At 37.7% G+C, this 72,089-nt stretch overlaps 1 protein-coding gene across 2 annotated transcripts; it reads right to left on the bottom strand.

Annotated features, from left to right (window-relative positions):
- Positions 1-13,525: 13,525 nt before the first annotated feature.
- dipk2ab (divergent protein kinase domain 2Ab) lies at positions 13,526-67,928 on the bottom strand. Of its 2 annotated transcripts, XM_065294700.2 has the most exons (4): positions 67,483-67,928; positions 52,678-53,558; positions 20,762-21,065; positions 13,526-15,257 (listed from the first exon to the last, which is right to left on the bottom strand). In XM_065294700.2, exons 2-4 carry the CDS (start codon positions 53,329-53,331, stop codon positions 14,926-14,928), a joined length of 1,290 nt encoding a protein of 429 aa, XP_065150772.1. In that variant the 5' UTR covers positions 53,332-53,558; positions 67,483-67,928; the 3' UTR covers positions 13,526-14,925. The 2 variants fall into 2 exon arrangements, with proteins under 2 accessions (XP_065150772.1, XP_065150773.1); XM_065294701.2 differs by lacking the exon at positions 52,678-53,558 and having other exon boundaries at positions 67,483-67,927.
- Between the last annotated feature and the right edge of the window lie 4,161 nt (positions 67,929-72,089).

The following is a 72,089-nucleotide window of genomic DNA, read 5'->3' as shown; positions in this document are numbered from 1 at the left end:
GTGTATAGTATATGAGTAGATGATTAGCAGGCCAATGGGCAATTTTGGCTAGGATGCCAGGGACACACCCCTACGTTTTTTCTTTCTTTTTCGAAAGACACCCTGGGATTTTTAATAACCAAAGACAGTCAGGACCTCTGTTTAACGTCTCATCCGAAGGACAGTGCTGCCCTTTGGGCAGGCAATAGTAGAGCGTTTCAGCAGTGTAGCATTGGTATCGATAGTGGTTAAACAATAATTTTAAACCAGACATTATACAAACCAGTTTATACCTTAAAAATGTTACTATTTTAACATGTTGTATAAGGTTTTATGTTTTATAGTAACACTTAAATGACATGAAGGAGTTTAAAATTTGGAAAAAACTGGGCTGATATACATTAAAAGGCATTTTAGGGATCTGTTATGTTTCATCTATCAAGTTTTGGATGTACATACACTTAAAAAAACAAACGGTGCTAAATACCAGTAAAAGTGGTCCACTGGCTCGTAATCATAGGGGAACCATTTTAAGTGCCATATAGCACCTATGTAGCACCTGTGTAGAACTATATGTTGAACCATATGAAGAGTTTCGTTGCAAAACAAGATAACTCCGTTTTGAACATTTTTGTCAAAACATGACTGTATTTTTAAGTTATGAAGGTTTAAATCAAAACAAACCAACTGCAGTTCAATTGATATTGATTGGAAGGAATGCACAAAAAAAACGAGTTATCTCGTTTTGCTACGAAACTCATCATATGTAGGCTGTCCTCCAAAAAATAACGACTTCATAAGTCGTTTGTGCAAGCACCTTATTACGCTGTAAAGTGACGTATTAAGGCATTGGTGTCCTCTAGTGGCAGTAGCTTATAACTACAACCTGTTATTACGTTTTAAGTTTTTAGCCTTATACATCAGATTGACACATTTAATTTTATGAATTTGTAAATGTAGAAATGGTTTCATAAACATTTATGGTTTTAATGATATTTTGGAGCATCTAACCCCACCCTCACCCTTACCATAAACCCAACCACTTCTCGACCATATAAATACGCTCTAACACGCCCCCCCAAAAAATTTTTACATTTAAGTTTAATATGCAACTGTTTTAAGTCAAAAAATAATTGTTTAAACACAAATGCAATGCTATGTTCAGAAATTATTATATGAATTTTATTTCATTTGAAAAAGTAAATGTGAAATGAGTTGCAGCTTAATATGAACATCAAACTGCACATGTGAAAAAAAACTGCAATTAAACATAGTATAACAGCATAGGTCCCACTTAATGTCATTCAAAAGAGCCCTTAGTTTAAAACTGAGGTGGTGGGTATATGAAGTCTATGGTTGTAACTATTGTAACAATAAAATGCTGAAAAAAATTTCCCCTTAATGTCCAAAGTCACTGAAATTACTGTGATTTTATACATGAAACAAAAACTAGTACATTACAAAACTAATAGATCTGTGGATTTTAGCTGCTTTCAGTTGACGCTTGATCTTTTCTTTTGATTCCTCTTTGGTTTAGCAACTGATCCATTTTATGTTATTAAAACAGAATGGCAAGAACTGATCAGTTTCACAAGTGCATTAAAAATCTACTTAAATAAGTGACTATTGTATAAACACTTGCCTAGTTTAGGTCATCTTTTGGCGGACCACTGGGGGGGTTTGGCCACACTTGGAGAATTACTGTTTTAAGTACATTTGTAAAAAGTTGTGACTGTTTTGTATGTTATGTTTATATCATATAATAAATAAATGGGTACGTTATTTGCCCTAAATGCCTGAATAGTGTAATGTGTAATAAAATACAGTTAATCCTGGTGGTTTAAATTGAAAATGTTATCCCAGTACATGTCATCATAGCAAAATGATACCCCAAAATATTATTTTATACCTTAAAATGTTAAGTTTCACCTGCTGCCGGTAGAGGCGCTAATTTAGTAAATGCATCTATTGGTCGTATTTGATGAAATGGACAAACGACCAAAGCAATCTTATGGGTTGGAGGATATGTTGACCATATGTGGTGCTGTAGTGCTGCTATATCACCCCCGTATCGTTCTTCATAGGTGATATATAGCATTAAAATGGTTCCCCTATGATAATGAGCTTGAAGTGCTATTTAGCACCATTGTCTTTAGAGTGTATCTATATCTTTTGAATAAAAGTGTGACGTGAACTCCTTGAGACTCCTTGCCAGTAGACTCCTGTGGCTGTGATGTCAGACCCTAATTAGCATATATGTGAAATCATTGTGTTGTGTTGGATTACTGTTGGCACCTGAAATCTGCAGTTTGATCTGTCACATTTTATTGCATTTTAAGCTTTTGTGAAGTCATAATAAAGTTGATCAGCCATCTTCTCTGTCAGTAACATCTGTGACTGTTGACGTTTACGTGATAAAGAAAGTACACGAAGGAACACACTTTGAAAACACCGCCAACTTTTCACCATCATGTGAGAGAGAGGTGTGCACTATCAAGGCGCTGCACGCAACAACACTCCCTTCTGCAAGCTGGCAAGGGTGCAATTTACCAAACTGTGCCCGGGCACGATACAGAACAATCAGACTGGTCAAACGCCCCAGGCTTTGGGTTGGGATAATGTGACAATGCCCTCAGTGGGCAACCAGTCTTGGGCTACAGGGTGATATGGCTGCTGGTTACATTCCTAGATGCCACAGACACAATCATATAATCTTTAGCACTTTTCAGTATAGTTTGCAATCAGTAGACAAGTCTACTGTCTGCAGCCAATCAAAACTTTTAAAAATATAATAATTATCTTCCTTAAGGGATTTGGAAGGCTAATGATATACGGATGGTACTTTCTAGAGCTTGCCCCCACAGTTTTAATGGTTCATACACTCGTGCATGATTTGGTAGGCTGTCACACAACCACAGCACATTGTACCCTCACCTGACAGTCACTCTATGGCCAAACAATCTATTCATGTTTGTATGATTCTCATACCTAACAAGATTCTTTCCCCTACACAGCTTTCAACTGTAAGCCTGTAAACACAAGCCAGCTGGACAGTGTTGGTAACAAGACCCTTTGTAAACATATATGTATCAAAGATTAGCTCCGCAGCAGGATTTGGTTACCTGCAACTTCTTCATTATCCTTCTATACGTCTTTCACATATGTCTGCATTTCCTCCAGCGTGAGCATTGAATCGTACATTGTTTTTGGCTGAAGAAGAACATAAGAGTGTTTGCTGTAAAACCAATGTTTATTATAATAAAGCGGGGCATCAGCTAATGTGCCTCGGGAGATAAGCCAGGCGACAGGAGATGGAGGAGGGGCAACAGGGTAGAAATCATCTGTCTGTTCATTCCATACTGGTGTGGAAGATAATGTGGGTTTAAGCTTCGGTGCGGGTGAGTAATGGAATTGCACCGGTCCCCGCGACCCCCTTTTGGGTAAGCTCCAGACCCTCCTTCCCGACGGCCAGACAGAGCCGGAAAGCCATGATATGAGATGGTCAAAAACTGTGGGCGCCTCAGAAGGGGAAGTGAGGTTCAGGTGAGGTAAGGAAAGTACGAGAGGAAATCATTAACAACAGATGCAGCACCTGGCATACATGACAAAAAGCTACAATGGGTCCTTTATCCAAACTAATACTGGTTGGAAATTTGAACACACCTTAGCTCTGAGCTGCCTTGCTGTTTACTGTCTACACAGGTATCCCTTAAGAAGCCGCATATTTATAGAAATACAATAAATTGATATATACAATGTTGCCTTAGATTTTGCTAAAATATGGCAACATGCAAGACTATGTAATTGGAGGTGGTCAAACATAAGAAATAGCATTGATGTTAAAAAATCCTAATCTTTACACCCAGGCTATTTTTTTGCGTTTTTGAAAATTTTCACATACACGCGAAAATGTTGTCAAAAAGATCTACATTGCCACCCGCTGTATTATGTGCACCAGGCCAGTAGATGGCGATGTTAGTTTGTAAAAAAACACTAGACACAGGTCGGACTTGGCAGGACTAGTCCTTACAAGTCACTTCCTTCAGAGGCTAGACGAGGCTCCTCTTAAGCATTCGGAAAACACGTAAATGGAACAGGCTAGCAAGTGTCATTGCGTCAATGAAAGGTGTGCTTTCGGCGATGCTTGCATAGGATTGTGGATGATTTCAGCGCGCGAAGAGCGCATAGGATACACATATGCATCCTTTCCTGTATATGGGATATTTCTCGAACGAAGGACTCAGTCCTTGGCTGAAATTCCGAGGATCCTCGACATTGGAACAGTCCTTCGACGGACGTCGATGACATAGCATCCTCGAAATTCTGGCTTCCGAGGATCCTTCCTTGCCATTGAGAAACAGCTACATACACCCATACTCATTCTTCACAGGAAGATGTAAACAATCAAGATGCCAAAACAAGTAGATTACCTTAATTCAAATCATAGCTACAGTGTTTAACACTAAGCTAATGTTACTGTGTAAGGTGTGTACTATGTAATGTATACAATCTTAACTACAAACCTCCCTTCACATAGCGGTGATCCATAATCGCCGTCTCCACTCATCTTTATAAAACGAGAACATTTGTTCTTTTTCCACAGGGTATTTGTTGTTCGGTTTAGCTACTTGCCAGACTATTAAACAAACAGAGACTGGAAGTTAATTTCAGGCCAGATGCGTAACCGAGACAATGTGCGGTGCGTTCGATGAAAAAATTATAATAAATAATAATAATAATAATTCATTACATTTATATAGACAAGTTTACGCGCCAAATCGTGGGGGGCGCCATTACTCTACACATATGCATTTCATTTCCGCCGGAAGTGCTTTGCGCAGCGTCTGCCGATGTAAACACAGCAATTTGGGAACACGGTTCTACTACTTTGACTGGAGATTGCGTTACTCTCCGCCACCCGAATTCAGTGCAGAACAGGGAGGATAACATAACGACGTGTCCCAGCATAACATACAGCAAGATTTGCTCCTAACTTACTTCGTACAATCCATGGCAATAGATGGAAAAGCAATGGACAATCTGAAATCCTCCGAGGCATGAACTGGATCTGACATCATCATGAACCGAACACTTGTTTATTAATAAACAATGAAAATGTCTCATTGAAATATTTTACATATTCATTACTTTTGCTGGTTGTTTGAGACAGCTTTTAGGTGCTGTTTATATGAACGTCTTAACACTGCATCAGCACCGAAAAAATTGAGAGGGAGAGAATAAGATTTGTTTGACTTATTGCGGTTTGGAAAGAAACTGCTTGTTGCAGTACATTTTAAATACAGTGAGTTGTCATGAAACGTTGATGGAGCAGCAAAATGACACATATATATACACACACATATATAACATATTCCAATTCCCAAGATATTAAATAAGCAGAGGTGGACACTACTTGAGTATGTATTTGTATTTTATCAGTGTTTTTCTTTGGAAAACATACATTACAAAGCATATTATCATAATTTTTACTCCACTACATTTCATATTTTCAAGTTTTTGGTTTATAATTAATATTTAAGTACATTGAACATCTAGAATTATTTTTACTTAAGTAAAAAGTACTTGTACTTTTACTCAAGAAAGTAAAAGTACACATTTTTTATGTAATTAGGTATTAAATACATTTTAATATGCAATATAAAAGGAATACACAGTATGATTATATGCTTTAGAATGTAGTGAACATTTATTAGTAAAGTAAAGTAAAAAAAAATCACAAGACAAACACTCTGATAAAGCACAGATGCTTGGAAAATTTACTCAAAGTACTCAAGTAGTGTCCGCCTCTGCAAATAAATAATAACCTGTTTTACTATATCTCTCTAGGTCCGAGTTGGTATCAGGCTTGCGAAAAAATGTAAACAATGGAGCGCATGGACATTGCCTTTTCGTAGCTGGTTTGTGGTCGTAGCACTCACTATCTAACCACTCGTTCAGGTGCTTTCTCGAGTGTTTGCAACCAACTACCGCACACGTCGTTCCCGAACCACTTTTCTTCATGTTATAATTGTTATATCGTCTTTGTCACTGCGATATCAGTGCTTTCTCAGCACAACAGAGCTAGCTAGCAAAACAAACCCAGCCCGCCAGAACGGAAGTGAGTTGCATCGATGGGAGGAGTTTAAGACGTAGAGCGGAAACGGCTCAAAAACTTGTCTATAGCGCTTTTCTGCAGCACTCAAAGCGCTTTACATATGAAAGGGGGATTCTCCTCAACCACCACCAATGTGCAGCATCCACCTGGATGATGCGACGGCAGCCATATTGCGCCAGAACGCTCACCACACACCAGCTTATTAGTGGAGAGGAGACAGAGTAATATAGCCAATTAGTATGAGGGGATGATTAGTAGGCCAACGGGCAAGTTTAGCCAGGATGCCGGGGCACAACCCGACTCTTTTTCGAAAGACATCCTGGGATCTTTAACAACCACAGAGAGTCAGGACCTCGGTTTAACGTCTCATCCAAAGGACAGTGCTTTTTTGACAGTCACTATACTGGTGAGCACCCCCTGCTGGTCTCACTAACACCTCTACCAGCAGCAACCTGGTTTTCACAGGTGGTCTTCCATCCAAGTACTGACCAGGCTCAGCCCTGCTGGCTTCAGTGGTCAAGCTGTCTTGGGCCATAGGGTGATATGGCTGCTGGATGATTTTAATGGTCCTTAAAGCGTCCTTAAAGTGGCAAAATTTTGTAACTTTGTTAAAGAACTGTTAATACATTCAGTCTCTTGAGCAGCACAAACACAGACCTTTAGGCCACCATTGTTGTTTTGGTCATACTCGGGCATGCCTAAAGACTGAACACATGCACATGACGTAAAAATTTTTTTTAGATTTTCAAAAGTTTGCTGTTTTTTGGACCACAAAATGCTCACGTTATGTAAATGAACTGCCAAAATGAATAAACGTTCAAATTTTTGGTTGATAATATTGATGTGCAAATGGCCCATTATTTTGCCTCTCAGTGTTTGTGCTACAGACATAAACAATACAATATAGGGTTGAATAAAGTATTTCTGAGCAATTTGATACACAAATATTGCATGGCTATATCATGGTGAAATAGAAAGTGGGCTTTTGACTTGGACCATTAAATAACCACCTTGTAACCATTAAAATCACCCTAGCGACTACCTAGCATTGCTCTGACACATGGAAACGTTTCGCTTTGTATTGTCACGCAACATTGACATTTCTTGTTAAAATGTAGTTGTGTTGTCTATTGGTTGGAACAGCTTTCACCTCTGAAATGTGAACCTACAGTATAATGTCTAACAGAGTTGCATAGGTGAGCTGCTCTCTTTAATAAAACAGAGATTTGATGCCACGCTTTCAGTATTTGATTCAGTCAGCAGTCTTTAGCCTGGCGACAAGACTTCAGCATATTTAATGCTTGGTATTCCATTATCAGCTTCACTTTGAAGATTTACTTGGGTAAGATCATTAACACAAGTAACCATTTTCATCCCATCATCTATTGCACACTGTCTGTGAGACGTCATGCATTTCTGGAAATGGATTTAGACAACAACTTAATATAGCAGCAAAAGAGCAGGTTTAAAGGACAAGTTCGGTATTTTACACTTAAAGCCCTGTTTTCAGATTGTTTATGATGAAATAGAACGGTTTTGACTGAAATTTGGACATATGCGGCTGCCCCGAGAATTTTTGGGTGTTTGTGTTTCACCTTCCACCTTTACAATGGGTTTAATGGTGCACTGGAACAATCCTTCCTAAAATGCATTAAACTTTCGTTTACAAAGACGTGAAACTCACCGAGTGGTCGGGGGTGTTCACTGATATGCTCACACAAAAATCGCTGCAAAAGATGCTTTCCAACAGCTGTTTTAGCATTCGTTGTTAACTTGTGGACCTTTTTTTCCAAACGCCTCACACCCGTACATTCTTCCTCTTAGAGCTTGAATAATAAACACTCCAGCCCAGGTGGTGGCGCTAATCCGCCATTGCCAATTGCAAGAATAGAAACAAAGTTCCCGGCGCGGAGTAATACCGTACTTCACAGCACAACTAATACAAGTCAATGGAGTTGGCAAAAACTACGATAAAACCTGTTGGAATGCGTCTTTTGCAGCGATTTTTGTGTGAGCATATCAGTGAACACCCCCGACCACTCGGTGAGTTTCACGTCTTTGTAAACGAAAGTTTAATGCATTTTAGGAAGGATTGTTCCTGTGCACCATTAAACCCATTGTAAAGGTGGGAGGTGAAACACAAACACCCAAAAATTCTCGGGGCAGCCGCATATGTCGAATTTCAGTCAAAACCGTTCTATTTCATCATAAACAATCTGAAAACAGGGCTTTAAGTGTAAAATACCGAACTTGTCCTTTAAAACACTTTTGTCTATTCTTCCCTTACGGAAAATGAACCATGTTTTTTTGTGGTAAAAGTGTAGTTGCCATGTTTTTTGGTGTATTGATTACTATGAACAAAATCATGGTTTTACTATACTAACCATGGTATAACTATAGTTGTTTAAAACCATGGTTGTCAAAAACATGTTTATTTTGTGGTTACCATGGTTTTACTACAGTAATCATGTTTTTTTAACTGTAGTAAAACCATGGTTAATTTTTTGAAGGGCTGTAGCTCTGTTAGTAGAGCATTGTATTAGAGGCACAACAGATATGGATTTAATTTTTCAAGTATCAAGCACAAATTCTGATAAAAATGTATAGCTTGAATTTACTTTGAGTCATCTTTGATAAAAGCATCTGCTAAGTGTTTAAATTGACGAATTTCAGGTTTCTTTGAAATGATATAACTCTGTAAATTTAATAGCTACTACTTAACCTTACCCTAATGTTTTTTCTCAGTGTGAATCTCCTGAAATGGCTGGCAGGGCATGTTTTCCACAAATTCACAGGTTTCTCTCTCTTTCTTGGCTCTGTATGACAAGCCCTAAATAGACTTTTTATCAATTTAGCCGAGCAAAAGAGGTGTGTTAGGAACATTTTCTATTGTCGCTATTTTTCTTCTGGTTATGGCTTCATAATGGAAGCCAGGGAAGGGTTTCTCACTAAATGAGATATCTGGGCCTTAACACAAGCCCTGCCATTTGACAGGCAAAGCTGGAGTCATGGTTAGATTAAGATAACGTATCCCAGGACCTTCCCAGCATACTTCTTATTTAAAGTGCTCAGCTGATAAGCGAGAAAGACGTGATTCAGAGGTGGTAGCTTTTAGTCTCCCTGCTGTTATTGCTGGGGCGGGATCGAATGACAAGCAAAACATTTACGGCAGCTTAAATCATGCGGCTGACAGCGCTGTTCTCTAGAAACTGGCCTGGCAGGGCCAGACATTTCACTTTGGCATTAAGTTCACTGGTTCAAGAAGCTGGACAAGAATTTGTGACGTAAATGTTAAGTAACCAACAACAATTTCTGATTTTGTTTTGGTTTTATGTTCAAAAGCATATACTTTAAAGTAAGGCTAGCCAACTGGCGACCCATGGGCCAAATGCGGCCCCTCCAATTATCTTTATCCGGTCATCTTTGTCTGATTTAAAATCAATGTGGTTACTTTTACCTTTCCACTGTACATGACAAATGATGGCCAATAAACCAGAAAAAGAGTCGGAAAGGGGCTGTGTGAGGTGCGTAATTATAGTTTCCAATTTGAGCTTTGGATGCATTGAATTTTTTTATGACTACGCATGTGAAACACTGAACGTAAGTGATGTATTTAAGTGTGTTTCAATCAAACACTCTGTGCACAGTGTGACTATTTATCATTTTTTGTTCAACCTTATCAATAACACTTAAATCCTTTAAAAACGATTGATTGCTGAGAAGTTAATTATTAAGTATAAATAGATTTGTAGATTAAGGGCTCTTGCGCTGGAATGAGCTTCTCTCCTATGTTGACACAAATTAGATAGATAGATAGATAGATAGATAGATAGATAGATAGATAGATAGATAGATAGATAGATAGATAGATAGATAGATAGATAGATAGATAGATAGATAGATAGATAGATAGATAGATAGATAGATAGTTTATTGTCCTGTAAACAGGAAATTTGTTTTCACAAACTGTCATACAGTACACGCAGCTAGTACAAACATATATACACAAAAACAACAACAACAAAACACAAGATGGTGAATGTTCAGCTTTGTAAATTATTGAGGATTGAGATTGCCTAAATTTACTATTAGATTGAAATTCCGTTACGACTGCCAATAGGGGGTGAACTCTGACATTTGCATCCGAATGTACAATGAAAAGGCGGTTTAGCATATATATCTTTAAAATATTAAAAAAGAAAACATGAAGTGCAATTTTAGTCATTAGGAGAAGGCTGTATATATGTTGTGAATACTTTAAAAGTAACAATAACAATTTATGAAAGTTAGTTTTAAACAAAACAAGTTTAAGAGCATTACAGTTAGTGCTATACAAAAATACATGTGTTGAAATTGTATACTTGCAGTTCATTTGGCTCTTGCAATGTTAAACTGCAATTGTTTTTAAAATATAAAAAAGTAGTTTTCAGTACAAGAAACAAGAAGTGTGCATCTTTTTGAAAATGCATGTTTTTTAATATATTACCTATAACAAAAAGTAACAAAAACAACATAAGTTATAACATTTATAATAATTATAATATACATATATAAGATAAAAGTTAAAAATATATAAAAGGTAAAAATAGGGGTAAAAGTTTGGCCGCATCATATTTACAATATTAGAATCTGGTTCTTTAAGAAGAGTAGTTGAAGACCCCTGCTCTAAAGCGTTGGATCAAAAAGGGACAAACCCAGCCATTGGGTCAAATTAACCCAGAAAATGTTTACAGTAGGCTATATTTGACCCAACAATAGGGTTAAAACAACCCAGCATTTTAGGTTGAAACAATTCTGCATAGGTTAAATTACATCCCTTTTTGATTACATCAACTTTTTTCACTTTTTAAGAATATAATGTTAAACAAATAGAGAATAAATAAAATGAGAATTATGTTCTCCAAAAAAAAACCCCAGCAAAAATCAACTATGCTATTTTACTTTAGCTTCTACGGGTAGAAGGGGACCCGTATAATGATAAATAAAAATATAACCCAAATGCATTATGGATAAAAGTGTCCACCAAATGCATAAACATTGATATCACCAATCCCATAAGAATTTGCAGATCTAGAAGGTGCTCGCCGTTTTAATGTGCATTATGCATCCAATGCACAGTGCCGTGTGAGACTATTTACAGACAGGGCTCCATTTGCCAAAGCAAAACTATTATAAAGAGAGAGTGATCACATGTCACAGTTCATGTCTAACAGAATTAACCAGAAACTTCTCTCAGAAACACGGTTGATGGCATATGGCAGAAGTTTTTAAGCTAGTCAGTTTCTGCTTCTCCTTTGCTCGATTGATAAAAGAACTTGGGCATGAGTTGGCTGAGGTTCATGTTTATTTCAACAAACGAAAATGGCACAGGCCTCTGGAGTCAGATAGATTTCCTGCAGGGCTCCCCTTGTAATTTTGAAATTCTTCTGCTTCATAAAGCACCTAAAGAAGACAATGTGTGTTTTATGATGAAGACCGACAACAACTGTGTTTTTCGAAAAAGGCGTAATTATAGACTGACACTCAGAGACAGGTACGGTAAGTACTCTCATCTGCTTTAAGACACACAAACACATAATTTAGCTGCTTACGTGTAACTCAAGGTTTCTCCTTTACTCATGAGTTTGAAATGTGTGTTGCCTCAAGTGATAAATGTGATCAACAAAAGCAGAAAAGCTTCAGTAGCCGTAAAAAAGCTGATGCTAAAGCTGTCAGGGTCGCCATGTTCTCAATAGTAAATGTTTCACATTATGCCGAATTTACCACCATACAAGTCCATATAAGGACAAAACACCTGGACGTTGGGTCTAGAAATAGATTATGTATGTGACCAAAAATGTAAACATGGTTAAATGCTAAAACTAGTTGTTCAGATAGAAAGAGCTTGAAAATAACTTTACAATGACACCAAGCCCATGTCTATGGGTTGAAAAATAACAAAATACTGGCCATTTGAAACTCGAAAATCATCACCTTATTTTGTCCCATTGTTTCCTTGCACATCGTTCAAATTCATTGAAATTTTGTTCACTTGTAGTTTAGCAATTAAACTAAACCAAAGTTACAATTTCAAGAATGTTTTTACTCCGCACGTCGCTTGAGGTAATCCGAAGTTTCGTCAAGAGGAACCAAATTGTCAGCCGTGACATTGTCACGTACCTAGATGTATTTGATGAAATGCACTAAAAGCAGGCGTTGGTACGGCCTCTTTAAATTACTTTTTAAATGGCCAATCTGTTGTAGTCCACCAATTTGTTTTATAACTCAACGTGAAACAGCATTAACAACCCATTTTACTTCACAATGCAAATTTCTTTGTCAAACAAGTTGTTTAATGAAGAAAATAAGAGATTTTTTCAGGTCAGGAACTAATTGGATTGTGAAAATGGGTATTACAAACATGGATGCAAGTTCATAGTAGATTGCGGAAAACTTCTACGCTTCTAAAACTCCACCAGCACCCACTTGTTTTTTTTTTTATTATGTGGAGGCCAAGATCATTTTTTTTTTTCTTCAAACATATATATATATATATATATTATTGTATTAATTCATATTTTGCCATTATTGCTGTAATCTTTACTACATTAACATTATGTTAAAATAAATTAAAGCTTTATTGTCACCTCAACCAGAATGTGACATAAAGGGTATAAGGTAAAGGTAAAGGTCGTTCATTCCAACCCCCCCACACACACTCCCACTATTGGGTTAAAAGTGTTAAAAAAAAAAATGCTGGGTTATTTTCAAAATGACTTATATCATTTTTAGCTGTGTTATTCATCCACATTAACCCGTTTAATCCTGTGACCGTGTTGTTTTCTTCTTTCTGAAAGCTTTAAAAGTGTTGATGTTGGCTCTGGGCAAGAAATTAAACTTTTAAATGAAAAAATAGATTGTCTTGATTAAAATGTATCAATGTCATGTGACTAGGGTGAAAGGTCACATGACCAGATCAGTTTACTTCCTGCTTGCACATCTAGAAGAAGATGTCTACCTCAGACTACTACAAAAAGAAGTAAAACATCTTAATTAACAAATAGAACTATCAATTTTGTACGTGGGGTCACTTACAGATATATTTTGAGAATTTTTTTAACGGTCACAATTGTGACCGGTAGTATAACATATTTACATTAGAAAAAGTGTGTCTAATTGAATTTTAATAAAGTCCGGCTATGATGTTTCCCACCGGTCACTTTTGTGACCAGGTATAAAACCTAATATTTCACTAACTTAACCAACATAAAATCAAAGGAGGCATAAAGTTTGTGTTAGGGAGGTCTAAGGAGTAAATTGAATGTATTCAAATTCCAAGAAAAAATTTGGGATTAAACTTAATGTCAATTACACACCAATTCCCTCTTTTAATGATTAAAGTTTGCTAGTCAAAGTAAAAGTAGCAAAAAAAGAACAGACACTTTCAGTATATATAGATATATATTCATTTATTTAATATTTAAACCGACTAAAAAGTTGTAAATACAACTTCTGAATGAAAGGCACAGTAAAATCAGACACAGCTGATATAATACTCAACTCAAACATAATTACAGTACAAAAGCGGACAGTTATTTATGCACGCGAAAACATCTCACGTGCCAACACCCAACAAGAGGCCATTCGGTCACCGGTGGAGATTAGACAAGAGCAGGGGGACGTCGGTGATAACAGCTGAAAAACACTTATTGCTTTGACAATTCAGGGCCTGACTGGCAAGAACCCAAACATTAAAATAAAAAGATTAAAATCTTAATTCATTTTATTAATTTGATCTGGCAAAAACATCAAGTTGAAAGAGATTAGCTAGCTTTCAAACTCCAGGCTCAATGGAGTGATGCTGTCAGTCAAGCGCTCGGATCCTTCATTATCTAACGCATTACCATACTGATCTAATTCATTGGTCCACCAAGTGCAAAATCAAACCAGTAAGGAGAAAAAACCCAGCAGACTGATGGCTCAAAGTTAAATGAAATTAAGTGTTAAAGACATTTAATTATTTTCTGATTAATTCAATTGCGGAGCTGTGAAATTGAAATGTTAAGAGATGGATTTTAAAGACAGGAAGTAACATTTCTGTCTATGTGGATGCACGTTCCTTCACTGAGGAGTTTACTGCTACATCACGTCCTGTCCCGGTACATTATTTATACTTAACAGCCAATTAGACACCTGGTCTGTGCTCTGATTTAATAGCGATAACATAATTTGAATTTATTGTTGCCCTCCGTGGATTTCACATGATTAATACAAACACAAACCTTTGCGCTAGTCTCAACGCATTTATAAAGCTGCTCCAGGAGAATTCGGATGGGTTTTACAGAACGGCACTGCGACTGTGCCCCTTTAGAGGTTTGAGTTACATAAAACCAGACTCTTTGGTATACGCAAAGCAATTCCAACTCATTTCCTCTCCAATCTGCTATAATTATGTACAGATTTCCAAGTCCTCTCTACTGTTTAAAAATTACGCTTTAAGCCAAACTCTTCTTATTGGAATGTAAGTGAATCAATTAGGCAGAAGACAAACTCTCGAGCTGACGCATTTGACTTCCTGTGTACTAACATCCAGTAGCAGGACGTTAACAACAATGGCTTAACCACTGCCAAAAATATAAACCACTAAAAAAAGTGATAAACCAAAGACCCTTCAATAATTTAAAGATCAATGAAGCAAAACAAACTGTACACATAATGGACGATTAGTCTGAAACAGTAACTTAAGTTTCGTTTTGGCCAGACGTAAGACCTTCTAGAAGTCATCATCAAACTGTGAAGATCAATGGACATTGATGGGCGGATGCTGGAGTATTGACAGTCATTGGCGGTCATTACCTAGCTGTCCCGCTTAGCTGGGTTAGATACTCGCGCAGTTCTTTAGCTGCCTGAAAGCGTCCGTACCGCTTTTTGGGGTTGGAACACTCGTCCAAAAGAGCTTCAAGCTGGCCCTCTTTGGCTATGTGTGGCGGGGGGTCGTGAAGAAGTCCACCAGTGCTGCCCCGCCACGTAGCGTATCGTGAGAGCAGGTTCTGGCAAATGGCGTAATAGTTGTGGTCGACCATGACCCGTGAACACAACATGTCTTTAGAGAAAGAAAGACAAGCCTCTTTGTCGCACTCCTCAAACTTGCTCTCGTACCAGACGTCGTAGTTTTCCGGCTTATCTGCAGGTAGAAGATCAAAGTAACAACGGTAAGAGTCATTATACAGAAGATTTTCCAAATTATTTTTCTAAGCTTTTTCTAAGCTTCTAAGGCCATATTCATGGTAACTGTACTCATGAGAAGTCTAACATTTTCCTTTTGTCTTTTACAGAAAAAAAAGAAAAACAAGGTTTGAAACAACATGGATGTGAGTAAATCATGACAATTTCATATTTTGTATCAATTATTTTTACCTACCAAATTTACTGCATTTTTAAAACCGTGATATTTGAACACATTCAGACAGTCTGAACACAATGAACATATACAGTATCAGCTGTTGGACCAGAAGAGAAATCTTTTGACCTCAAAGTAACACAAAGGCAATTATGCGCCCATTTCTGGAGTACAGCTTGTGCTTTCCTTAATAGTACGACACAAATTGCCCTCTTTCTCTACACACAACACTGGTCCATACAACCTTCATCTCCAGTTATTTTTCAAAGACTTTGCAATCGGGGCAAATAAATAACATTTACGATGATGAGAAATTCTTTGGAGTTGCATTAATGATGAAATTTATTAGAGAGAAAACCTCATGAGAAGCCAACCAATAATCATGCTTGAGAAACCTAATGCACTCCCAGGACTTTCTCCATTTCAATGACTCCAATTAAGTTTTTATCCGTGTTTTCTGCCTTGGACCCAAGACACATGCCCAAACTCAATCATAACTCAAGACTGACGTGCACAGATGGAGGCAAGGTAAACTGACGGTACTTGCAGCATCTAACACAAATGAAAATCAGACTTTTCCCATGTTTAAATGCTATAATTGGGTCCCAGTGCTTCTATCAACCTAGACCTAAATGTGAAAAAGAACAACACCGTAACTTTGTGTTGGTAAACCATTCTCTGCAAGCATGTTAAAAATTAGGTCATTCCGATTTCCTACAAAGTGGCAATGCTATAATAAATGATCTATATGGTATTTTGTGCTACAACTTCACATAAGCCTCTGGGAACACTAAAGACTTACATCTTTAAATAAATCTCATAATATGTCCCCTTTAAAATCAGATCTGACTTACAACCATTATTGGTCCGTACTCGATGTCTATGTTTGATATGGATCTGCAGAAATCCATTATTTAAGCCTCAAGTCGAAAATCTAAAATAAAATAGATTGTTACATGTCTCATAATCTAATTATGAGATTTGAAGCATCAAAGTTTGATTTCAATTATTGATTTTACATTAATTTCAATTTCAGTCCATATTAAAGAAAGGAAGGTTATATTTTCATACAATGTGCTTTACATTATGTAGGATGATCTTTGCTGGGTTTTCACACACACTGGGTAACATTTTATCAATTCTGTGTAAAAAGCACTGTATATCACCTAGAACATTCCTCATCTCAAACCTATCTATTGTATAAAGGGCCCATATTTTGTGGCTAAAAAGACAATGTGTTCGCATGGTTTATGGTTAAAAAAACTCATTATTTTCCACATCCCATACATTTTTGGAGCACCTCTAAGTCGTGCACTTCTGAAATAGGTATTTTTGTACAAAGCTCATCGTTCTGAGAAAGCGCAGTGTGAACCGGTTGGCCGGCTATCCAGTGCATCGTGATTGGCCAAATACCTCAAATACGTAAACGGAAATGTGACGCTCCTTACCATGTTTTAAAGATGAGCTCCAAGAGCAGAAGTGAAAGCCAGGAGACACTATCGTCTTTACTACCTCATCAATACAAGTCTGAATCTGACCCAGAAAACACAGATAGGTAAGATGATCGATTAACTTTACCATTGCGATGTAAGCAGAAAATAACAGATTGAAATTAAAACCATAAAACCATGTCTGCATTTGTGATCGTAGAAACGCTGAACAAGCACAACTCTTCACTTCCCAAAACTTGTGTTTAAATCGTCGCTATGAAATTCTTTAAATATGAAATCACAGGTGCGTCACAGCTCAAAACTCGCGTTTGAATCGTCAGTCGGAAATTCTTTTAATATGAAATCACAGGCGCATCACAGCTCAAAACTCGTTTGAATCGTCAGTCGGAAATTCTTTAAATATGAAAACACAGGCGCATCACAGCTCAAAACTTGCATTTGAATCGTCAGTAGGAAATTCCTTAGATATGAAAAACAGGCGTGGCACAGCTCAAAACTCACGTTTGAATCATCAGTATGAAACTCTTTAAATATGAAAACACAGGCGCGTCACAGCTCAAAACTCGCGTTTGAATAGTCAGTCGGAAATTCTTTAAATATGAAAACACAGGCGCGTCACAGCTCAAAACTTACGTTTAAATCGTCAGTTGGAAATTCTTTAAATATGAAAACACAGGCGCGTCACAGCTCAAAACCTGCGTTTGAATCGTCAGTCGGAAATTCTTTAAATATGAAAAAATAGGCGCGTCACAGCTCAAAACCTGCGTTTGAATCGTCAGTCGGAAATTCTTTAAATATGAAAACACAGGCGCGTCACAGCTCAAAACCTGCGTTCGAATCGTCAGTCGGAAATTCTTTAAATATGAAAACACAGGCGCGTCACAGCTCAAAACTCGCGTTTAAATCGTCAGTCGGAAATTCTTAAAATATGAAATCACAGGCAAATCACTGCTTAAAACTCGCGTTTGAATCATCAGTAGGAAATTCTTTAAATATGAAAACACAGGTGCGTCACAGCTCAAAACCTGCGTTTGAATCGTCAGTAGGAAATTCCTTAGATATGAAAAACAGGCGTGGCACAGCTCTAAACTCACGTTTGAATCATCAGTATGAAATTCTTTAAATATGAAATCACAGGCGCATCACAGCTCAAAACTTGCATTTGAATCGTCAGTAGGAAATTCCTTAGATATGAAAAACAGGCGTGGCACAGCTCAAAACTCACGTTTGAATCATCAGTGTGAAACTCTTTAAATATGAAAACACAGGCGCGTCACAACTCAAAACTCGCGTTTGAATAGTCAGTCGGAAATTCTTTAAATATGAAAACACAGGCGCGAGTTTTGAGTCACAGCTCAAAACTCACGTTTGAATCGTCAGTCGGAAATTCTTAAAATATGAAAACACAGGCACGTCACAGCTCAAAACTCGCGTTTGAATAGTCAGTCGGAAATTCTTTATATATGAAAACACAGGCGCGAGTTTTGAGTCACAGCTCAAAACTCACGTTTGAATCGTCAGTCGGAAATTCTTAAAATATGAAATCACAGGCGCGTCACAGCTCAAAACCTGCGTTTGAATCGTCAGTCGGAAATTTTTTAAATATGAAAACACAGGCAAATCACTGCTTAAAACTCGCGTTTGAATCATCAGTAGGAAATTCTTTAAATATGAAAACACAGGCGCGTCACAGCTCAAAACTCGCGTTTGAATCGCCAGTCAGAAATTCTTTAAATATGAAAACACAGGCGCGTCACAGCTCAAAACCTGCGTTTGAATCGTCAGTCGGAAATTCTTTAAGCATGAAAACCTCGGCTACTTACTGTCAGTCAGCAGAACCAGAGTAGTTGCAAAGTTGGAATTGCTCCAGTTTTTTAGATGAAGTGTTCACTCTAAAAACAAACGATGCTATATACTGTAGCACCAAAAGTGGTTCTTTGTTCGTAAATATAGAATAACTAGTTTTAGTGCCATATAGCACCGGTGAAGCACCAGTGAAGCACTTGTGTAGAACCATATACTGATATGTAGAACCATATGTGGTTTAGAAAGTAGTCGTCCATAAAATGTGCAGCACACAATTGAACATTTGGGCTGAACTGCTCTGAAACGGTTTTGTAAATAAAACCGAACCCCTGGTTTCTTAATGTTTACTCTATTGGAAGGCCAAACAAAGTAGCTTGCCTTTCGCAACAAAACACACAGCGTCTACTCAACATGGCGGAAATATCAATACTACAGCGTGATTGAAATGAACCCCTCTATCTTTGCATATACATTAGGGCGGTGCTATGCAAATGTTCAAACCAGTATGAAGTCTAATTGCATGGGCGTGTTTGAACGAGCCATTTTAGGTAGGCTTCACGTTTAAAAAGAAGATCTCTTTGGATTAGAAACTTACATTTTTGCAACTTTACATATCTTTTATGTGCACAGACATCTTTTAACACTCTAAAAACAAAGGAAACATGAAATCGGTCATATGACTCTTTTAAAAATGATGCCTTACTGGAATAGCAAAATATAATTGGGTGTAATTTAATCAATCACTCTTGACTTCACTGAAACCCATTAGGAATGATCCCAAACGTTCACAATATAAAACATGATATCACAGTTCCTCTTCATTCTGAATCAGTCCAAAAATCCCAATTACTTTTTACATTGCTTTTTTCTGTCTTTACAACATTTCATATTAATCTATTCTGTATTACATGAAAACAAGACATTCACCCATTGAAAGGGTAGAAGGAAGCTACTTCATCATTTTTAGTAGGCCAAGGAGACACATGTGATTGTGAGAGTCAGTCGAGCGCAGCGCGCTGCAGATCTAAATTCATTCAAGGCTGTGGCTTTCCCTGCGCCGCTGGGTTAGACAAACATCCTGTAGCCAAGACTTCTGTTCTCCAAAGCATTGTGGATAATTTCATTACAAATCTGCGGATCAATGTTGCTTTGTGCTCCTTAAACACGGGTGAACTCGTAGTCTAATTCACCAACCTTGTATACACCATGTGTAATTCTTCATCACAAGTGGTCTTTTGGTCTTCATGAATTTGACATAGACGGTGGACAAATAGATTGAGTAATGCTAACATTCCTAATTCCTTATCTAATTGGAGTACAATGTCCTTAAGCTTGCTTGTAGAAAAAGTCCATCTTTAGTGTTCTTTAAAAGCGGAGTTCAGATTATTTAAATTCATCCCAGTGAAGCGGTTTAACTGGTAAAGGAGACACCCTCCCCTAAAAGGCTCTCTCCAGCTTCAATGACAGAGCTCCTTCTGTGTGGCTTTTGGCACTGTGACAAGTCACTATTGAAGAGGGAACGGACTGGCGTCATTCTGTCCTCACGTGTGGGCTCTCTCAGGCACAGTATCTAAACAGCATCTCATCTGAATATTCTGGTCACAAAAAACAAAAACTCCAATCTCTACAACTTACAAACCTAGAAAAGTGTGGGGGAAAAGATGTGAGGACAATCTTCATCTTCAGTGTGACTGGATACATATATGAAACGTGTTCGATTATTTATGGACTTTTTATGACTTCAATAAACAACAAAATAAGAAAGAGACAGGAGAGAATACGGATCTGAAGAGAATGGAATCAGGAAATAACAAAAGCCAGACTCAAACCTATGTCCCCCACAGGAGCACCAGGGCTCCACACTGTCAAGAAAGCTAGTGAAAAAAGCATTTACTTTTAATATTCTAGACTGCAGTTGTCTGTTTACAGAATGCACTCAGAAGCGGAGTGACAACCAAATCTAGACGGTTTAAGTCTAGGTCATAAAAGTGTTCATATGGAATGGACGAAGGGATTACTTTATTCACTTACTCTGTTTAATCAGCCTCTTGTCAGCCACCACCACATTCTCCGCATCCACAACAATGACCTTCCCGTCCCGCGGGCCCACGGCAAAGTTATCGAAGCTGACGTCTAGCAGGTAGAGAGCAAAGTCGAAGTCGTTGTTAGTGAGCTGTTCTGCAATGTCCATCAGCTGTTTGGCCAGGTCAACTCTCTTCTCCCAGGGAGCGTTGAAGAAACTCCAAAGCTCCTCACCCACGTAGTTCACTGCCACCATCCGCCCGCAAGCGCCAAGGTACTTTGCGAACGGCCAGCCTTCATCTGACGGAAAACTCTGTAATGACGAAAAAAAAATCACATAAGGGAATAAGTGCAAGTTTATGGTTAACAACATTTACAGTCAGTGTTAGAATTAAAATTATTGTTGTTTAAGCATTTCTAATAGGGTTTTGCACCGACTACTAGATGCATTCGATATGTTTATACACGGTTTCAATTGCAAAAACATGAATAAACTACTTTTGTGGCCCAAACTTAACTCTTTCCCCACCAGCATTTAAAAAAAAAGTTGCCAGTCAGCGCCAGGATTTTTTTATGATTCAAAAAAGTGTAATGCCTTCCATACAATCCCAGAAAAAATGTTACCTCAATAAATTTAAGGTCATTCCTATTGTATTTGTGTTCATTTTAATCATTAACATTAAAGGCACACTCCTTTTATGACTAAAATAACTGGAAAGGGTAAAAAAAAATATTGCCAAATATTAAAACGGAATTTGCAAAAATTAAAACGGACAAAACGGAATTTGGAAAAAAAATAAAACGGAATTTGGGAAAAAATAAAACTGATTTTATAGGGCCCTACAATATATCAAAGTAAAGAACAGGCCCTCTGCTTTTAAAAAAAAGAAAAAAAATTCTCATTTTATCCTACCTTCATTTGTTCTCTTTCTATCACCTCTCATATATGGGTAGGTTTTTTCAAAAATACAAAATTTTTAGCAAAAATCTGAGATCATTAAATTTCTGTGCGGGACTTTTGATAGAGATCAGATTCAGAGCGATCCCCAAAACAGACACTGAGTTTTAACTGTTTGTCCTAAGGGAATACTTTTTTATTTGTTGGGTAAGAGTGCCACCTGGTGGATAATAGCAGAAATATGGATTGCCGGAAAAACTCGTCATTGGCAGGGAAGCGTTTTCTTTAAATTGATGAGTTAACTTGTCAATGGCGATGAAAAAAGATTTAACCTCCGGTAGACTTCCACAAAGAATCAACAGAGTTCTACAATAGATTACTTCTAATAAAAAGCTAAATAAATAATTACCTTAGTTCAAATCATAGCTAAAGCATATCAACTACTACACTGAAATAACATTACTGTGTAAAATAAAAGGTACAGTAAAGGTTTTTTAGTGGCATCTAGTGTTGCGAATTGCAACCACCCTCAATTTCGAAATGCGATGAAAAGCTACGGTATCTGCCACAGGACAAACATGTCGTCATCTGAGACGATGTAGGAACCAATGTGTTCTGTAGAGCAGTTTGTCCATTTAGAGCTTATTTACAAATATGACGGCGACTTTCATGTAAGGGGACCCACAGTGTGTGTATATAAAAATGGCTCATTCTAAGGTTCTGAAAACAATACAGTTCATTAGATCTTAATACACCACTGATAATATAGTTATGTATACATATTATACTGCATTTCTGTCAGGAAATTCTTCTAAAAGTTACACATTGCACCTTTTATGTATACAAAGCTAGCTACGTGTAATTCATACAGATCCATGAATTTCTGTCTGGCTGCCAAACCTCTAAATCGCACAACGGCAATAAATGCAGTCTCCGCTCGTCTTTAGGAAACCAAAACATTTTATGTTCTACAAGGTATTTGTTCCAGAGATCAGTTTAGTCACCAGCCCGATAAACAAACTGACCGGAAGTTAAAGCTCCCGTTCTTCCTGTGTTTTTGAAGCTTTGATTGTGTTTACGGTACGCAATATAACATGTGTTCATGTTTCACGTGTAAAAAAAAAAACGGGGTATTTTTCACACAATTTACTTATCTCTAGACTGCGGTTTTCACTGTCCTAAAAATGGGCTGTCTTCCTTGTTCTATAAAGTCCCTCCTTATATCGAGTTCTGATTGTGTAGTTCATTTACTGTGTTGTTATTCGACAGCAGCTTAGCTTAGCCGAGCCGTTTGAGCTAAGCTGGCGACTGAGGTATTCCTGTGGGCAGAGTTTAGTCAAAAACTCTTATATTGACATCAAAATGGAATCAGGAAGAACTTAACCTTTAACTTCGGGTCATGCAGGTAACCAGGGCTATGTGCATGCATCCGATTAAACCATCTATATTAGCATCTGTTCTACACATGACAGCACCAAAAGGAAAATTTTGACCACAAAAACTGTCCTTGTGTAACATTAGCTTTGTATAATAAACTGTAGCTGCCATATATATTAGTAATTGCGCAAAATTTAAAAGAAAGTGATCCCAGAGTGCTTTCTATGGAAAGCAAAATAGAAAACTGATACGTTCCAAGTCCATTGTGGAGCGTTCATATACAAACCAAAATTTCAAACAGCTCGGAGCAAATCAAGTGTTTCCCTGAGGCTGTGACAGTAACCTAAAGTGAATCGGACATGGCTGCGTTTTCCACTATTTATGAAAATCTAAGCAGTGATGGATTTATTTTCTCACCAGTATCATCTCAGTAATGCAAACACTCTTAAAGTCAATGCAATCCTGGACTAGCCAGAAACAGCAAAAACAGCTGCACAATGATTTGTGGGTTATTTACGTAAGGTAAACTGATAAGACTAGTTGTTTATGCTGAAAGAAGCATGTTACCATGTGAAAAATGTGACATACCAACAATAAATAGCAGTAAATTGGACTATGGGGAGTTCTGACTGTTTCAACAATGGGTGCAGTACTTCTAAAGATGTCTAAACACAGAAGTGAAATTTTTAGTGATAAAAGCTAACCGAACTGGTAGGTGGTTTACTTCAAGTGGGGAAAATACTACATCCACTGCATGCAAAACAGGTTATTTCAACACAGTACTTTTGTTGTTTGAGTCACATCTGGGCACAAAAATTGTGAATGTTGGGGGGGCATCTGTCAGTTGTGACTCTACTCTGCGAGGCTTTCCAGATCTACACAAATGAGGTAAGGCAAGCAGCTGTACCCCTGTAACTGGGTTGGTCTCTCAGGGCTTTAAGTGGGCACGTCTCATTATGGCTTCTCTTTCTATTTCATCTACCATAGTGTAGAAGAGCATAGGCAATTAGATATGAAAGAGTACAAATTAAAGCAAAATAAATGGAAAACCAAATGCATTTACTGTCCGGAGCACACAGCCTGCTTTATTCAATCAAAACGCCACTCTATTTTAATCATTTATATTTGAAATGTACAAAACCTCTGTCTTTATTCTGGCTGGGACCGTACAGTTGATATTCTTCAGTAATATTGCCCTTTTTATTTCTTTGAGCTGCTCAGATGACTCACACGAGCTTCACTGATATTGACAGACCGCACTGCACACGGAAGAAAAGGCACACAACTGCAATCTAATTCCCTTTTATTCACAGTTGGAGAAATCTAATAGTCTAGTTTAATCTGCCTCAGAATCTGATTAAAATTTTATGGAGAATCTCATTAATATTTCACTATACACATATTATTTTAAAAACATACAATCGGTACAAGGACACAGAAAAATGTCTGCAGTTCAGTCTTTTGGTCAAAGCCTAAGAAAGGGTGAACAAACCCAATATACTCAAATTTTGAAGTTTGACTATTGTTCAAATATTTTGTATGCAGACGAGATACTTTTGAATTTATCCAATCCATTTGTGTGCATTATCCAAACCAGAGCACAGTGCACCTGAATACTGTATTGTACACGGCAATGTTCCCAACTTGACTATTCTACTACAATGTCACAAAGAATTTTTTGTACAAACTGAACAATAAGATGTGGCACTCATATCCAGTATGATGCTTCATGATTACATATACAATTATGTGGAAAGGGTGTATCGACCAGTGAGATTTTATTGTGGCTATGGGTGCCGCAATGAGATCTTCGATTCATGCCGGCCGCTGTAATAAGGTCATCTGATGACGCAGCATATTGGGTGTATTGACACATACTTAATACCATTTTACATTAAATTTTTAAAGGGGATATGACATATCTGACATATTTAAGAGGTAAATAGTTGAATTCTTATGCTAAACAAAATCTTATATCATGATAATATGTATTGTTAAAAGGTAGAGAAGTGATTTAGTCAACAACAGTGAGAGATTTTCTCTTTCTCTTAAGACCTAAATGGTCGTCTGTATGAGTATACTTTAGTGGTGCAACGGATCGCAGTTGATCCGTGATCCGGTTCGGCTCGCATGTGATTCGCGGATTAATACGCAAATTTAAATAGGGAAAGTTTATAATTTGTAAGTGTTATAAAGGTTTGCAAATGTTAACATTCAAGTGATTTTAAACAGTTTAACTGCAAAACGGCGCTAAAGTGATCAGTTTACTTTACGCACAAACGCACGCGTGCGGTTAAATGCGTCCGGTCCAGCTCGAGTCAGACGTAATCATCCTTCAAAGATCAGAACTCTTGATGTTTAAATTTCAGAGAGTTGCGCTACTCTCTCTCATACTGTAGTGTATTAAAATACATTTGGCTAATAGAGCAATGAAAAACAACGTAACGTTTTTATGTGGGACGACTGTAATGCTGCGCCGTCTGTAATTCACCCTTTGTCTGTGTCTGTGCGCTCGTTTAAGGGGACTCGGTAGTGCACAAACAGAGAGATGCAGTCTGTGCACATTTGGTCTTAAAGAGACAGTAAGCTCAATTGACCTACTTAAGTCTGTGTCATTAATGTTAATCAAACAACCCAAGACAAAGAGAAAATCACTTCTGAAGCTTTAAAAAAATAATAATTACATTTAATTAATACAATAAATGCAGTGTTATTATTCATTTGATTTCTGTAACTAATGATTTTAGACCTTACTTAATGTGCAACCTTGTTCTTTTTATAAATGTTTGTAATATCTTGATTTGTTATTAGAATTTTCCCATACTTTTTTTTTTGCTGATCCGAAAAATGATCCGATCCGTGCCTCAAAATCCGTAATGTGATCCGAACCGTGAGTTTTGTGACCCGTTGCACCCCTAGTATACTTGCAAAGACGGAAATTTTAACGTATATAAGTTGCACTTTTTTTCAAAGTTTGGCTATTTTGACTTACACGTCAAAATAATTTCATATGAACCAAGAGAAACCATTACTGTCTACAGCCACGAGAGTCAACTCTATGCTGCCTCTGTATTTATGTAATTCAATGGATTCAGTGATGTGGAATGACTTCGATGCAACTTAGGGCGCACTCATATTATCCAAACCAAACCAAACCAAACCATGCCCCAGCGGGATTGTCACCCCACCCTACTACCCCAGATGCACGCACTCACACTGTACTTTTATCGATCCGAGCCCGGGCGCACTTTCGTCATTAAGATGCGATTGTTTTGAAAAAAGCAGGAAGTAAAGCGCTCTCTTAACACTGGAACCCACCGTAATGATAAGTCTGTGTTTTTAATTCGGAGTTGTTTGGTGCGCGATTACAGACAGCCCTCTCACATGTCATCATATTGCTTAGATTATAGGTTACGTGTGCATCTCAAACATTCACGAAACCCCGCTGCGCGCATCAAAAAGTTTTTATGGAGGCTTATGAAGGTGAGTGGTCGCGCAATTGACTTCTTCATCTTTTGAATCGCGCTCAGGCGTGATTGCGCTCACACCACAGACTTCCGCGCCTGAGCCCAAGTGAACCGCACTCCAGCCCACCTTTGCATCCTGGCCGGAGCGAGATCAACCAATCCTCGCTCGGGCACTGAACAGAGCGATCACACTAGTCAAACAAACTAGGCTTTGGGGGTCAAACGCGCCCGAGCGCGGTTTGGTTTGGATAGTGTGAGTACACCCTTATACTCTGGAGCGACTTATATAAGGCCAATAAACTACAAGAATGCTCAATGAGCAGTGGATGCGTGGCTTCCACGCTCCTCACACGGAAACAGCGTGCACTGTGGTTTGTTTCAATTACTTAGAATTACTTGATGTAAAACTGCAGTGCCTTAATACGTGTACAAACATTAGGTTTTCGTGAACACAACACAGTAACATGATGTGGGTGCGTAACCTCGATAGTTGACCATAGTCCAAAATTTCTACCGTTTGACAAATTTCTACGGGTTTATCATAACTACCGGTTTATCGTCCACCCCTACCGGCAGGGTTCATATACGTTTTGGAACTTTATTTCGAGTATGGTCCTGTATGATGTCATAAAGGGCGGAATTCTTTGTATGGGCACTTCTGTCTGAAGAGCTTGCATACATATCAACCAGTGTTGTGTTTCACAAAAGCTTTTTTAGCTATTTATGGTCATTGTTACCATTGAACTCTATTGGTAACAACAACACTTGCAAACATAGTTGCTTTCGGGAAGCATACCACTGATTGGAACACAACCATTAACATGCTTTGTTGGGGTTACAATTAAGGGTTACGGGAAAAATGTTGGCAGCGCTGGCTAGGACTTGCTCCAGGAAATTTGTTGTTTTGTTTGATCACACAATCAACAATTTTCCAGCAATAAAAGATCCTAGGCAGTAAGTAAAACTGAATAAAATACATGTATAGTTAATCGAAAGTTATACAGGGATAATATAATGATGTATTGTGTGGGTTGTGTGCTTGTGATTCACTCCGTCTGTGGTACACCTTGGCTGAGTTTGTCTTTTAACTCAATGAAACTAAAGACTCTTTGGAGATATGAAGGATGCAGTAATACTCCATAGGTACCAAGGATTAACATGAGATTGGAAGAAACCTTACCTTTAAATAGTATGCAGTATAGTATAATATATGCAGTCTACAGTATCTTATTTTGCATTCCGAACACAATAATTCTCGTGACCCACAAATAAACAAAATGCACTACTACTGCACACCAGAGCATGTGAGCGGTGCGGAGCGGTGTGACGCTCCGCTAAATATTCCGTTCTACTGTTCAAGCGCTCCACTCAGTCGCTCACCGCCCAAGCAAGCGCTCCGTTAACTTTCCGCTCACGCTCGCAAATAAACCAATTCCCACTCCGACATAAAAAAAATATTTAGTAAGCCTAATTGTTTTCTGTACTGACGTTCTTGGATAATTGCATTTAATTAAAGTATTAGCTGATAAATAGCAGTTATGTACAGTTGTGTGTTGGTTATTAGACCTAGTTTAACTGATACGGATATAATTCAAATTAACAATTTGTTTCCACGACATCCACATGTTTTACTAATTCACAATTTTAAGTTATAATAAATGTAATAAGTAATTACGAAATATTATAACAATTCGTTCCCCTTACGAGAAAAAGATTAACAAAATTAACATAATTAACATTATTTGAAAAAAACTAAAATAATTTGAAGAAAAATTTCTTAACAAGAAGGTTTTTAAGTGCGAATTTACATTGCATCGGTAAAAACTAGGGGTGGGCGATAAACCGGTAGACAAAATTAACCGGTAGAAATTTGTCAACCGGTAGAGATTTTGGACTATCGTTTCTATCGAGGTTACGTGCCCACGTCACGCTCCTGTGCGTGTGGTCGCGAAAACGTAACGTTTGTACACGTATTTAAGCACTGCAGTTTTAAAACAAGTTATTTTAAGCCATTGAAACACAGACAACAGATCTGTATGCGTGCGTTCTTTCTGTGTGTCAGGAGCGGACAAGTCGCGCAACCGTTGCTCTTTCTGTCTGTGAGGAGCGCGCAAGTCGCGCGACCTCTGCTTATTAAGCTCGTGAGCATTTTTCCCGCTTTATTGGCCTTAAATACACATATGCGTCAAAATTCCCGTCTTTGCAAGCATCATCATAAACACGACCAGTAAGGTCTTAAGAGAAAGTAAACAGCTAAAAGAGAAAGCGCATGTGTAACAGTGTATTGGATCCGGACTTTGGTCTTAAAGGGGAAGTTACCTAATTTTGCTCCTGTCTGTCACTCGTGTTAATCAAACAGCATTGAGAAAAAAAATCTCTCGCTCCTGATTAAATCACTTTTCTACCTTAAATAAAAATATATATAGGCCTATACATACATGCATAATTATTTATTATCATTCTTATTGACTGTGTATCTTCAGAGAGCTTGAGTTTTGTTTGTTTTTATCTTCTTTCTATGCTTGTATATGTTTTTTGTGAGAATTATGAACATTTCTATGGTATTAAAGATTTAAACCTTATTAAAACATAAAAAACTCTACCGTGATACATATCGTTATCATGATATAAAATTAATCCTATCGTGATAGAAGATTTTGGTCATATCGCCCACCCCTAGTAAAAACAGAACACAGTGTCTTAAAGAAATTAAAATTAGACAGTATTTATGAACCTGTAAATGTACAAAACGAATGCAATACAGAATATTTATTTATGGCATTTTCAATAGTATATTATTAGATAAATTAACATGTATCTATGAAAACGAATAAATCATTATTTTGGCTAAATTAATCTGGATAGATCATTTTAGTCAGACTAAACATTTCATCATTTCAGTACAAGAACAAGCTTAAATGCTATCTATAACAACTTACATTTTATCCCAAATGTTACATGGTCGAAAATCTGTAGAAATATAGCCTATCCGAGAACAAATTACAGAACAAAAATGTTTAGGTCACGCGGACCGAACGAAAAGCCGTTAATTAAGCGGACTCTCTGTAAAATAGAGGACGTGCTGAATCAGTCGAGTCGGCAGATTATCATCAATGTTTATAATGTTCCACGCAGATACTGTTGATGAAAAAATTTAATATCTAAATGTCCAGGTAAGTCAAGTGTTTAGTCAGTTAATACTAAATGCACCGGCGTTTTTGGCTACAGCTTCCTCATCCACGGAGTGGCCGCTGTACATACACAAAGAACTATAAATGTTTTTATTTTAAGTGGTTTTAATGCTGGTAAGCAATCAGTTATATTATGTACAAATATATTTGTATTTGTGTTGATCAGTTAGATTAAAGTTATTTTAATCTTTAAAACTGCATCTAGATGCAGACGACGCTACAGTTATTCTGTCATCTTAGTTTCATTTCTTTCATTTATATATAAGGCTGACGACTTCATTAAAACAATATTTGAACTCCATAACTTATTGCTAGCCATTTTTACAGATTCTCGAACTAGCAAATTACCAAAGGGCATTCTGGGATGAGCGAGCGGTGCTGAGCGTATTGAGCGAGCGGAGCGGAATTTTCGGAAATGCGCTCTGCGCTCTGATGGAAATATTACCGCACCGCTCAACGCTCCGCACCGCTCACATGCTCTGCTGCACACTTGCTGTGTTCACGGTAACAATGTATTCCTTTATCTCCTTCAATCCTGTTGTCAGTCCGCAGCCTCATTTTTCTCCATGTCTCTTTTATCTGCAGTGTACATGCAGCTGCCAGACAGCTTTGAAGTTGCATTTAAGCCTTTGACACTTTATTTGAGGCCTTTAAGAAGGTACAGATGAGATAAGACTTAAACTATCAGGTCACGCTCCAGTTATGCCAACAAATCAAGGCCGTAAACAGAACGCACTCCCCACTAATCAGTGCTAAACTGAGCCAACAATTTCTACAAATCCAATTTGTTCCATTAAACACATTTTGCAAAAATAACAATATTAGCCTACTCTAATATTTGTAATTAGCGTAAGCCGTGGCAGCGGCAGGAGACTGGAGCGGTCGATACCCTATAGAAGGACTGGGTCAATCAACAGAGATGAAACCAGTCTCACAGCGCTGCTCAGTCCCAGCACACATCCCGTGTGAGTTCGATCAGGCAGCCTTCAAGAGGAACCGTTAAAAATCCATTGTGTATGTGTGGGGGGTTACTCTTAACCTCAAAGAGAGGGATTTGAATAGAGAAAGAGCAAGCCAAAAAGCTTTAGTGCGGGGTTTTGTTGGTCTTGGCTCTGTTAATTAGGGGAAAAGTGGCCTCTACAGCAGAAAAAGACCTATGAGACCCTAATGCTGTATCATATTGTATATACAGAAAAGGCTATGGCTGAACAGTGTGAATGTGTTTAACAACATACAGTACTTCCAAAGTCAACTACACTTGTGGTGCACTCATATTATACCCAACTCAATGGAACTGTGCACGAGCTTGATTTCCCACACACTGTACTTTGAGCGATCCAAGCCCGGGCACGCTTTCGTCATCAGGATGGGATTGTTTTGAAGAAATTGCTTGGTGCAAATTAAGATCACACTGCGCTTTTCGCTCTTGAACCCAAGTGAACCGCACTCGAGCCCACCTCTGTAAACTGGCCAGGGATCAGAGCTATCACACTAGTCAAATAAACCATGCTTTGGGGTCAAAGGGCCGCAGGCATGGTTTGGTTGGGATAATGAAACTGCACCCTTAAAGAGGCCCTGGGTTCACCACAGTGTGTATTGAAGTGGTATTTAATAGAATGCTAGGTCTAGTGTTTTAAAGAAAAACTCTTCTTAAAAAGTTGAACTGCTTTTAACTATACTATAACTTCAGAAACATAGCACAAGCTGAGATGTAATGGGCTACATATTAATGGCTGTTGTAGCTAGTTATACCGCAACATACTTTAATCTGGAAAAGTGGCAATATACAAACGAAATGACAGTGGTTTTCTGCTTATGTCCAAGTATTAAAAAAGCCAGTCTTTAGTGAAACTTCTTTTAAAGGTTGTCTTTAACATAAAAAACAGGGAATTATTTTTTAAATGTGAGCATGTGTATTTGCCCATAATGAACGCTTCTCAATTCATTCAACCAATCACATTTGCCCAAATGCACCTTATACTCCAATATCCAGTATCCAAAGAGTTAAGGTTACTGATGATGCACTGAAGTGAAAAAATTAATTAGAAACTGGGGTCTCACCTAACTTTGACTAAACTTTAATGCTGCTTGGATGGAAATGGTGTTCGTTCTTTATTTTAAGCATGCTTGAAAAAGAGAGCGATCGTTTGTTAATTCAGTGGCATTCAGAAGTGCTGAGAGGACACAACTTTACCTGATGTGATACATTGGCCTCTTAAAATCATCAGAGGGAAATTTACATTCTTGTCTATACAAAATAACAAAAAGGCATTTATCTTCCCCTCTGATTTATCTTTCAAAAGGTAGTTTTAACATTTTTGTGACATTATTTCCCTTGAAGTCCACTTATAATGATAGCCAGGGCTGCACAGAAAAAACAAACAGTGATAATTTGTTTTCATGACCATTTTGTGCACTCCCTCTGCCAACTTGATCTAAACCAGGGGTCTCAAACTCAAACTGGCTTGGGGCCATTTCTGGGATTGACATCTCCTCTGAGGGCCACAGAGATATTTTAACATTAAAAACCCCACAATATTTCTGTAAATGTATTGTTTAAATTGTATTATTTAACATATAATAATACTTAATAAAATTAAATAGTGTATTTTTTCTTTTTATACATAATTTTATAACATTTATACATTATTTATTTAGCTTAACTATGTTTTAACCTTACATTTTTTATTAAACCCTTGCACTTAACTAACAAATTCAATTTCTGAATACATTTATTAACTACAATACATTTTTTGCCCTCAGGTATTGTTTCTGTTTTTATTTTTATAAAGATATTAAAGTCACAGTACTGACTTGATTATGTTTCATCTCTGTAAAAATTAATATTACTGGTCTAGGTCTTTGTGTAAATGCATAGCAAGCAATTACTATACAGTAACAATGATATATTAGATATTTTTTATATGTTCATATTAAGATGAGTGAGCTACTTACATACTTTTATCTTTTGCACGTTTCTTTTCCTAACCTGGGCATCTGATGGCTCATTTTCTCATTCATAGTTTTATATGTGCATTACATCTCCCGCTCCCTGTGACTTGGTGTGAACTAACCCTGCTAATTAACCCAACATAGTAACCCTAACAGATCTTCTTTGGACGAACACTCCAAGTCCAGACCAGATTTCCTGTTTGGATGGTGACAATGATATGATTGACATGAGGTGCAGATGAGCAATTCAGATCTGATCACGCATTCCATTATGCTCAGCGTCATGGAAAGTGTAGCTCATGGTTTTATAGCAATGGAAGTTGTGCAACCTCTCGAACGCATTGAAAAGAAGCGCCTTTAGTCGCGTTTAACACGTGTTTTTAGACGCAACTGTGATAGTCCCTTAAATGTTTGCATCAATAATCAAATGAATATGAAAGTGTGTAAATAAAAATCTTTCTCCGGACCAGATTGTTAATTTTTAGACAGCGGACGCAGGCTGCAGAGAGGGGGAGGGCGGTCTGCAAATGGCTGGCATGACAGGAGTTTAAGAACACTGATTTTAACTATAGTAACATCAATAATAAACATGTCCATTAAAAAAATATCTAATTATTTGATTAAGACCATTTCAATTATTATCACAATTAAACTAAAATGTCTTACATTTATATTTTTAAGGCACCATACACACGTCACTGCTTGTGTTAGAGCACTTAAGGCCTCAAAAACAGCCAAAAGGCCTAAAATAACAAATACTGTAAATGTAGTAGGAACTATGGAAATATACCATCCCTATTCCTTTCAGAAAATGTATAATGTAGGTGAACAGTTTTGTATATATGTATATATGAGTAATTCCCACCCTGCATGTACATACACGTTTGAAATGCAAGAAAGAAAATTAAAAAAAAATGCAAAGAAATAACAAGAAAGTAATAATGTATGCAGTGGATCCCTAGAGAGGAATATGATTTTCTCTATAAAACCAAACAAACCAAAAAAAAAAAAAAAAAAAAAAAAAACATGAAACGGACCCAGACAAATATATATAATATATATAGCTATGTTTCAACCGTTTCAATTGAAACGGGCCCCGCCCTAAAGGAGGGCCCCAGCCCGGCGCAAGAATGTTTGAATGTGGGGCTATGATTCCTGCACGGGGGAGCTCACATTGTCAGTGCCTGTGGATGTTAAGCAATCACATATCTTTCATTTTAAATCAATTAATTTCTGCTCTTTATTTTCTCTCGGACGTTCATACGCGCTTTAGCCTGTAGAAATCTGATTATTAATATGAAATGAATGTATTTTATAAAAAAAATATAGAACTGCATTAATATTTATTATATGTCATTTAAATTATTTTTAAAAGTAATTTCTTTCATTTTTATAAATCAATGTAGAATCGTTTACAGCAGCATCACAGTGCTTCATAAAAACTCTAAGAAAACGTGCACATGTGGATAATTCTAGAGGTTTAATTATTCTTTAGCATCGGGATCACTAGACGAGAGCTTAATAGCCTTATTTTTGTGAAAACCGACATTTCTTAAATGTGTTACCTGTCGTAGTTAGCCCGTGCGCATTCATTCCGACAAATTTTCCGTCACAAATGAAGAGAATATCAATTTGAAGTACTCATCGCTATATGCCCTATTTATTCCCTTCAAATATCAGAGCTGTGCAGAGAGTTGCGCAATTGTGTCTCATTGCCTGACTGTGACCGCTAAAATACACTTGGAGAATAGAGCAATGAAAGCAACGTCATTTTCATTTTATCTGGAGTGAAAGTTTAAGCGGCTCCCTTCCCGAAGTTCCCTTCAAGGGCGCAAAAACGCAGTTTTGAATTCGACCATGCTCTCTCTCATCAGGCTTGTCTGTGCAAGTGCGATTCCAGGTTTTTAATAATACATTATTTTAGGGACTGATTTCAATGGGTTTTTTTTTAAATAATATTATTGGATTTTATACTAACCTTAATGCAGTATTTAATTGTATTTAAAATATGTGTATAACATCTGTGTGCATTTACTGACTGCCTTTAATATATTTTGTGCATGACGGCATTTTCCTCTAACGCAACATCCACACAATGTTCCATTAAATGAACATAATGACCAAGAACTTTAGATAAATGAGGGGTGATTTTTTTTAACAGTGGCTTGGAAATCGTCTATTTTTGTTTTGCTCCCGCATAACAATGTAAACTGTTTTTATAATAGCCTATTGAACATAGATGCCGTCAGCTCTCGTTCAGATTTTTATTGAGCACGAGGTGACAAAATCGCTGGACAAAGATAAACTTATCAGGGAATTCTCAGCACCCAAACACAGAAAGGTGGATTTCTAATAAGGTTTAGGTGAAATCTACGCTCGCCGCCAGGTGAGCTGTCTACGGTGCTGAAAAAACGCGGAGCCCATCCTTATTTATAAGTTCGGTTCAGTGTCAGTCAGACACTTGTCTTGTTTGCTTTTGTTAAATAATTCAAGTTGAGGGGATGTTTGAGATGTTTTTTTTTTAAGTCAGCCCAGACAGCTGAAAATATACTGCGCAAATCAATTAAGCAGAGAATTTAGCGTCCATGAAAGGGCGAGGCAACTATAATTGTATAGTTGTAATTAAATAAGGTTGGATCATTTCTTTTGAGCTGCCTGTTCGTGAAGCTAAAAGTGCACGTAATAAAATAATATACCATTGATGCAAACCAACAGGAATCCTTGCTTTTTGCTCTATTATGCTTATGTTTTATGTGGGTAGGGCCTCCTATTAGTTATTGAAACGGGCCACCAGATGCTTAAGGCCGGCTCTGTATATATATATATATATATATATATATATATATAAAATGTATAAAAGAAAAGAAAATATATGGATATATGGACATATATATCCATCGGAAGAGAAGATAAAGAGAGAAACCTGGAATTTTTACTATGCTGTGTCCTTCCAAATACCCGTGGGAGAACACATTTACTCTGTGTGTTTGAGTCGACAAGTGAGATGGTTGTAACATACAAGACTGTTCTTTATCAAAGCTATTTGTCAGTGGGTTGGTAAACCATTAAAGCAGTATGAGAGCCTTGATAACAGCATTACATGTGTGGGGTCAGCCGTTTGACAGAACACACTGAAGTAATCACATTGAACAAGGTTAAACAATATGTATGATATGATGGCCTGAGGCTTACTGACAGCATAAAGTCATACTTCTAATAGGGCCAGTGCTGTGTAGTCGGTATGTCTTTGTTGATCACAAACTGTATGTGGAAAATTTATTTTATGGTGATAAATTAAAATCCTTAAACTTTACCAAGATCATTGAGCTGACTGACAGATTTTCTTTTTAATTGCAAGAAAAACTTTTGAAAAGAAAAAAAAAACAGTTTCAGGCCTTCCAAACAAATATGTTCATATCATCTATGCATTACTTTTGCCTTACCTCTATGTTTGTCATGCAGTCGCTGTGTCAGAAGTTGCTTACTTCTATACTATATAGTAGGTGAAAAACAGTAGTCGAGGCGAGTAGTATGTCCGAATTCATAGTATTAAAAAAAAACACATTGGAAAAAAGTACCCAGATGACTTTCTACTTCCAACAAGATTTTAAAGCGTGCATTCGATGGTGCATTTTCAGGAGCCCCAGGGTAAGGAGTCACCCAAATGTTGTAAAGCGGTAACGTGGAACAGTTGTTTCTTGTGGTTAAATTGAGCTTGTTTAACATCATCCAAGTTTACGGCTTACTTGCTGTTATGTAGGCCTGTTGTGATAATTACTTTATCGACTTGTCGCACGCTCAGGATTCCCACTCTAAACCAAATGTCAAATTCCCTGACTTTCACTGACTAAAAAGTGGAACTTCCATGACCTATGTCCGGGATGCCGTGAACCTGGATAATGTAGTATACACCGTGAGTTTATAAAATTTTGCTTAAATGCCTGAAATGAGTAAACAATGCCAATAAAAGACTGGATTGTAGTCTCACTTGAAATCAGTGAAGCCCTGGACCCGGAAACAGTATTCCTTATGTTCTAACAAGCGGATTACATTTTGATAAATGGAAACAAAAAATTAAACGTGACATTTCACAAGACCATTTTAAGATGTCAAAAAAAATCTTTGTTGTCCCCAGACTATATATGTGAAGTTTTAGCTCAAAATACCATATAGATAATTTATTATAGCATGTTTTTGGGTGTGTCCTTTTAAATGCAAATGAGCTGATGAAATGATTGATAGCTGCCAATTTGTTCTCTCTCTCTCTGCACTAAATGGCAGTGCTGTGGTTGGATAGTGCAGATTAAGGGACGTTATTATTATAAAAAGATCTCCTTTTGACATCACAAGGGGAGCCAAATTTCAATTACATATTTTATGTATAAAATCCCCTATATTTCAATGTCTGGAATAGACCTTTTAAAATTCCATGATATTCCTAAAAATCCATGACCCTGCATGCTTAATGAACATGACCTTGGTAATTTTTGGAGAGGTGATTTATTGCCATAATGTTTACATGTGTCCTTATATACATGAATGCCATTAAAATTTTAACCAATCACCCTGCGTGTCTCTGCTGTCTGTCTTGTCTTGGCAAACACAAGCAGATCAGGGTCCACACACACGCACACACACACAGGGTGGACAGTGACAGGTGCAGAGAAAGCATTACTCAAGCTGTACTTTTGTGTTTTCCTGATGAATACACACAGTTTGAATAAATCCAACTGGAAGTGTTTTTTAAAGCTTCAACTCGCAACTCTGACTTGAATGAGAAACGAGTAGAGGAAATTAACCTTAAAATAATAACAAAACGTAATCTGAAACATAACCATAACATCCAGGGTTTACATATGGGGTGCGCATATCTTCATACACTTAGCTATTTTAAACATTACAGATGCGATAAGAGTAACACTCGTCTAAAGCAATAAACACTGTGAAGCCATGACTTACAGTGAACAACCACTATTGGCTGTTTTAAATTAAAATGCAGCTCAACCAATGACCGGTGCTATAACTTTTATTATATTTATTAAGGTTTCAATTATTAGCATATTTATTTTTAATACTTTCAAATTTCAATGTCTTAATAGTCTTTACAAAAAATATAAAAGCAAGTTTGGTGGTACAAAATAAAACGTAGCGCTTTTCTAAGCGGATTTAAAAGAGGAACTATATTGTATGGCGTAATAGCACTTTTGGGAGTACTTCAACTCGCCTGAAAAATCCGCTCCCCTTCTCCCTCTCATAATGGGAGAGGGAGGGTGTTACTGCGCCGAGTCGAAGTACTCCCAAAAGTGCTGTTCCGCCATACAATATAGTTCCTCTTTTAAATCCGCTTAGAAAAGCGCTAGGTTTTATTTTGTACCACCAAACTTGCTCGTATAACTACTCGTCTTAAATAGGAAAAACGTTGATGTGTTTGGTCACTTCTAACTTTATCTCTGAGTGGTACCATTGAATGAATGGGGCTAAGCTAAATGCTATCAAAGTGTAGCAGCGCGCTCCAGCGCTTACGTGCACACACTAAGATGATAGAGGGATGTATCAACTCTTCTTAGTTAAGGTAATAACATATTTTAATATTGAAAATGAGTAGACTATTCCTTTAAGAAACATATATCTGATCCTCATTTACATTTGTATATTTCAAAATATATGTATGCATTATGTATGAGCCTATATGCATCAATGCACGCATGCACACACAAAAATTATTACCTGTACAGCAGCCTTTGCAGGATATATGACAAAACACTTGCTTCAGCATATTTAAATCTCAAATCATATGTATTATATGAAACAGGAATCGGAAACGGGAATGGTTAGGCAGAACTGGAACCAGAATCGGAAAATTTCTTACAATACCCTACCCTAGTCACATGTATGTCTGAATTTCATTCATACTATCAATATTCATACCAAATAGAATGTACTGTTTTAATGGTCGACGAGTACATACATCATCTAATTCAGTACCTACTGTCACAGTATGTGATTTCAAATGCAGGGAGTGACAATGGCTCTGCTTTAAAACCTACTGAGCTGCCTAACCAAGGAAAACAAAACAAATAAGAAAATAAACTTGACCATGACTTGGGTTGTGTTTTAAAAAGCATGCATATTTTACTATGCATTTATATTTTTATTTCTTAAGAAACAAAAATCTGAATGATCAAATTAATAGATTAAATTAGTATTAAAATCCACATAACATAACAATATGGTCAATATTTTTCAAATTCACTTTCACAAAAAAAATCCTCACAACTTCAGTTACAATGCAATGTTGTATGAAATAATTTTTTTTTTTTATTAAAACACATTTATTTTAAGCAATTGAAGTATTGCTGGTCATTAAGACGTAGACTCCACATTGCTAATGGCACCTGACTGACTTTCATGAGAGATGACATTTGTGAATAATGAATAACTGAATAAATGCGATGATATTTGTCAAATTTAATTTGGATGTGTGTGAGGGAGATCCTGATATTTCTGAGATATGTGAACATCCTGTTTAATCATTCTGTTCTGATCCAAACGTAGGTAAAATGTCAAAGGTGAAATTGGCTGGAAATATGATCTAATGTTTAATTTAACAGCAAGGCATGATTTTCATTAAGCAGATGTTCTTGTTAGTTCACAGTCTTGCCCTGAGATGCATCAAACACAAAATAATTTGCTCACTAATGTCAACCACGACATTTTTTTAACCACAAACTGCACTTATCCATTAAACCATGAGATACCGACCAAATACTTTTAAAGTTAAGGGACTTTACGAGATCCATGGTATTTATTTTACTTAAAATTAAATAGTAACAGGATCGTTATCATTACAGTATTTATAGTTTTTAGTTGGACAGAAATTTTAAATCGAAAAAGACATTTCTAGACGTTTTCTGCTAATTCCATTATTGGTTCCAATGGTTGGAGTGTTTGGGGGCTGAAAACGTTTTTTTCATGAAAGTATCAACTACAACATTTGAAATGAATCAAAACCTTTCATAAACGTTTTCTTAAACCAATACCCATTCTTTGATTAACTTGTTGGATCCATTTCAAATGTTGACTAGTGTATTTCACAAAAATCAAATAGGATGGAGGCTTTAGATTGGCTTTTCTTGTCTAAGTAGGTCATTCTGTGCTAGAAGAAGGTGCTAAGCCTGGTGCTTGCCACTACAGATCTCGTTATGATAATGCTGGGGAGTTTGGGTGGTTGCCAGGGAACCGCTATGTGGTTGCTAGGGTGTTATGGGTTGCCTATTGGTCAAAGTCAAAAGCCAATCCCACAACAAAACTATAGTCCCTAGTTATGGCTTGAGTCCATCCTTTAATGAATGTCTTTGGGATTTTTTTTCTTGTGGGAGCTAATGTTATAGTACCATGTTGCATCAGTTGAGCTACAGAAAGGAATACAATAATTACCAAAATAGTTGTTAGACGCAGTTCTAAACTAAAATTTAGCTACAAAGCAGATAGTAGTAATTACTCTTGCAGGGCGCAGTGAATTTCTCCACATTTTCTATTTTTTTCCAATTCCTCAGATCTGCAACAAACACGTCAGGACAAGCATACAGCATTTGTTCAGATTAAGACTAAAGAACAAATAGATCAAATAAAGAATACAAACAATGGCACAGAATATCATCTTGCTGACCATGTAAGATGTATTACACAGTCTGATAACCCAGTACAAAAGGCTGTGAAGGGAAAACTCAACATAAGTTGTTTTGTTCTTCACATTAATCGCCTGACCTTTTCCTCAAATCCCATCGTTGACCTACGGTCCACCACACAGTCGTGGAAGCAGAACTGCCCACATCTGGCATTTTGCTTGGCCATTAAAGTTTAAAACCCGGCCAGTCCACTGAGAATGCTCGTCCCTACGGGGTGCCGTGCTAATTTTACGGTTTGGCAGACTTTTCTCTACCCTTCCCCCACAGTCTTACTCTCTGCATCCGATTCTAGACTACAGACCACTAGCCCACCAGCTGAAGACATGACGGACAGAAGAGAGACATGCAATCTGTCTTTTATGCGAAACAGCGGGTGGTGCCAAGTAGGTGGGCATAACATAAATTGTAATGCTCATGTGTCATTTTGATTGCTTGTCATTTTAGCAGATGCTTCTTATCCAAAGCGACTGGCATGAAAGGCAACATTTTAAGGAACAGTTTCTTTTAAAGGAACAGATCACGGACTGGAAGGGGGTAGAAAAAGTGCAAAAGCGCATTATAAAAGTGGACTAATGTCATGTTTTTAACTAAGATCAGGTTACAGTCATGAGACATGGATTAAACAGTTATGTTTTTGGAAACAGATGTATTTTGGGTGTGCCGCCATATTGCATTGCTAATGCAGTTCTATAATTTTGCTTCAGATGTTCTTGAATCCTCAACCTTTGGCATCCTGTTTGACTGCATTACACACGCTCTTAAAATTGCTGGGTTGTTTTTAACCCATGGTTAGGGTTAAAAACGGAGAACCCCAACCATTATGTTCTAAATTAACCCATGCTGTGTTGTTTTAGCCGAAAATGTTGGGTTGTTTCAATGTCAACCCATGGTTGGACCAAAATGGACATTTTCCCTGTATTTGAGTTTGACCCTTTTTGACTCAACAATAGATTGAAACAGTAAAGTTTTTTTAGAGTGCAGACTCATGGGATTTTATTGCAAACATTTCAGCTGATGAATTACCACGATTTACTCAAGAGTTAGCGTAGTGAGTGTTCATTACCGTAGGTACGTTGCGTAGTGACTCTCGTGAATCACGTGTGTCCAAGATGGCATCGCTACCAGAAGCTAGTTATTATAATTTATAAAGTGTAAAATATGGATATTTATCTAAATTAATCACATTGATTAACCACAAAATACCTTTATTAACCCATTGGAACCATGTAGATTACTTCTGTAAGGATGGATGCACTCTTTTGGGCTTTAAAGTCAGACATTGTTCCCTGATCCCGGTTTCTACAGTTATAAGCTTGGAAAAACAAGGACATTTACTAAAATAACTCTAAATGTGTTTGTATACAACAGGTAGGCAACGTTGGTCCAGGAGTGCCAGTGTCCTGCAGATTTTAGCTCCAACCCTAATAAAATCTCTCCTACCTGAAGTTTTCAGGTGACTCTTTATACCTTGATAAGTTATTCAGGTGTGTTTGATTAAAGCTGGAGCAAAACTCTGCAGGACATCGGCACTCCAGGATCGACATTGCCAACCCCTCGTCTACAAGATGATGGACATGTGTGTCTTAAATGGCTTGAGGGTGAGTAAATCATGGGGTAATTTTGATATTTGGTTGGAGTATCACTTTAACTAGTCAGGTTGTTCTGTTGGAAGGTTTTAAATGGGTTTGGGACACTTCTCCTAGTCAGACTGCCTTCCATCTAAACTAAAGGAAAAATGCTTGGCCAATAATCCTGCCCCACCCAACCGCACCCATTACAAATAAATATTATAAATATATTTTTCAGATTCAGCAAATTTCAAATGTGATAAGTAAACCTCCATTTTCACATTGGAGAGCCAAGAAAAAAGACTGCAGTTGTAGAAGCCACCTGGCATCTACATCTTTATCTTGAAGGTGTGAATTTTATTAGCTTGCTTGATGAAAAAGTAGCAATACGAATGGCTGTGGGAGGCACCAGTAACCACCAGAGCAGAAGATGAGAAACTTTCCCCATTCATTTTCTCCGCAGGCATTTGAAGAAAAACTTCAATAAATAGTTTTGAGCATTGAACCAAACCAAATACCATCCGCTGAGATGAATCACATTCTAGCATTGGATTCAAAACAAAATGTGTCAAAAAGACAAAGGTACAGAACTGTGTAATTATGAGGAAATGACTGAACAACTCCAATGAATCAGTGCAATGATTTTATCGAATCAATCGTTTTTTTTTTTACTGAATTTTCTCATCCGAAAAGCACCACTTTGTCGCACAATCCCATATCAAACAAAGTAACTTTGCTTTTTTCAATACTTATTTTTATGGAAATGGCAGCCTCTCTGATTGATGGATCTTATAAAATTAGGTTCTATAGAGTTGTAAAGTTAAACTTTTCACCTTATTAGTGGTGGAAGTGTGTGGAACAGTTCCAGCTCTGGAACCAATACTGGCACCTTGTCAGCCTCTTGAAGAACCTGAATGGGATTCTTACTTACAGTTGTGGTATATACTGAGCAAAATCCTAACCCAGCCATGTGAAAAAGAAGGGGCAATGACTCCCTTAAAAGGTTTTATTTAAAGCTTTCTTTGAAAAAATCTTACCCTTATTTGACTCAACAACCCAGGGGGAGAAATACCGTTTTGCCATTTTTATGCAGCTGAACTCACACACAAACTGTGTCAGGTGTAGGGAGGGGTGGGGTGTCTCGACCATCGACCATTTCAGTCTGGAGGCGAGTGCTGCACCCTTGACTGAGTTAACCCTACAGGCCTGTCATGTCCTGTTGTCAAGTTGGCTGAGCAGGCAGAGCGCATGCTGACGTGGGGGCTGTTAACAAAGTAGCACACTCCTGAATAAATTCAAACAAGGTCACCTAAACCAGGCTCTACTACATCTCTCCAACATGACCTTGTGCTTCACGGCTTAACAAAGAGAAGATGAAATGCAGAGAATGTCGACTCAACGTGTGAATTAATAACCGTCCGTGCAGAGAATGTGGGTCACAAAATGTCCTTAACCTGACTGAGACTTCAAATAAAGGAAAAAGGCAGAATACTGTTTTGGTATGGTTAAACCTGGATTATGTGCAAGTATAAAATTGCAGGGTAATAAAACCACAAAAACAACGGTTGGCTTGATTTTTTCATGGCAGAGTAAAAAAAAAGAACTTACACATCATACACATTTCCTTATTTCCAGTTATTTTATATTGCTTTTCTAAAAAAATATTTCATCCTATAGGATAAATTACTCTGGTGGACATAAATAGGCAACGCAGTGTGGGCCAACCTCAAAAGAGCAGTGAGTATTAGTTTCCCACACAACTGAGAGGAAAGGATGCTTAACTGCCAGAAACCCCACAGCAGACTTGAAAATAAAACAGCAGTGAATGGTGTCATGGTATTTAACCAAAACAGATAGTGAACGATGGTAAGAGAGATAGGAAAGCAAATTATGTGAAAGAAAAACAAGGACTGCTTTCATTACATCTTTAAAAAAATTAGAGCTAATGGACAGCAATAAATACAATACGGAAAAAGTTACCGTAAAAAAAACCCAGTATGAAACTAAAATGCAATACAAATTTTTTTGCAGCATAGCAGTACCATGGCTTTTCACACATGTTCAGTGGAAATTTCACTCCATTCCAATATGTCAATATCACGGTGGCCCATATAAGAAGTCCAGGGCAGTAACAAACTTAAAGTTGCGACTATAGACGGTTTCATCGGACACACGTGCAATGACGCGATTCGTGTCTGGTCCAAACTTTACTTCCGGTTTCAGGCTTTTTAATGGTCTGACTACTTGCTAAACTGAACTTTTAAACAAAAGTTTTGGTTTCCTAGGTAATCTACGTGTTGTTTATTTTGCTTGTTATATAAATAAACTACGTTTAAAGTACTTTGTTGTTATTTATTCTTAGCGAAGTTTACCGGAAGTTACGTGTTGACCACGACTGCCACTTGTTTATGTTGTTACTGCTGAAACCGTCTATACTATATTAACTATTTATTTCAAGTATTGTTACAAAAGTTTTCAGAAGCAATGTTTGCCTATCCAATAACAAGCTACTTTAATTAGTGAGTAGCACTATTAAAGGAGACATCAGATTGAATTTTCACTTTGTATCTGTTTTTGGCATTTAGTTAGGTTTCACAAAGTGTCTGCCAGTCCAGAAAAGCTAAAAAACAAAACACAGCCAGTTTGTTATGGGTTGCCTGAGTCTGAAACGGTGTCATCTAGTGAGCAGTTTCTGTTGGCAGCTAGTTTCTACATACAGTAAATAGCTAGCTTTTTAAATAAGAACACCTCTAAACCATATAATACCATGTAGTCCGTTTATCCATTTAGTACACAGGTAATAAAGCTGGCTAACCAAAGGTACATTTCATTTTAGCAAGTGTTGGATAATTAAGCAATCCTGGCATGCAACCCGCTCTTGTGTGCGACTGTAAAGGCTCACAGGCATCTTTACACCAAATGCGAACCTCAGAGGAAACAAATGCATAAAGGCTTGATTTTATATTTGAAGGTAATGTACCAGAAAGAGTGGGCAAAAACTTGCTTGTGTGTGCCAAGCACTTTTCACTGGACTGTTTTAGAATCCTGGGCCAATATGAAGCTGGAGCTGTGCCATCAATCTGTCACAAAGACGCATGTTTATGTTTTATAATTTGGTTGTGGATTTCTTTTGGTTAATGGTAGCAAACACGAACATCTGAGGTAGCAGCTTAAGTAGGAGTCTAAAAGATAACAAAAAGTGTGCACGCAGCATAATCCGGCTTTCACAAAGGACACGGTGTGCGCTGCGCTCGCCGCTGGATTTCGCGCAGCCAATCGATTTGTGCTCTGATGGCCAGACCAAAGTAGGCGGGGTTTTCAATAAATTACTACAGTGATTATATTTGCGTTAAATAGTCGATGTGGAATACAGAGACTGATGTTGCGGTCTCCATTTCACTTAACTTTAAGCTGCCTACCTACAACAAGCTACTTGACTTAAAACACACCTGACATGCCAACTTGAATTGCTACGTGTTTCCATGACACGGCTTTCCTTTCCGATGTCTCTGTAGGAGCATAAACTTGTATTATAAAACTCTGAGAACTCAGAGTATAAGCTTTCGTCTATTTTGCCCCGTTTCTATTGGCTTCGCGAGTAATCGTCACAGAGCGCAGCGCAAAAGTTGAACTATTTTGAATGGCGCAACAAAAAACAAAAAAAATAAAATAAAAAAATCGCCCTCGCGCAGCGCATCCTATGTGAAAGCCGCATAAGAGTAACAATCAAGGGCTCTTTATAGTTGTCCGTAGGTTCTATGGCATAGGTTCTGCGTCGGTTTTCATTTATACTTTTGCGTCGTCATCCACGTCGGCGTGCAAACACATGCGCTGACCACTGGTAGGCAGTATCCATAAACGCACCATAAACAATAAACAATTTATATTCTCTTTGTGTTTTAATGGGTTTAAATTTTTCATTGTGGAGCCAAGATTCCTGTGTGAGGATGCTTTAAGCGCATCAATTCTGCAAAAATTACGTCAATGCGGAGTGGGCGGTCGTGCGTGTTGGGTAAGGGTGTGCTAGTTTCAAAATTGGTGAGGACGGTTATGACGAGATTTAAATGTGACATAACCGTCCGGGGGAAACGTCCGAGGGGGGGGCATTTTGCGCGTTGCGACATTTGTCTGTTTAAAGGACAACTGACAAACGAGCAAACACTGATTAGCTACTTGCTCTACGTTTATTTAAATTTAACAGAAAGACAACTAGCAGTGAATGTGCTTTCACCGCTATCAACCAACGACCCCAACCACCCTTCTTTAGACTAGGAGGCGGTTTACACTTGGCATTAACATGCGTTTTCGTCGATCGGATCACAAGTGGACAACGTTAATGCCAGGTGTAAACGGTGTTCAAAACGTTTTGAACGTGTCCACTTTCGACCACTTTCAACCACATTCAGAGGTAGTCGAAACCCCTTTCGATCGGATTGCTTTTGTAGTGTAAACGCACATGTGGTTGAATGTGTTCGAACAGCGACACGAGACCACCTTCTCTCTGCCCATTTATCTAATCTGAGGTACTAAACTTTTTTACATATTTTTCTGACTTCTGCCGTGAACACACAGTGAACTGCGCTATTTTTAGCCTTTCATTGATAAAACTAAAGCGGCGCTGATATCCGTAGTTTTGTTTTGAAAGTGTGAAAGTTGCGCAATCATATTTTATCAATTATGCTGAAAATTCAGAGAAAGCTCTAACATACACACGTACAAAACTCTGTGCAGCATGTTTACTTGCTAAACAGGCAGCTGACTCCGACATAATATTAGTTTGCATCCATATAACTCATAATTAATCCCGCTCGCGTTTCAATGACAGCAGAGAGACTTGCCCACAGTCTCGACAGACCGCCCCTCACAGTATTCAAGACAAAGCGGTCGAAAGTGGACAAAAGAGACAGATTTAAATACCAAGTGTAAACGTGATGTGTCTCTCTCGTCCACTTTTGATCCGATCGATGAAAACACATTTTAATACCAAGTGTAAACAGCCCCTAGGAAGCATCTCCCTCTAACCCGTCGTTTGAAACAATTGACCCTTCGCAGGGAGCTTGATTGACAGGTGATCTGACCATCAATCATACTTCTTCGCCATCTACAGCAGTCAGGAGAGTAGTAGATTTAGCCTAGAAATCTAGACGCACCCTAGCGGCCGCAAAATATATTTGCTGCCAGGGTTTAGTCTAGGCACTCACAATACACTTAACCGGTCCAAAAACCAAAATTTGGTCAGGCCAATCACATCGTGTGTAGCGTCTGTGGGGCGGGCTTAACATGATGACGACAGAGCTGCAACGGTTCCTACTTGAAAACAGAGAATGGCTGCTGCTGCTGGCGAACAGCTATCTTTTGAAGCGGCTTTGGCCGCGACTCTGGAGGACTTAGACTTATGTTTTTCTTTGAAAGAAGAGCAAATAAACCTTACTGAAGTCCTTTTTAAGCAAGAAAGATGTGTTTGGAGTTTTGCCGACTGGTTACGGTAACTACGTCACCTTCTTCGTTGCTCTGATCCGTCATAGCGCTATCCTATTGCGTGCAGAGGCATTTTTAGGGACAACCTTATATCCCGCCCCTTGCATTGAGCCGTTTGTGTGAAGAGTTGCCAGACCTTACATCTTGATGTAGGTCTGGCTAACCAGGCTATAGTAGATTAACATTGGAGGATTTGAACTTGAAAAGCGGAGTGTACGGATGCCTTTCCGTGGTTAAAACAACATTGCTTATGATCATTCATGTTTATTTGATGCTATAAATTACCTAAAAGGAAGACATGATTTGAAAGTGAGACTTTATTTAATATGTTTAATATCAAAAGTAACCTGGTCTGTCCTGTGTGTCAGCACGTTGTCAGTGTCCTCTCTGTTCTGCGATGTATTTTTTACCGCGTGAGAACATGGTTGGGCGTGAGAGCGGCGTATCTTGTCGGACATAGCGACAGTAACTAAGAGGGATGGGTCTTTGCGATCTGCACATCTCACTTATGCTGTTTTCCAAAGAATCAAATACAGTTTGAAATGACTTAGACCATTAATAACACAGACTGTTAACAATTGTTGTATTCTCTATGATAATAAATGTTTAAAAAATATATATTTTAATAACACGGTTTTGGCGGTTATAGAGTTCTAATGACTGTGTTCAACTATAACCGTCAGTCTCACGGTTATATAATAACCGTCACACCCCTAGTGTTGGAGTCTTTCGCATTGAGCTGTGTAAGGCACTTGTTTGTAACAGCGCGCACGGCTCTGCATCCAAAAATGACTGACCTCGAGGCAATCCTGTGACGTATCTCTTCAATCAATCCATGCAAAACAATTTACTTACTATTTATCTGCCACTCTTAAGTATGAAAACTTTTGACATTAAAAACACAAATAATTTTACATATGATTCAGAATTATTGGCTTATATTTGTATTTAATGTACCACTGGATAAGGAATAAAATACAGACCTTGATATTTCTGTTTTGTTAATAAAAAGATAATGTTTAATAAAAATGTACCAGTACCAGGGTTGTTCCAGCGAATGATTCTATCCTTTTCTGTGTGTCTGTTTTTGGACTCAATTGTGAGCTCATCAACTATAAACTCCTCATTCGTTTGTTGAGAAAAGCACGGGTATAAACAAAGCTTAAGTGCATCATACACAACAATAAACATTAATATTGCATTTATACCGTGACAGTTTTGTGCAATTAGGGAAAATATATTTAACCTATTTATTTGCTCAAACGAACCTATCATACATCCTTTTAAAAACTGCCATAATTAACAATTTGTTATATTTTTATATAATTATATCAGATCTAGCAGTAAGCAGTCTACACATTTAGCATTATTTTGATTGTGTGTGTGTGCAATTTTTAATTGTTCAAGAAAAATACAGTAGTATTGGATCAGGATCACCCGATACCTAGCATTCTGATATCGGAATCAGATCGTTAACGGAAAAAGAGGTATCAGTGTATCCCTAGTAACAATCCACAATATTGTTGGCTAACGTTTTCGTATGTTAGCTTAGTTCTAAGAAGCATTTGCCATTACAAACAGTCTAAACTGTAGTCGCGTTTTAATGTGAAAACATCACAACCTAAAAAATGGTGGCACGCTGGTTGTGGCACAAATGATTGTATTACATTCCATTGCTGCATGCTGCCATTTTAGACCTAGATGTGTTTTCATTCAAAAATGATGTATCGATCGCTAAATACGCTCAAAATGCTAATCGTTTTCTCTCACAAACATATAGTTTCACTTCAAAAGACATATTAACCCACCAGAGTCGTATGGATTGCTTTCTCTGATGTGAATGGGCTTAATAAATTGCCTCTATTTAATGCAATTACACAGCTACGAAGAGCAAAGATATTATTTATTTTAACTCCAAATGTGTTCAGCTGGAAGAACAAAGTTGTATACACCTAGGATGGCTTGGGAGCATGATAAATATGGGCTTATTATGAATCAAGTGTGAACTATTAATTTACACATACTCTATATTCGTGTTATTTTGAAAATGGGATGATCAGTAACAACATAGCTGTTTTTATCAAGGTAAAGGAGTGCTGTTTTACATGATCATTGAGGAATTTTAACAGAAATGTGTTACAGACATTTCATAAAGACACTGAAGAATCATACCCACCTGTGAAAAATGGGCATCCAACCTTTTAAAAAACAAAACAGGTCCACTGATGCACTGAAGTCCTAGTGTGTCAATTAACATCTATGTTGTAAAATATTTAGCTAAATGCTGCTTTCTGTTTCTGGTTTAATCTTGGTTGTATGTAGGGATGTCAAAATATGCAATTTCCCATATTCGATGATCATTTAAATTAACGATCAATCAATCGAATAATCGTTAACAGTAATAGTGCAATAAGCCATTACAGCAGTGACATATAGCCAATGACATAAAAGTGTGCGTAAAAATGCCAGCTTCCTCACGCAAATTAAAAGTTTTTATTTTGTCTAAATAACATGCTAGTGGGATTGTAAAATGAGTCAATGTAGTTGGTGTTTTGATAAAAATCATCAACTGAATCTCGTAATGAAATATAATGACTAATAGACACAGTAAACTCCGCCTCATAACGGGCACTCCGCACAGTCGGATGAAAGTCCGTGCGTCCATGACAAAATAAGTTTTCATTATCATCAAGTGTTATTTTTCTAGTTGTTCACCTTGCTTTCGGAGTCGTTGATACATCACTTGTTGTAATTATATCCAAGAAGCACACAAAGGGCATTTTTCCCGTCGTCACATCAGCTTTAGACCTGCGGCGTACTTTCAGCAAAGATGCTTATATTGTAAGACTTCAACCTTCCATTAGAAAATCCGTTTAGCGTGTAGCGCCTCAGCCAGTAATGATGATGATCAATGATATATGTTGCGGGAGTTCAGAGTGTAACGACAGTCAGTTACAGTTTACATTTAACAGTTTCTTGCCAGAATGTAAGTTTTACATTTTAATCTGTTTATTAAAAACGGCTTCTGGTCTCCTTCCCTGTGTAAAGCAGCGTTAGCAGCGTTGCTATGCTAATCTTGCAGGCTTCCCTGAAGAGGGTCTTTGCTTTCAGTATCCTAACTGTGTTTATATTTTCTGCATCGGAACCTGTCAGATCCACTGCGGATGCCATTTCGTTGCGTTAGCAGCCAGCCTCGTCTCGAATGAGGTTATAAAGCCCAAGTGAGTGTTTGGCATCAAGCATCGTTGTGATCATGGCTAGTTTAACTTCTTCGCGCTTGTTTAATTTTTTCACCAGCTGTGTATGTGCTTTGCGCAGGCGCCGGACACACGTGCTTGCTTTGTCGACAATCGTTAATTTTTATCGATTTAATTCTTATCGACAATTAATCGAAGATCGATTAATTGTTAACATCCCTAGTTGTATGCGTTCTTTGTTTTGTAACCTTGGAAAAAAATGGACACACTTCCTTGTGCCAGACGTAGACTCAATTGAATGCATTATTTTAGAATACATACTTTTAAAGATATAGTCATGCTAAAAATGTCATTTACTGTATGTAGTTAATTAATTTTCTTATTAGATATTAGGGCTGCATAACGATTAATCGCGATTAATCGTTTGCAGAATAAAAGTTTTTGTTTACATCATATATGTGTGTGTACTGTGTATAATAATTATGTATAAATAAATATACACACATGCATGTATAATTTTAAGAATACAAATATTTATAGATTAAATATTTATATATAATATAAATTATATATAAATATAAAAATGTATATACACATGTAAATACGCCTTAAATACCTACATGCAAGTGTATTTATTTATGCATAATTATGATACACAGTACACACACATATATGATGTAAACAAAAACTTTTATTCTGCAAACGATTAATCGCGATTAATCGTTATGCAGCCCTGTTAGATATATAAAGCAAAATACCATATTCAAACGTCCAACAGCTTTAATCACATTCACTTTTAAAGATCTTAAATCATTACATTGAAATATGTTTCTGTATGAAATTTTGTATTAACTCAGCAAAACATCTTCTGCAACTTGCTACACATCCGCCCTAGATGTCATTAATTCTTTATTAGCTGCTGTGCAACCACTCGTTTCCTATTCTTTCTGAGCCATCTTTCAGGGTCTCCTGGAAGTTCCTCTGGAGCTCACAAGTTATCACATTATCCAGAGTTAAGAATTAAGGATTTCCCATGCCACTGGTTCACAAGTTCAGTGCGAAATGAAATATTTATGAGCGACAAAAACACGCAGCAATGGCTAAAACAGATGGCCAGAAGAATAGACAGACATGCAGACAGGCAGACGTAAATTAGTTCCATGAGGTGGGCTGGGGATGAGATTATAAATCACACAACCCTTTAAACGGATATGCAAAGGCATTACAAAATGATGAAATTAACTGGATAGCAGAAATAGGGGCACTGAGCAAGAGAAGAAAAACAAATAGAGAGACAAAGGGGGAAGGTGCCTGGTGACAGGGACCACATACAGCTAATCAGATTTTATAGATTGGGTTGATCTTCCCTCAGTCTACCAAATGCCAGAGGGTGTTGAGACCTTGTGTGACAGATTTGAGGTCAACAAGACAGTGAATGTCTTCACATAGCTTCTGTTCCTTTGTTGTTTTGGGTCTTTATCAGCTGCAGTCAATGACAGCTGAAATTGAAATCGATCGTCCAATTGTAAATCAGTATTGAAAAATCAGCCAGACAGCTCCTGTTATTATGACTGTCATGTCAAGGTTGTAAAAAGCATATAGAAAACTCGAACATAAATGGGCAAGAAAGATACTGTATCAGTGAGATGCTTTATAACTGAAATGATAGGAAACCAGCCTAATCTGGATGGCAGCTGTCACGATAAAGTTGATAAGTGCAGTTTAAGAAATGAAAAAGTAATGACCCTTAACAGTTCCGAGTTTTTAAATAATAAAAAATTATTTAAAATATGCATAACGACAAGACAAATCCATCAGCTCAGATAAGCAGCAATTAAACACTTTCCATTTAAGGTCTTGCAAGATTATATAGTCTTCAATCTCAAGTATTGTGTTTGGAGACAGGCAGTGAAAGTAGCACACCCTATAATTTACAGGCCAAAATTTTTCTCCTCTTTTTGCAGTTCACCAAACTGACAGATCCTATTCCGCTGACAGAATTATCAAGGGCAGTTCAAGAGCATATGTTATGATCTAGCTGGTCTAACACAGAATATATATAACAGAAAGAAGGAGTCTGTCGTAGAGAGATTATGTGTGCAGACCTACCTGAAGAACTAGGGGTTCTGGATTGAAAGCCATGGTCATCAACAGCTGCATCCTTTCTGTGTCCTTAAGATTCTTCAGCAGGAAGCTTCCAGAGTCTTTTGTCTCTGCATACCTTCTGACTATTCTGTCCAGCAGTCTTTGAGAAGGACAATGAACAAGGTCTGACCAGCCTTCAACAACATCTGGTGTTAAGAGTCTGACGTCCCCATTGAGTCGGGCAAACTCAGTCTTGTACATGGCCTGGATGAGATCGCAACGGGGTCGACCCGTTGCCCGCTTGCAAATCTTCAGATCGATATCGTTAAGCTCTTGATTAGAGCCCAAACGCTTCAGTACAATCCTCCGTGTGCCTTCCCGAGGCTCACCATACTGAGCGAAAAACACATTTTTCACATTGAAGACATCTAGGAAACGAAGTCGACCCCACGTCTCAAAGGATATTTGTCCGTTCATGAATTTACGACACCAACTGTTGCCGAAACAGGCCGGGCACTTGTTAAGGTTGATAAACCGCCGGTCTGTTAGTTCGTTCTTTTGGAAAGATACGAAAAGGTTATGCGTGTTCATCAGCAAGATGACGAAGATGCCCACGACCAAGAAAAGCTTTAAACACCGGTAAAGACGGCCAAGCTTGAGAGGCAGGAAGCGCAGCATGTTCGTGCACTAGAACCAGACAGGGAAGGATTAAGGGTAAAGGGGAAAAGGGCTGACAATATCAGGGACAAGACTCAATGAACCTCCATTATTGGTGCCGACTCATCACCCAGAGATCCTGAAGGGGGAGAAGTTACAGGGGCCCCCCTTGAAATCGCTTGCTGGGTTAAGACATTCTCACAGCCACTGACCTGGAGCTCATGGTCGGGATGAGCATAAAAGCTGTCCTGCAAAGAAGAAAAAAAACGAATTACAATAAGCTGCATTTCAACAGAACTGAAAACTGAAACAAAGCATGGCAACTTCATACTGCAACAACTCCACTTAAATACCTAGTTTCCATTTCTTTTTCAGTTTTATTTTCCACTGTCTCAAGGTATGGTACCAGTATAAAGCAAAAGCTAGTTTGGTGGGATTTTTAAAATGTGTACCAAATTGGAAATGTTTTGCTTTACGAACTGTAACAAGATGGATGTCTGCCAGACCAGTAAACAGTGAGACACTCTGTACCAGACTGCGCTGGTTCATATTTCCCTCATGAATAACTTCTTACAACCACAAATAAAACTAAGGTTAAAACAAAGGCAAAAGTGAACATTCGAAAAAGTCTACAATTTCACTTCCAATATTAACAAGACAAGTATTAATGACCCCTCTGAAACTCAGTATGCTTCAGCAATAGTTTATCACGCTGTTAGTCAAAAGCGAAAGAAAATGTTCTGTGATTATTTCCACCATTTGCAAATCATGCAAGTCTCAATCTACTTTCAAACGGAAATGCTCCTTTGTGTATTTATGAGAAAAATCATGCCGAGCCTAGTTTAACCTTTGATCAGAGTTGCCCTGGTAAGTTTTATTCCCTCTTTGAAGTTTTCTCTTTGAAAGCCCGGCGTCACCACGGTAATCGGGGGAGGAGAACCAGTGATTTGCAGAGCTCTTTGTGGGTCCATCTGATGCAAGGATGTCACGGATACTCAAACCGCATTAACGGTTATTCAGACAATACAGATGAGATGGACACCCGTGTTTGATCCTCATGGCCAATGCACACACAGGTAATCATCATATTACATTAAAACAAGCTATTACCACCAAAGTCTTAGTTTAAATGCAGGAAACGAGACCTTTTGCGCCAATTTCTTTATATGGCTGCTTACAATGCAAATAAGCCATTTTTAATTAAAGCTTATTACACCATGCCTATTTAAAGCAATGGCTTTTGAGGACTCTGCTCATTAGTAGACGAGTCAATGTCATTACTGAGCATGCTGAATAATTTCTGTGTGTTTTAATTGACCATGTGAGATCTGAGCTGTATGTGTGAAAGACATAATATGCAAGAAGCATTCTAACTTGAGCTAAAAAGACCTCAATATACCGCACAGCCCTAGTATATCCTATATAGATCGGATTTAAATATACACACATTCATTACAAACAAATATTCCAGATAACCATAAGGGGGCGTGTGCACCAATGCGTTTTCTGTGACCGGCACAGGTTTTTAGTTGTTTCCAATTCTAATGGTAGTGCCACGCTTTTAATAACGCCAGCAGCTGGAGATTTTGCCTGCGCTGAGCACCAGTGATTGCCGTTTTCCCGCGTTCAGCTCTGAGCACCCAGAGTTGAAAACTTTTTGCATCGTACAGCGGTTGATAAACAAAACAGAATTATTATAGCAACCAAAGCACAAAGTGCTAAAGAAACCGGTAGGGATGCACCGGTTGACCGGCCAGAGATCGGAACCGGCCGTTTTTGTATTTTTTTCGGCCGGTTTTTCCGGAAGTGCACCCGCGTGCACAGACTACATTTTTATCATTCGCAAACATGTGTTTTGTGTAAAAGCATTTTGAAATCTGTGCGCAGGACATTAAGATTGCAAGCTGCAATGTCTGTAAAGCACAAGTTAATCCCGGAGATTAACAACAGTACATTCGCAGGGCTCTCAAGTCTCATCCATTCACTGTGAGATACACGCATTTCAGTCAGTTTACACACTCACACCTTGTCTTTCTAAGAGACTGATAACTTTTTCTGCTATATACAATTAATGGAAGAGGCGCAGGGAAGTTATCTGTCGAGTTTAGCTGTCACGAGTTTTTCACGCGCTCCTCTGATGTCAATCACGTGGATGCGTGGCGCGTGCACTCATAGAGTGAAAGTTAGAAGAGCAAGATCCGATTAATGCTGTAAATAACGCAGGTTTCTTGAATATAGCCAGATACGTGTTAAATCATGCTTGATTTATTAAAAAACTCTCCAACTGCTTTGCAATCAGAAGCTTTAGCTTACCTGAAACTAACCTGAAATGAATGAAAGGACCAGAGATGTATTTCATTATTATTGCCATGTAGTACTAAACATGTAACCTTCTCTCTCTCTTAAACACAGCTTAAAATACACGCTGATGGCAAGTGCTGCAATCCTACTGTATATAATACAGATTTCATTTTAATTTAGATACATTTGTATTTTTTAATATGTAGAGCAATTTATTTAATTTGGATACATTTGTCTGTCTTTTATCAGACTTATCAGTTGTTATAATTTATATTTGTGCTGGTCAGTTATGAATAATAGGTAACATTGAACTGCTAGCAAAAACTTGAGAATTTGGTGGGGCAGAGGGGTCTCTCCCCAAACAGATGTTATCTCACTCCAAACTTTTAAATAAAACCTGGGAGCCCTGCATTCGCCACAACAAACTTGGTCAGACATTTAAGTTCATCACCTGATAGAACACAATAAGTATCAAAAGTCTGTTGATAATACAAAACAGGCAAGACATTCAACCCTCACTCAACCATACATGTCATGGTCTCATTTAATCACTTACGTTTGTATTGAACATAGCCTACTGCACAGTTACTGCTGTTAATTTTAGATGGTTACAGTTATTGGTTTCAATAGCCAAACCAGTTTAGCCTGTTAAATACCAAATAAACATATTGTTTATGTATACTTTCATTCTGTCTTGTTTGTTGCTTGATAAGAAAAAAAAATCGTAAATCGGATCGGAATCGGCCAATTTGTTTGTTAAGAAAACCGGTATAAAAACCGACCATGAAAAATCAAGATCGTGCATCCGTAGAAACCGGAGCAAGCGCCCACAGTTGCCGTTTTCAGCAAGCTTAAACACATTGATGTACACGTTCTCTAATATTAGCATTTGTTACCATCACTGTAATACTGCCAGAGCTGTGTTCACAATGGGTAGATGTAGACCAAAGCAGCAGATTTGATACAACATAAAAGAAGATAATAGGAGGTTAAATACATAAGTGAAAGTCTGGATTAAATTATGGGCACCTGGATAAAGAAGTCATGAATGAATCAAATTAAAAGAAACAGATAAGAAAAGCACGCATACTGCCTTTCAATGTTGAGAATAAGATTTATGGACTGTTCCTTAAACACTAGAATGTGAGTTTATCTAGCTGTATGCAATTTAACAAAACAACATCCCTGGCTTTTCACTCACCAAGCAGAGACAGATAAACTGCACACATTATTCTTCAGGAAAAATGAGGCACTCAAGAAAAACCTTGCTCTGTCATGTAATTATGACTAGGTGATTTTACACAATATGTATATAGTAAGTAACATCCATGTATGGTTGTGCCGATAGACGATACTACAGTGTTTTACATTAACATGCGCATTGTGTGCTTTTCATCACATAAGAGGGCTTGTGGGCATCAATTTAGGCGAGAGAGGTTGTAACCTGTGGACTTGTAGGGGCGCTTTCCCAGACAGGGCTTAAGACTAGTTCCAGACTGAGGGGCTAATCACACCAACCGCGCTTTAAACGCTTCGAAACGCAAGGCGCGACGCCGCTCTTTATATTGCTAAGCAACCACCGAGTCAGCTGTCTTGTCAATCAAATATTAAAGCGTGAGCGCTGTTAACTGTCATATTAGCAGAAACTTTTAAAAGAGGGCGCTTGCTCTGACCTTGTTTGAGGGTGAGAGGTGCACAAACACGCAGGAAAGAGTGAGTAACTGCAGTCCGGTTCTTCAAAGCAACTGTAAACTTCCATCACTACAACTTAAGGCCCGCCTCTCCCCTCATTCTATTGGACAATGGAAAGACGCGAATGACGTTGGGCGCTTCTCCGCACTCAGCGCTCCTTCAAAAGCGCGTGCTGCGCTCTGCGCGCATAAACAGCGAGCAAACGCTCCCTGCCCATAGAATATCATTAAAAAAAGGCACCTGCAACTGCCATAACGCTTTTGGTGTGACTGGCCCCTTATGGTGCTTTTTCACTGCATAGTACCCCATGGTTTGGTTTGGGTCCGCTTATTTTTGGGAGCTTTTCCACTGGGTGCTGATACCAAAACGTGACACAAAAACACTGTAGATCACTGATTGGTCGGAGAGAATCATCACTATCAGCGTCATTGTTATAATGTAAAAGATTAGCTTTACCTTCATGCTAGTCGGTCTCAAGAAAACATGTTGTCATCTGTGCTTTGTTGTAAGTTCCAAACTCCCTTTTAACCGGGAATCGGTTTAATCGGGGAACACCATAACAGTTTTTATTCCAGACTTCCAGTTTGTGGCGGCACATTCACAACGCGAACGTCCATATATGCTTAAATGCAACTTAAAGTGTGTTGTTCCCGCTTCCTGGCAATGCCTGTGCTTTAATGATGTGCTCGGATTATTGTCATCAGTTTTAAGATGGTTGCGTTCATTACAGTGTTGCCCTGTTTCTTTTTTGTTCACCAGTCCAGTGGCTTGTCATAAATGAGTAAAAAAAAATGAACAAATAAATAAATGAGTAAACTATTGCCCCGCCCCCAAAACCATTGTGTATCGCCGATCTCACAGGCTGACGATAAGATGATCTCAAAATGGGGCATATCGCCCAACACTATCTCCATGTGTTTTATATCATAATATAATAGGGCTGCACAATATATCGTTTCAGCATTGACAGCGCAATGTGTGCATCTGCAATACAGCTTCTTTTCACTATTTCGGGTTTCTCCATGAAAAATCTGTGAGCTATATGCCTATAAGAAATGCAAGGCAGAAGTAAATTTTTCTCAATATGGAGCTTTTAAAGTCATCTGACGAGGTTGTACAGTAATTTTCATATCGCAAATATCCATAACAGAAAAAAACTAAATATTGCCATGTAAATTTCCCCATATAATGACCTTAATGCAGACAACTTGACAATATAGTAACCAACAATATATCTCACTGAGAAACGTGTACATTTCGAGTTACAATGCCATTGATTCATCACATAAAGTTCGAAATTAATTCAGAACTGAATGATGCACGGAAATAAAAATGTTTGCTACAGACATTCAGAAAAAAATAAATGGCCACATTAAGCACATTAAAATCATTGCAATAATCACAATGCTGCTTAATCTAATATCACCAGCCCTGATAACTGGCTGTTCAATGCTCTGTGATCTGTGAATGTATTGTACATATTTCATATACCACCCAATCCTGGCCTAACCCTTAACTAAAGATTGGCAGAGAGAAAGCAAACAAGCCCTGCTGCATGAGCTGCCTGGTTCACACCAGGGCAGATTAAAAAGTTTTTACTCCAGCAGTCAGGTCCATGTCCACCCACAGTTGGAAACTCCATCATATTGGGGTGGTTTCCCGGACAGGGATTATCTTAAACCAGGACTAGGCCTTAGTTTAATTATGAAATATAACTAGTTTTAACAAACATGCCTGACTAAAAACATTACTTGTGTGCATTATGAGGCTAAACAAAGGACACAGATGTATTTTAAGATATGTCAGTGCAAGTTATTTTCAGCTTGGACAGCTCTTATTTTAGTCTAGGACTAGTCTAATCCTTGTCCAGAAAACCACCCCATTATTTCTTGGGTCTCTTCTAAATGTGTGGCATGTTGAAAGATTTGGTAGGGGGAAGGAACCCGCATTATAAAGGTTTCTGTTGATTCTTTCACTTTGACAGTTATAGGGTTATTTCAGACTTCAATGGGATAAGCCATTGGGGGTACAATTCAGATCAAGACTCGTGCAAACTGAAAATGACAGAGGAATTAGATTTGATTTTTTTTCAAACATCTTTACATCCTTTCCGAAGTCACTCTGGTAAATGATCGGCTACTCATATTTCAGCTAAGCAGCAAGTAAAAGCCTTTACCAGAACTATAAAATCAGATCTGCCTTATTTCACAAGCATATCTTTGCATCTAACTTTACTCACTTTCACTTTTTTATTCAAGAAAGAAATGTTTTTTATTTCCAGCAATTCCATCCACCCACAGGCCTCTGTTTATAATTACCACTCCATTACCCATAAACCATTCTCCTTTGTCCCTCCAACCGCCATGGAGATAAAGAAGCAAGCCCGGAGGCCACCATGCACTTCTAACTACCAAAAAAAAAAACACAGCTCAGAACCTGCCAAATCCAGGTCTGCACAGTGCTTCTGAAAGGTCAGCACAACCTAACCAACTGGCTCAAAGAAGGAACAGTACTAAGAATAAACCATCTCTGGAATCTACTCTCGGAAAATTGGCTAAACAGTTCCATTAGTCCAAGCCTCAAATGCTCATTGATCTATCAAACATGATAAAAGGATAAAGTCTTGCTCTTATGTCTAGACTTGTCTTCCAAGCACAACAAGGGAACATTATGTAAATATATACATACAATATATACTTTATATAAAATAGCTACACATTAGTCACATATCTCCCTGCTGTAGCACATCACACATTTTCATCAATTTCAATTCATACAATTTCTTAACAAACATGCAAGTTCTTTTCTAGGCCCCGGTTTCTTTTTCCGCCAGTGGGTGCTCGTCACAACGTCAAGCAATGCTTAGGTTACCTAGCAACGACAGATTAGCTCTTAGCACTTTAAAAAGAAAGAGGAAAGCTGCGCAGTCACGTTGTCTGCATGCTTTTAGACGCGAAATGTGAAGCAAATGAGCATATGTGCTTGGCCATTTCTGTGGGTGCTCGAGGCGACACAAACTTAAAGACATCTCTCCCTGGGCGAGATTGTACTTAACATTTCTCTTAGTTTGTGATGTGCACACCACCGCGGGTCGCACTTCACCACCGCGGGTCGCACTTCACCACCGCGGGTCGCACTTCACCACCGCGGGTCGCACTTCACCACCGCGGGTCGCACTTCACCACCGCGGGTCGCACTTCACCACCGCGGGTCGCACTTCACCACCGCGGGGTCGCACTTCACCACCGCGGGGTCGCACTTCACCACCGCGGGGTCGCACTTCACCACCGCGGGGTCGCACTTCACCACCATCCTTGTGCTGTGGTTATGACAACCATCACAGCCCTACTCATCACCCAAAAATGTCCATACGGTTTCAGCAGAATCCTTTTACAATAGTTTATTTCTGATTACATGTAAAAAAAATGACAAGTAAATATCTTCGTTCATATACATGTATAATGCATATCAACTATTAGACTGAGCTAACGTTACCATGTAAAATTTATACAACGTTAGCTACAGGTTCTTGAATTCTTGCCTGGCTGCCAAACCTCTCTGTACAGTTGTGATCCATGCTCGTTCTCTTCTCTCGTCTTTAGCAAAATAAACATTTTATTTTTGACTAAGTAGTTGTTTTAGAGATCAGTTTAGCCACTAGCCAGACCGATAAATAAATACAGAGCGGAAGTTCACTTCAGTTCAGGCGCATAACCGTGATAATCTTTTCAGAATGTTTAAGTAAAAGCTTTACCACCATGTTTTAAATTAATGTTGTAGTGGTTTATATAAATGAAAGTGATAAAAAATTAGCCTTGATCTTTTTATTAAAAAAACTTCTATTTTCCTGTTCATGAATGTCAAGATGCTTTTTTGCTGGCCTGAGTAAATTCAAACCAGAGTTAGAGACAGCACTGAATATTTCTTGGTAACTTTATTCCCATTATGTTAAGCATTTCACAATGGCCGTGTCATTAACTTCGCACATGCTGAGCTGCAGGCGCTCTGGTGAAGAAGTGCAGTTGCCAAGGTTATCGACTGAAGGAGTCAATAATGTTTGATCACAAAAACAGCCATCCACAACTGAGACGCCTCTGTCCAGCAAACAGCACAGACAATGATGAATAGAAACAATTTCTCCTCTTTCACGTGTTAATAAATAAAATTACTCTAAATTACTGATTAACCGTGTTTGCATTCAAACGTAGCATCTGAATCTTACACCTAATGATGCCTGTAGCTGCTCCAAAACCCATAGATCTAGACTTTATTTTTACACAAAACTCCCAGTATGTCATTCAGAAAAGAAACAGCATGAATCTTTATTCAAGGGAGTTCTTTAGGCAAATGAGCTCATTGTATTGACACAATCCAACAATCGCTTTGGTTCATTCCGACACAATGTTATCCTTGTTTTCAGAATTACTGGGCAACTAGACGCGTGCTTTTAGCTGCCAATATGCTGTATGTGGGGGGTTAAGCTACAGGGTGCATTAAAACTTACTCTTAGAATGGTCATAATATTAAAACATAGATATAGCACATATCATGAGGACCACTTTTAGAGGCTAGAATAATCTTGACTCACGGTGTCTCATACACCTATGGGTCAATTTCATGTATATGTGTGTTCGGGGGAATTATATACTATAAAAATAACTTAATACATTTATGATGTGTTATTCTATAAAACCGATTTAGTTTAAATACATTTTCAGTTATTTTTAATAATAAATACACATTTTTATTTTGGTATCTCAAACTTGTAAATTGGCAGGCGGGCGACTGTCCGCAAAAATGTGAACTTTTCAAATTGGTTTTTAAAGTATTAAAAAATTAAAATATGATACTTTGTCATTAGATAATGTTATGTTTCCCATAAACAAATTTCACGAAAATTATTAGGATGTTAGAACATTGAACAACTTTTGTCCAACAATTTGAATGTCCTCAAATGTCAAGGTAATACAAATCGCAATCATGGGCCTTTTATTAAAAAGTTAAAAAGTATAAACAGTAAATATGATATCACATTTACCATTAAAACCAGGTGGTTTTTAGATTTTTCTCAAATATGGAAAAAATAACTACTTGTATTGGGTTGCTGGTACACTTTCAGTCAGGTGGTAACCTACAACCAATGTAAAACTAGAATTTTATCAAACACACTAGTTTATTTTAAAAGTATATTTATGAATTTGATATCACAGGCAAAAGCCAGCATCCATGTAGAAGTCTGTTAAATGTAAGTTCATTGCAGAGATCAGGTACACTCTAAAAATGGCTTGGTTATTTTTTAACCCAAAATGCTTGGTTGAGTCTGTTGGGTTGTTTTGCTGGGTTATTTTTTAACATTTTAAACACTTTTTGGGTAGTTTCAGTTTTCTGGTTGTTGGGTTAAAACTGCTGGGTTATTATGCTGGGTTGTTTAAAGAGGCTCAGGTGCTTTGCGCCCTTGATGTTGAATGTGCTCAGCAACGGTCCACGTGGAAGAGTCACTGCAGCAGTTGTTTCAAGGTAAATTTATATGTGTTTGTGAACATTTCATGAAAATAAACAAGATTATAACATTTTGCGAGACAGCAACGTGTTCATTTATACAGACTAAGGACGACGGGTGTAATTTAGAGGAATGACCACTGTTACCTCAGATCGCCATTTACACAAAATTGACTCGAATAATCGTTCTAAGATGTTTAATATGGCATATTAATAAAATTATTAAAATCGATGGTACAAAATCCCCATCACACGGTTGATTTATTAACTCATGACAATTTCTGTAAGCCTTTAACAAAGCAAGTCAAAACCGGAACCGAGTCGACCTCCGCAACCCCACTTCGGCTTTTTGTGTCACACACGCGCATAGTTTACCCAGCTTAGCCATAGCGACACTATTAACTTAAATTTAGTGACAAACGAGTTGCTTTCTCGTCATTCGATATGGAAAGACAGACCGCGAGCACAAGTTAAGGCCGTTTCACACGGTACGCGGCAACCGCGAGTGTTTAGTTCTTTTTCAATAGGAGACGTGCGGAAAGCGGCAAAACGGGGGCGGTTACAGAGGTGAAGCGGAGTTGGTCCACACGCCTTGCTCATGCACCCAAAATCCTATTCCTTCTCCGGACATGGTACTTCATGACAGGCGCCGTTGAAGATAAACATATTTGGACTTAATACTGCACAAAACGCTTCCAATACAAGAGAAAAGCTGAAGCCGCGCGGCGATTTTGCCGCTTACCGCGTACCGTGTGAAATGGCCATTAACTTTACCGGCGGCGGAGAATAGCTGAGCCGGCGTCTACACTGTCAGTGAGAGGCAGGGACAAGCAGCACTCAATTCACCGTCGATACGGCAGCTAACGCTGCGTTCCAGGCAACCTGTAACCCGTAACTCACGACTTCAAAACCACGACTCACGACTCTGAACTGGGAGTACATCGATCTAGTACGAGTTCACGGGTGGGAAGTCACGGGTTTGACTGCCGTTCCAGTGCACTTTCACCGGTAGAAGGTTGTAAAAACACGAGTTACAGGCTGCCTGGAACGCATAGGGTCGTGAGTCGTGGTTTTGAAGTCGTAACTCACGGGTTTAAAAACCTGCCTGGAACGCAGCATAACTCGTCGATAAATGAAAAAGAAACAGTGCGTTTCCAAGAACAGGTGTCTTATATGTATATTGCTTCGTCCTCTCTTTTAAAATTAAATAATAATTTAAGTGTTTGGATATGAACTTGAAAACATAAACGTATTTGTCACCAAGACGGAGGCTGCGTGAAAGTGACTATCGGTTAACAAACATTTATATGTGTTATATGAATTTAGATGTGTTATTGAGTCGTATTTGGTTACTATTTTATATTCATTTCATAATATTTTTGGGTTGTCTCCTGTGATTTTAAATTTGTATTGACCACCCCTGTGATCTGTGGTTGATACTGTATCAGAGATGTTATGTTTTTTGCAGAGATTAGATGTGATGTTGTTTACCCATTCTTTCTTAGTGTGCAGAGTTTTTACGTCCATCCATTGATGAGGCTAGCAAGACCTTCATACAACTTCAGCCAGTAAGTATAACATTTAATAATTCCTATTTAAAATGTATTGGGAATGTCTTAATTATCTGCAGCATTTAGTACTGCAGTACTTTATTCTTTATAGTCAGATCATCCTATTTGTCAGTCTGTGTGGTTTGCAGCCTTTGTTGTTGGCACAACAGTTAAAGGAGTGTAACACCAAAGTCATATGCAAACTGACAACAGGCCATTGCATTTTTGGAAAAAAATCTCACACGTGGTGGTAATGCGGCCAGGGATGCAAAAGGAAGCATTATAATTTTATAAAATGGATAATTCACTTGGCCCACATGGTTTTCTGAATACTTAAATCTGATCATTCAGTTCAGACCACTAAATTTTTTTTTCTGTTTTGTAGATTGCAACAAATGTGGTGGAATTTCTTCCCTGGACAGAATCCTCGAAACGCTTTCCTTTCGTCCTGGCCATGGGCAACATGTAGCAGATCTCTCAATCTTTTTTCTCAACCAGTCTCTCTGATGGAGCCAATACGGAAGTGTGACTTAAACTGCAATTCGGCCAAGATGGTGACGGCACACACGGCCTACTTTAAGCTTCAAAAATGCTCTTCACAAACCAGTGGGTGACGTCACAGACACTACTTTCATATTTTTTACAGTCTATGGTTTAAAGGCATATTAACTGCTTGAAAATAAAACCCCAGGCAATGTGCATTTTCCAAATGGATGAATCCTCTGCTGTTCGATTCCTTTGTACATCTTTGTTCGCAAGGAGTAACTTTAATAAATTAAGTATTTTTAGTCAAATACATTCCATACTGTGAAACTTAAAACATTTGTTCTGTTAAAAACTTTACACATCTATGAATAGTTTTACTTTTAATTTAACAATTACATTGTTTCTTTTCTTACATGCTGTAGTTTTGTTTATGTACATTTCAGTATTTCATTTATGTACTGTAAAATTACAAATTCTGTCTTAAATTCAAACAAATTGATTCAAACTGTTACATTGTTACCTCAATGTGCATGATTTCTGATATTTAATAAATATATTTATACTTGATGTCAGTAAGCAGTCCTTTAAATGATTTTGCAACTGCCAACTGTAAAAATGTAAGAGTTTGTTGTAGTTATTTTGCAGTCAAATAAACATTTATTTTGTGTTCACAATGGTCTTGATTTACAATAAAGCACATGATAAAAATAACCCAGCAAGAATAACCCAAACCCAGAATATTAATCCCATAAATGGTTCAAATGACTACACGTTGGGTTTTTTCAACAACCCAACCTGCTGGGTTAAAATGTGTCACCCAACGGGCTGGGTTACTTTAACCCAGATGTGTTCTGTCCAATATTTACCCAGCGCTGGGTTGCCAATTGGGTTGTTTTTAACCCAACCATTTTTAGAGTGTAGTGCAACAAGAAAGTCAAAATGTGTGCAACTGATATGAAAGCCCATAAAACAAAAATGAAAACATAGCCAAATAACTTTAATTTAAGTCATTAATTTAGTTACTATTTTTAGATTTTTAATATGCAAGCTAAGGTTTTCTATAATTGTTATTATTTTTTTAATATTGTTCTTAAATTTAAAGTTCTCAAAATTCTCAAAGTGTATTTTATTAATGCCACTATCAAATAAACAAACAATCAATCAATCAATCAGCATGACACAGGGAGCGCATTTAAACTTATCTGACAAATAGACAATGATTGGTTGTACCACCTGACTTTTTTGAATGGGATATCAAAAATATTTGATATGTACAATAAACAAATGTTGTACAATAAACAAAATGTTTAATGTTTTAAACACATTGCTCCTGACTGAAAAATATGCATTATATCAATTTTTTTTTAGATACGTTTTGTGAGCTTGTTTTGTCATTGACACTTATGTTAACAATTGATTGTGCCTTTTTCTCACAGTTTATCATACAGGTGTGGCGTTCTTGCTTACAGCACTCTGCATCCAGACAAATAATTTAGTTTACATCAAACGTTTTCATACTGAACAAAAATTTCCTTTATTAAAAAACAATAACAGATGTTACAAGTATGCATTATTTTATGAAATAAAATAAACTTGGTAGTTAACATGAACATCATTTCATGTTTTTGTTAAGTGTTTGACATGGTAGTTGAAAGCCTAACATGGTTTTAAACATACATTTGCTATAAAGTAGCTTTATCAATTATCTTACATATAAATTTGAACCAAAATATTCATATTACTCATAAAAAACATCTAGCATCAGGGACACTACAAAATTTGTCATGTGGCTTCTACAAGGATAAATAGATTTTAGTCAATCTATGTGACTGAAATACAACATGTTCCTGCATTTTAAAGACTTGTAATATTTAAAAAAATGAATGGTTTTGATGACCAAGTACAAATACTTTAAGAGGTCGCTTAAACTGGTCTCAGGTCAGCAGCAGAATCCTATCATGTTACTTCAAGTGTCAAATCTGTGCCAAGAAATCTGAAACCTACTTCATGATGTCCTGAACTGCTCATGCTATACTGTATCACAGACAGAATAATTAAAAACTGAAATATAAAACTACAAGTTCTGCTAAGTACATATTTGTCATGTTGTCAAAAGTAAGAAACAAAAACCTTGAAGAGATACTAAATGAATATGGACTCTCACACCTTTCCAGACCTTTTTCAGTTGTTTAGGATTACTGGTAAGGTTTTTCAAAAATATTACGAGTAATTACTAGACAACTAAACATTCGTACATATGAGCTTAAATAAAAAGAAATGTGCATACTTAATATAAAGATTTTAGCCACGTTTCACAACTTTTTAATAATATAAACGATTCTTGAAATTCCAGATGTTCGCTATTAAGAAATCTGAGAACTACAAAACTTTGTGTTTCCTGTTGTAATTTCTACGACTCTACAATTAATTTCCGTGACTATGAAATGGAAATCACAATTTAAAAACGCCTTGATTTTTCTGGTTTAATGACTCAAAATAATTGTATATATTTTGGTATTAAGATTCTTTACATAAACAAATACTATTTTAATCAACAGCAGCGGAGAAAAAAATGATAAACTGTGAACTGACTGGATGACACACATTTCAACAGCACAATGAAGAAAAACAAGAACCAACAAACCTCAGAGAGTTCGTGCACTCAGTCTCGCAGGAGTCTTTCTTTGGATCGGTTACTTTATTTCATTCTTCAGACAGAAGCGCTCCGGCTGCTTTCATGTTACTTTGTAGCGCGTAAGACGCTCCGACGGAAGAAAACCGACAAACATTGTATCCCAGACGCACGGCAGCTCAAATACTCGGATTAAAAAACTCAGATGGTCTTTCCATAATATCATACAGTTAGCCACCTAGCCAGAGAGATAAACAGTGATTAAGCCTATTAACTCCTCTAATTCTCAGCCTCTTGTGTGCATCAGTCCGTTATTTGCGTAATGCTATTGGAGCATCAGGGTCCTTTTCTGGTGTTGATCTATCGAGAGCATGAGTTTGATCTCCATACACACCGCTGTCGCTCTCCAGCACTAACAACGATCCACAGACCGACTGTTACTGCGAACCATTAGTATTTACGACTTCCTCCGTCGCTTTACGTTATTGGTTTGAGGGCGTTGTCATGGCGCCCGCTCCCGCCTCCCTGTTAGAGAGCAGTGTCCTCTTTTTCATTCTGGGGTTAACGTTCTGCGTGTTTGTGTGTATAAAACGAACATGAAATATAAGCATTGACTAAATAAAATATAACATATATAAAAAAATTCTGACAAACAAAAAATAACAACGAAAGAAATTAACAAAAAAACAACAACAACAACAACATAGAAAGACAGACAAGATGCAGTCATAGAATGCACTTAAGAAACATGAATGGCATTAATGAAATCAAAGAGATGAGATTTCCTACCAGCAATGACTCTTTATGGTGATATCCAGTGGCCTTGTGGAGAAACAAGAGATTCAGTTGGCAAGCCGCCTAACAGAGTAGCACTTTCCGAGTCTTGGCCCGAAACTCATTTCCTCACAAATGATGTCTGTAAAAGCATGTGGCTATATTCCTTCAGGATGAATGTCGGGCAAAGCCTGGAGATCCAGTGGCAGATCTGGACCTGTTCCCAAAAACAGAATCGTATGCTGAAACAGGGGAAAACGATACCTGCACTGAATTATTAATTACATTACAGGCAACAAGCATATTTTGTACAGTTTCATCATTAAAACCTTAACTTGAAAACATATCTAGACAAACATTTTGCCAGGAAAAATGGCCAACTGTGTTTTATTTGCTCTTACATTGCTTTTTGCCAGGAACACATCTTATAGTAATTTATATCTTACCTTGATAAATTCGAAATTAACTTTCCTAAAGTGATGATGGAAGTACTGATCAAATATTTTTATCAATTACATGGCAACCCTCATGGATGGATACATTATTACAACCATCAAAGCTTTAAGATGCCAAACCAAGATGATTCTAAAATAAAGCTGGGAAAATGTTTGTATGTGCTGCCATCTAGTGGTGCATGAGCAAAAATAATTTTGTAATGAAAGTAATAATTCACCCAAATGTAAAATTCTGTCATCATTTACTTACCCTCATGTTGTTCAATGTATAAGTTGTGTTAATCTGTTGAAAAGAGTAGGATATATTTTGATTAGTGATGCTAACCATTGACTTCCATAGTAGGAAAAATAAATGCTAATGGGAACTGTCTATGTGCTCACCATCATTTATCAAAATATCTAATTTTGTGTTCAACAGATTAAAGAAAATTATACAATGAACAAAAAGAGGGTGAATGAAAACTATGACAAAATATTCGCTGGGTGACTCTCCCTTTGTTTGTTTGTTGAAAAAGTTACCGTCCACCACAGCTGTCAAGATTTAGTCTAATGTCATTCAGTGGTCTTCATTTAACATCTCTATAATATCTTTGGGAGTTGAGTTCTAGGCTTGCTTTTAGACAAGTTTAGCAAGTTTTGTTTCTTCTGTTTCTTTTTCTTAGGTAGAATGCTTCAAATTGCTCAATTTCATTGTCTGTAGCTGCAGTTCTCCAAACACTTTGTTTAAATTGTGAAGCTGTGTTTGAAGACTGGAAACAGAATCCTTAACAATGCTTGATGATTCTGTAGAACTGCTTTAAATCAGCAATTTTGAAGTCAAATGATTTCAAATCATATAAAGCTCATTGTGAATCAGGGTGAGGTCAGCAGACAGTTTTCAACAGATTATTTTATGTGTTGTATGTGTATCTAAATAAACGCAAAACTACACATTCATTTTACGGGATTATGTGATTCTCTAGAAATAATGCACAATAAAATTATTTGGATAACGTGACATTTGCCTTGATTATTATTTTCTTCTCAAATTTACAACAGAACTGGGATATGGAGGACATAAGTTACTTGGTGGGTTACTTGGTTACTTGGCCCTTTGAAAGTTGATAACCTGAGAAGAGATTTTCAATGCTCATCGTCTCCCCTCTTCTTTAGCAAACCAAAACATTTATTTTTCGACAAGGTATTTGTTTCAGAGATCATTTTAGCCACCATCCAGTCCCCTAAATAAATATAGTGCGGAAGTTCACTTAAGGTACATTCACATTATAAGCGACTTTCTCCCTGTTCAGACAGCCAGCGAGCGAACAGCAGTAGAAGAGCGACGCGATCTCATTCATTTCGATGGAAACCGGGCGACTTCCGGCGACACGAGCGAAAGAGACCATTGGCGACCGTATGGGAGTGTCTAGTAACGTGAGAAAGTTAAGAAAAGTTTAACTTTATGCAAATGTCGAGCAAATTTCAGGAGCGACTACCAATGAGAACGAAGCAGTGGAGTGCACGTCATCCTTCTCTCGTCAGTTACTGGCGTTGATGGTACTCATTTGTTTATGACAAGCAGATTTAGAAACTCCTCATTGAATGAGACGGGCGACACACAGCGATAACATCGCTGGCTGTATGAATGCGGCTAAAGTCGCTGTGTGTCGCTTGTCTCTTTCAAAAGAGGCGTTTCTATATCTAGTTGTCATAAACAAATGAGTAAAGCCCACTCAAGTATCTGACAAGAGACGGATGATGTGAACTCCCCTGCTTCGCTCTCATTGGTAGTCGCTCCCCAATGTCGCTCAACATTGGCATAAAGTTAAAACTTTCTCGCGTCTCTGGACACGCCCATACAACCGCCAACGGTCACTTTCGCTCGTCCCACCGGAAGTCGCCAGGTTTCCATTGAAATGAATGAGATTGCGTCGCTTTGCTACTGCTGGTCACTGGCTATCTGAATGGGGCATTAGGATCAGGTGTGTAAAAACAGCAACGCACATGTGTCTGATGAAACCATCTTTAGTGATAACACGTTCCTAGTGTGAGTACACTTTAAAAAAAAATCTGTAGAAATTACAGTATTACTGGCAACTAGCTGCCAGTAACTTACTGTAGATTTAAATTTATGTTATTTACTGGCAACATTTTCAGTCTTTATAGTCTTCATCTTTTACAGTAAGTTACTGGCAACCGGCTGCATAATTACAGCAAATTTTTGTAGATAAAGCAATAAAATCAATATATCAAAAGAAGTAAAAAATAATATAGATGGTAAAAAGTTTTAAACACACTGGAATTCAAAATTTGGATGAGCATTCCTAAAAGCTGTTCAAATTGACTTTGCAGATATGTGCATTTAAAAGTTGTAGTCTTTCCTTTTACCAAAACATTAAAATCTTGCTCTACATACATTTTGAAGAGATCAAATGATCTCTACAATCAAAATGTTCCTCTGCCTATAATACTTGAAACTGAAATTTTTTGGGTGTGACATAATAACTAAAGCCTACTGCCTATTAAAAATTTAATTTTTTTTTTTAAATTAAAGCGCCGTTCAGTGTCCTGTTTAAACTTTCAGCTATAATAGGAAAATGTCAATGTTAATATAAATGTTAACTTTTAAACCCCCTCTTTAAAATTAAAAAAGATTAATAATTAATTTAAATTAATAAAAAAATTAACTCAGACCTAAATACTTGTTTAAGTTTATACTTGTAGTCCAACACTTCGTTGTACTACATGCTCGATTGAAAAAGTTATCAAATTAACCTTTTAAATTATCCATGATAAATATTTTTTTAATTTTCTTCTTTTAAGCATAACATAAATAAGAAAATAAGCAAAATAATTCTGTTAGTTGCAGATAGTTTCAATAATGGTTAATATTTCCTTTCTTCAGAATCAAGCAGTTTTACACTCATGATCGAAACTCATGTGCCCTGATCAAAGTACATTGCTCACTTCCTTTTCTGTGGCCTCTCTAACAAGAGCTGAGGGCTCAGGTCACCTGGTTCAAACTGCTCTCAAAGGCAGCACCAATTACTCTGAATAAATGCTTAGCCAAAAAGAGCACGCTTCATTTAAACTTTCATTGTGGAAGACTGAGGAAGAACAATAAACTTCTCAATGACAACATTGAAATCGTCACATTTTCTCTCATCTTTTATGTTCTTTTTCGAAAAGTGGAAGGGTCAAACGAATGCGACCACAACGGATATGAAGTGCTAGATAGAATTTTTTTATTTTATAATCAATCCCAGTGGATTTTGTCTTTGCAGGATACATGATATAGTAACTGCTTGGTTTTCAAAGTGTGATTATACAAGCTTAGAACCTAAGGGTGCATTCACACTAGCACGTTTGGTGCGCTCCCAGGTTCGATGGACATCAGAGTTCAGTTATTTG

The sequence above is a fragment of the Paramisgurnus dabryanus genome, chromosome 22, assembly GCF_030506205.2.
Source record: "Paramisgurnus dabryanus chromosome 22, PD_genome_1.1, whole genome shotgun sequence".
NCBI lineage: Eukaryota > Metazoa > Chordata > Actinopteri > Cypriniformes > Cobitidae > Paramisgurnus > Paramisgurnus dabryanus.
The sequence above is the reverse complement of the archived record's forward strand: the minus strand, read 5'-3'. Positions and strand labels throughout refer to the sequence as shown.

What these genes read in the sequence shown, in the direction of transcription:
- dipk2ab (XM_065294700.2), bottom strand. Translation starts at nt 53,331, where the DNA reads ATGCTGCGCTTCCTGCCTCTCAAGCTTGGCCGTCTTTACCGGTGTTTA. An exon ending in CAGAACCCCTAGTTCTTCAG is followed by an intron (nt 21,066 to 52,677) that starts GTAGGTCTGCAC and finishes TCGTCATTACAG; the next exon opens with AGTTTTCCGTCAGATGAAGG. An exon ending in CAAGAGGCTGATTAAACAGA is followed by an intron (nt 15,258 to 20,761) that starts GTAAGTGAATAA and finishes TTCTACCTGCAG; the next exon opens with ATAAGCCGGAAAACTACGAC.